This window comes from Elephantulus edwardii, unplaced genomic scaffold (assembly GCF_000299155.1).
Source record: "Elephantulus edwardii isolate Elephantulus edwardi_28Jun2011 unplaced genomic scaffold, EleEdw1.0 scaffold00052, whole genome shotgun sequence".
Classification (NCBI taxonomy): domain Eukaryota; kingdom Metazoa; phylum Chordata; class Mammalia; order Macroscelidea; family Macroscelididae; genus Elephantulus; species Elephantulus edwardii.
In genome coordinates, this window is record NW_006399802.1 from 2,194,225 (window position 1) to 2,261,798 (window position 67,574).

The 67,574-nt window shown below is 43.1% G+C and overlaps 2 protein-coding genes across 2 annotated transcripts in view; one reads left to right on the forward strand and one right to left on the reverse strand.

Annotated features, from left to right (window-relative positions):
- Positions 1 to 7,808, forward strand: part of POLR1E (polymerase (RNA) I polypeptide E, 53kDa) — a 15,684-nt gene extending 7,876 nt beyond the window's left edge. Inside the window, exons 6-12 of the mRNA XM_006886956.1 lie at positions 8 to 95; positions 1,578 to 1,685; positions 3,879 to 3,975; positions 4,567 to 4,700; positions 4,861 to 4,942; positions 5,443 to 5,574; positions 7,649 to 7,808. Of these exons, the coding sequence (XP_006887018.1) occupies positions 8 to 95; positions 1,578 to 1,685; positions 3,879 to 3,975; positions 4,567 to 4,700; positions 4,861 to 4,942; positions 5,443 to 5,574; positions 7,649 to 7,808 (801 nt within the window). The remainder of the gene's footprint in view (positions 1 to 7; positions 96 to 1,577; positions 1,686 to 3,878; positions 3,976 to 4,566; positions 4,701 to 4,860; positions 4,943 to 5,442; positions 5,575 to 7,648) is intronic.
- Positions 7,809 to 12,107: 4,299 nt separating this feature from the next.
- FBXO10 (F-box protein 10) lies at positions 12,108 to 38,349 on the reverse strand. The gene is made up of 10 exons (XM_006886859.1): positions 37,763 to 38,349; positions 33,561 to 34,394; positions 29,512 to 29,661; positions 28,347 to 28,483; positions 22,353 to 22,423; positions 19,935 to 20,087; positions 18,694 to 18,963; positions 16,521 to 16,834; positions 15,325 to 15,506; positions 12,108 to 12,301 (listed from the first exon to the last, which is right to left on the reverse strand). Exons 1-10 carry the CDS (start codon positions 38,345 to 38,347, stop codon positions 12,127 to 12,129), a joined length of 2,871 nt encoding a protein of 956 aa, XP_006886921.1. The 5' UTR covers positions 38,348 to 38,349; the 3' UTR covers positions 12,108 to 12,126.
- Positions 38,350 to 67,574: the final 29,225 nt, after the last annotated feature.

Genomic DNA, 67,574 nt, shown 5'->3' on the forward strand with positions numbered 1-67,574 from the left:
GAACTCCAGAAGAATGAACAAAGTTGGCAATGAGTCTTTGAATCTTGCAGTGACTAAAGCTGCCGAGAATATCATTGATACAAAGGGGGTGACCGGTAAGCAGCTGGAACGTGGGTAAGAGAGTGCCAGGGAAGACAGCTTTCTCGTCTTTTGAGATCTTTCTCCATGAAAATGATGGAGTCGAAGCTGGATTCTTTGTATAGTAGTTTGAGATCTTTGTCCATGAAAATGATGGAGTCGAAGCTGGATTCTTTGTATAGTAGTAAGAATCATCAGAGATGGCTGTGAGCTCACAGACAAGTAGTTGAGATGGGCGTGTTAGTGGATAGGGCACAGCTAGGTTCTTGGCACCAGGGTCGCGGCCTGCAGGGACACGGTGTGGGCCCAGGAGGGAGGAGGCTTCGCTTATCTCTGTTGAATCCAGGGAGGCTTTGAGCCAAAGAGGCCTGAACTAGGTCACTAGGAGTAGTATTTCCTTTTGAGATCGGCGGACAATGACTGGGTGTCGATAGACTTTTTTCCAGTCCTCAGTTCCTAGGCAGTTTGAGTACTTAAATATATTTAAATATGTATTAAAAGCATTATAAGAATACAAGGAGGTTTTCTTATAAGAACAGTTTTTTTCAATTGAAATAGAATTTTAGTAATTTCTTGAAAATTTCCCACATTTATGAATTTATATTTTTTACATTGAAACCTTAACTTGTAGTTTCTCTTGCAAAATCATATGAGACTCCGATCTAGTTTTATATTTTCTATATAATTAACCACCTGATCTTAGCCCCATCTTTATCATTTGACTATATTTACAAGTATTTCCACTGCCTGACTGGTTATCAGATAGCTGCACCAGGGTGTTTTAATTACAGAGGCTTATCATCAAATATCATCCAGTAGGGACTCTCTGGTGCCTTAGCAGTAAGGAATTGTGCTGTTTCCCTCATCACCCTTCTGTTGAATACCATTAAGTCAGAACTGACCCATAGCTGACCCTCCAGCAGGTTTTCAGAAGCAGTAAATTGCATGGGGTGGGAGGAGATTGTCCATCTTTCTCCTATAGAACAACTGGATGGATTTGAACCACATACCTTTGTGTTAGTAGCACAGTTCCTTACCATTAAACCACCAGAGCTCCGCCCTTCTATGTGCATATGCAATTCTTGCATGCTTATTTTGGTATGGTAGATATATGACTTTATTTCCCATGTAGAATTTGTGGAGAAATTTTCTAGAAGTCACTACAGGCTGTCTTGAATCTCCCTTATTTCTAGCTTCTCTAATGCAAGTATTTTTTTAGTGTATCTTATCTCTCCATCTACACTCTGCAAATGACTTGAGTGGGGAACTGTCCTCTGTCCCCCTTCCATTAGTGCTTGGTTAATGTTTATTTCATGGGTAAGCATGGTAGTCCTGGAGCAGTCAGCCTCATGAAGACGTTGGACTAAGTTGGTTGAAAGATTCAGACGAGGTGTTTCTGGCCATTTGTGGTCTTCAGTGCATAGACTGTAAAGATTGTGGGGGAACTTGGGGCCCCAGCATTACCTAATGCTGATGCTGATTCATTCTCTATTGACAAGCTCTGGTCAACGATGCCATCCACGATGACTTGCAAGATGATTCCCTCTACCTTCCTCCCTGCTATGCTGATGCAGCCAAGCTTGAAGACGTGTATAAATTTGAAGATCGTATCCTTTTGAAAGGAGAAATGCTGTCTCAGCTCCTGTGTTGGGGTTTTTGTTCATGAATGGTGTAGGCTGACAATCAAAAAGACTACACACAAACCTTTGTAGTTGCCTCAGTAATGTTGCTGGGGGGTCTCCTAGGCTTCAGGAGCAGAGAGATCTGCCGTGTTCCTCACTGAGATGCTGCACACACACACTGCTTAGACCTCAGACGCCCGTCTCCCTGTATACTAAAAATGTGACTTGAGCAAAAGTCCAGGGCAGACTCATTTTGTGAAAGGAAGGACTGAAGCTTAGAATTTAATTTCTTGTTGCCTTCATCAGATGGGACATGTGTGCCATGGCTTTGTGATAAGAGAGAAGACTGAAAGTCCAGGTGTTTGATAGATAATCTCCTTGCTGACTTGTTTGGCAGGCCTGCCTAGAAATGAACGAGTCACACATTATCCTAGAGTCTCCCATCAAAGTGGAGTTCCTTATTCACACACCATTCTTTTGATAATCCCTCCTTTCTTCTGTGTCTGCGAGTAGGATAACTTCCCTCATGCTGAAGGATAGTTTTCTTTCGAGTACAGAGTCAGCCTAATTGTCCTCATTTCACTACACATTTCACTGTTGGTGCGGGATAGTTTAAAACGCACTTTAAACTTGCGTACTTGAGAATTCGCTGCCTTTACACATGAGAGCAGTTTCATCTGTTGTTGTTGTAGTAGTAGTAATAATAATGGCCTTTTTATGATACTTTGCCTTTTACTAAGCACTTTTGCAGCATAATTGTGTGTTCCATTGTTAATGAGCCCAGGATGGTAGAAGGGCAGCAACTCATTCTCCGCTCTCTTTCTCTTTATTCCCCCTCAATTTTCTTAAACAATTTTGAAATCATATTCACATACACTACAATTCACCCTTTAATGTAAACAATTCATGCTTTTTAATAGACTTAGAAGATGACACAGCTAATTCTAGGTTACTGATTTTAGAACATTTTCTTTCCCCCTAAAAGGAGTGATGCCCATTAACAGTCACTCCTAATTCCCAACGACTGCTCCCAACCCCTGGCGACATTTATCTGTTTATCAGTTATACATGTTTGGGTTTTCACTTTTTGCTGGTGGGAATAACGTTGCTGTGACCGTTCATATGCCAGTTTTTGTGTGAACATGTTTCCCTTTTTTATGGGTGTGTACCTGTTAGTGCAGTTGTTACATCCTTCGGTAACCAGGCTAGTTCCTTTAAGGACTGCCAGACTGGTTTTGAAAGGACCTGCTGTTTTACGTTTCCACCATCAGTGTACAGGGTTCCGGTTCCAGTTCTCACCAGCACTCATTGCTGTGTCTTTTTTTTATTGTCACCATCCTAGGAGTAATGGGCTCTATGATGAGGATGGCATAAGATCAAGCAAGGTTCAATCTGTGGTTCATAGAGCTGCTATTAGTTGTGGTCGATTTGACAGCACCTAAAAACAGGAGTATGAAGTGATTGTCTCTAATTTTAACAGATGAGGCACTAGGTCTGAGGATGGAGAAGTGACTTGCCCCTGGTTGGCCAGCTTGGTAACACACCAAAGACTAGAACCAGCATTAACGATTCACTGATCAAAACACTTCCCCCACTAAGCCCTTGTTCTTTCCCTTCCTGTCCTTAAATTGAAAATGCTGGTGTCTTCTCTTGTGTAAACAAAAGTTAAGAATGGGGCTAATTGGAGACAGATAGTGTTCAGTAGACTTGAACTTGAGTTAATAACCTAAGTCTGCTCTAGTGCTTTAATGGTGTGCTCCAGAGAGAGGTGGCCTAGGGCTGCCTAGGCTCACAGGGTGCTGAGAATGGCTTTTGGCATTGGTTGGCTTGGCTTTAGGCTCTACTCTGTATCAGACGTGGCCACGGACAACTGTCTTCACCTCTCTAAGCCTGTGCTTTCACAACTGAAGAAATAAGGCTTGTCATTCTTGTTTTGCCTCTGTAATTGGTTTCTTGTGAAGTTCATATGAGAGAGTGAATATGAAAGCTCTTGAACTGTAACAATAAGAAAGTAGAATTTCCTGTCTCAGGAATAGGACAGCCTCAACAGCAAATGACTGGCTGTTTATAAGAAATTTTAAAAAAAACCTCCGAAGTGGGGAAGCTATTAAGAAGCTAAGGAAAGAGCTAGTGGGATGTTTTCATTTTGGTTGGATTGTGTTCTTGACCTGTAACTAGTTCTTTCCCCCGTGGAGTATGAAGCTCTTAAAAACCCATCTGAAGCTTTTAGAAATGTCACATCAGAGGAAATTCTGAATATGATTAAAGAGAACAGGTAACCCCGCTTGGGTAGGTGAAGGTCTGGGGGTGTGATGCTGGGATCTTTGTGGTCAGTGAGGAGGCATGTCTGTTCAGCACTTGAACACGAGTGACCCAATCTTTCTTTGAATGTTAAGGCCTCTACACCTGTGAGTGGCTTTTAAGGGAGGGTTGGTCTGTAATGTGCAGAACCTGGGACTGGGCACAAGTTGAGGTATGAACCAGAGCCTGGTGTGAGCAATTTCCTCAGAGCCTGTAATGCTCCCAGAGCCTAAAACATTTATGCTCTGGCCCTTTACCAGCACCTGCAGTCAGCCATGCTGGAAGTACTGACTGTGACACCCTCCATTGCCTGTTGAATGTGTGTCATGTGGAGAGGTGTCCACTGTTCTCATTGTGAGGGGTGAACGTGACGACGCCCTCCAATGCCTACTGCATGTGTGTCATATGGAGAGGTGCCCACCGTTCTCATTATGAGGAGGTGAATGTGACGCCCTCCATTGCCTGTTGAATGTGGAGAGGTGCCCCCTGTTCTCATTGTGAGGGGTGCATGGTTCCTGACAGAGCGCGTCTCTCCTCATCTCTCCTTCCTTTCCCCTTACTGCAGCCACTGCTCCTTTGTCACTAAAGCACTGAAATCCTTGCCGTCAGATGTGGAGAGCCGAGACCACCAGGCCCGATGCATCTGGTTCCTGGACACACTTATCAGATTTCGAGCTCAAAAAGTGATTAAGCGGAAAAGTAAGCCCATGACAGACATTTTACTTTAGCTGTTTCTCAGTCCATTATTTGTGTATAAATCTTAGGTCAGCTAAGTAATGAGGAGGGGGAATAATTCGACTTCTCTATCTAAGTGTGTTGGTTTTAACTGTGAAAGAAAATAAATTCAACTGTGTTTTAGGTGCCTTGGGACCTGGAATTCCGCATATCATCAACATGAAACTCCTGAAGCATTTCACCTGCTTAACTTACAACAATGGCAGGTCAGAGGAGTTGGTTTCTGGTTTTCTGCTTGTGAACGATCTAGTAGGGTGTGGGCAAGGTGTGGGATTGGGAGGCAGGGCTTGGTGTCTGTGCCATGTCCACTGAGATACAGTACAGAGTTGAAGAGAACATTGCATTTGAAGGCTGTTCTGTGCTTGGAGAATGATCAGCAACTATGTCAGGGATGACAGTTTCCCCAGCTACTCTGCTGAGCAAACAAGGAACAAAGTCCTCACCAATGAGAAGCTCTAATCGTGGCTGGGCAGGGGTCGGCTTGCCTGCACATCCCACTGAGGGAAATGCTGGCATTGGTTCACTGCTCCAGTCAGTGTGAAGGCTCAGGCTCCTTTAAGAGCAAGGAATGTTGCCTGAACTGCCTTTCTTCTCTTAAGGTAGACGACATGGAGTACCCAGGAGAACAAGATTAAAGGTTTACACTTGGGGAGATGTCCACCCAGAGTTTAACTTTGTATCTCCTTTCCCATTTCTGATTCTGCAGCTTACGAAACTTAATATCGGATTCAATGAAGGCAAAGATTACAGCATATGCGATCATACTTGCCTTGCATATAAGTAATTTCCAGGTTGACCTGACGATGTTACAAAGGGACCTGAAACTCAGTGAGAAAAGGTGAGCACACCCACATAAAAATCTTCCCCTTGGGGAGCCTACTGTGCCTACAAACCCATGATCTGGCCTTTGTCTTAATGTCTGTGGGCTTGGGATTTGTTCATTGATAATTAAGAAGTTTGCTCAGGTAATGGAAAGAAATATTTGTTTTCTTCTAGTAGGGGTACTAATTAATATGAACTATTTCTAGTTCCTCTGGAAAGCTTGAAGCACCATTAAAGGAACAAGGAATAATTCATATGAGAAATTTAGGAACGGGTGTGGGAATTTGGAAGAGTGGGGCCTGGGGAAGTTGGAAGCAAATGATCTCACAATTTTCAGTGAATCAATGGTTGAATGGATGAGTAATCAGATATGACCAAGTACTCTACATGGGCACAATAGGTACTTCTGACATGATCCCACCAATTTCCTTAAAAAGCAGTTGAGAAATGATTTCTCTAGAGTCATACAACCAAGGAGAGTAGCTGGACATGAGCTGAGTCTTCACAGTGCATTCTTTTCCTTTATAACTAAGAAGCCTTCATTCTCTGGATCGTTGTCAGTGAGGAGAGCGACTCTTTATGACCCTCAGCAGTGGAACCCATGGGTATAAGTTGTAAGAAAACCCAATTACAACTTAGCAAAAATGATTTTTTCAGGATCAGATGGAAGGGGCAGCCAAGGCACTACTTTGAAATAAAACAGAGCTGTTGTTAGACAAGGATGCCACATTTAGGCTTCCCTAAATGAGTTGAGAGAGATGACCTAACTTAAGGCCCCCTCTGAGTCAGTTCATAGGGTTTTTAAAGACCCATTTATTTCAGAAATGATGGCTTTCCTTAATCTGGAAGCTCTGCTGAAACCTGTCCACCATGGGTAATCTACTGGTATTAAAATACCAGTGGCACAGCTTCAAGCACCACAGCCAGCAAGCTACCTCAGTACAGTAAACTGACAGACAAGTATAGTACTGATAAGAACAAAGTATGAATAAACAAACACAAATTTTAAAGTAAGCAGCACTATGCAAACCATTCCCCCCTAGTCTCCTACCACACCCTTGACCACCACTCCCACTCCCTCAGTACAGCAAACTGACAGATAGATGCCATACTCCTAGTGGCAAAACATAAAAGCAAGAGAGCAGGTAACAAGAGCCTGGCTGAACTGATGGCACTTAACAACAACTAGATCTGTCAGCAGAGATTCAGCCTTAGTAGAGCCATAACTCCCTTGAGTCCCGGACTGTGGGGGCCATTTGGCCTTAGTTGTTTATTTAGGGACAGCTGATGTCCAGGGAGGAGTCCTGGACACATTGGCATAGTGCACAATGTGTTGGGCTGCTAACTAAAAAGTTGGCAGTTCAAATCCACTAACACCCCGTGGGAGAAAGATGAGCAGTCGCTTGTAAGATTTACGAGCCTCAGAAACGTGATGGAGGGCTGCTATGCGTCAGTCAACTTGATAGCAGTGGGTGTTGTTTTTTTAATTTTATTGTTTTATTATCAATCAAATCGGATCTGACTGGTACAGCAGGAGATTGCCCCTCTTTCTCCAGTAGAGCATCTGGTGGATTAGAACTATATACCTCTGGTATTGTAGTGCAGATTCTTGCCACTAGGCCACCAGAGCTCCCTTTGGTTTGGTTTTATAGTTTGCCATCCACAGACCCTGACAGGCTACTGGAGAACCTATGGCAACACCTTAGTCCAGAGTCTTTTGCTGCAGGAACATGAAATGTTTGTTTTGAGGGTTGCCCACAAATGGCATTCTTACAGACAGTGAGGTTGGAAAGTAAGAGAATACATAGAGTCTACAAGGTTCTGGAAAATGTTCAACCCTCATTACTTTTAGAATTTATTTAAAGGAAGCAAGAAAGTTACTAACAGTAGTCTCAGTAATTGGTTTATCATCACCTGCACAGCTTGCCTGATGGCAACACATTAAAATGAAATGTCCGTCTGATGAGTTCTCAGGAGTATCTGGTCTACCTCTCTGCTGGGGGCTTTGTTCAAAGTGGTTGCTTTCTTGGCTTGTGGGATTTAATATACCACTCACTCCTGCCTCAATTTCTTTTGTGTTTCTTTCTTAGGATAATTGAGATAGCAAAAGCTCTACGGCTGAAGATCTCGAAAATAAGGGTGTCTGCAGCAGATGGCGGCGACGAGGATCACAGACTGGGCACCCTGTCCATCCCGCTGCCGCCAGCACAGACTTCGGAACACCAGTCAAAGAGGAGAAGAGTCAAGTAGCCATCTGCTTTCCACAGAGCATTTTGGCCACCAGGTCATAGCCACTACTTCCACTTTATTGCCTCTTTTTTCTTTAAAGAGAGGTAAAAAGGAGCCTTGCTTTGGTGGTTTGAAGCCAGAAGCCAGCATTTGGCACACGCTTTCTGTTTTAAATGGAAATACAATGATGGCCAGAATGGACTTCGTGTCTCTCCTTTGGTGTTATTCATGTTGGTTCACAGGTCGCGGGGTTTGAGGTGAGACCTGGGGAGGAAGTTGGAATCAAAAGTTCTCTCTCCATTCTGGACCCTGGGCCAAACCTAAAGGAAGAAGGTTTATAAAGAAAAATGTGAAGTGCCACACTAGAAGGACTTGGAGAAGAGCATGTACTTAGCACGGATGGAAGGAAGCTTTAGGTTTTATTAGTGGTTGGTTACTGGTGTGATGGGGCTGCCAGAACAGTCCATTTTAGTTTGAAGCTACTTGCCTGGGTAGAGCCACATCAAAGGCAGTGATTGCTCCAGTTCTGTCTGCACGGCTCAAACCTTGAGAAGGCCAGGGTCAGCCCTGAGAGCCATACTTTGCAGGGGCGTGGATCAGTTCAGCACAGAAAACAAACTTCTAGATCTTAAAAGGATTTACTACCTGGATAGAGTTCGAGAAAATCGTTAGGAGGCCTGGCTTTGAGCCATCCATTTCCCCTGCCTTGTCAGTAGCCCAAAGACCAGGAAGCTGGCCTCCATCTTGCTTTCTCTGTACCTGAGTACATCCAGTATGTACCCAGAATCCTCGTAGCTAGAGAGTACTGAGTCTGATATCTTCAGTCCTGTAATTGTAGGAAGGCAGACTCTTCCATGCTCTATTTGCATCTGATCCTGTATAGTGGGCATTTGTGACATTGTGTCTCCCTCCAGCAGGTGAGGTTAGGAAATCAAAACACATTTCTGATCTGTCTTTGGGAGCAGGACTTTAATGTACTTTGAGGCTAGAATGTGTTTTTATGAATACCTTTTCTATTCTGAAGAGTTTGACCCATGAAGGCTTAATTCCTAGGAATCACAGTATGTGACTGAGGTCCACGACACACTGAGGCTTAACTGCTAAGAATCCCATGTGACCAAGCTCCTTTGGACAATCTCAGTCCTAGCTGTCTCAGACGTTCACGCTTTGAAGAGTGGTAGTGGCTGAGTGAAAATCAAATTTCTGTTTATCAAGTTTATAGATAATTCTTGTTAGATACCATCAAGCCAAGTAAGGCTCATAGCAACCCAACGAGCAACAGATTTGAACCCTTGTCCTATCCTTTGCCATCCTCACAATCTCTGATACACCCAAGCCCATTGCTGCAGTAATTCTGTCAGTCCACCTGGCTGAGGGTCTTCCTCTCTTTCGCTGTTGCTCTCCACCTTCCCAAGCATGATGTCCTTCTCCAAGGAATAACCTCTCCTAGCAACATGCACAATGTATGTGAAGTGAAGCTTCATCATCTTTGCCTCCAAGGAGCACTCTGGCTGCACCTTCTCCGAAACATACCTGTTTGTGCTTTTGATAGTCCTTGGGATATTCAGAACTCTTCTCCAACACCACGCTTCCAAAGCATCAATTCTTTTGTTATTGGAAATGCTCAAAACAGTGTCCTATTCAACATCAACATCCCATGATAGCTCTGAGTACAGAGCCCAGGATGGCAGCTGTCTGTGTCTGTCATCTGAGCCATACATGAACAATACTCTTTCCTTGGCAGGGTGACTGGGCAGAAAACAATAATAACAGTTGTACAAGGTTTCCTTTAGAAATCCGTTTATTTACCTACACATTAAAAAAGGATACTTTGATCTCACCAAGTTATTTGCCAGAACATCTCCAGATACCCTTGTTAAAGTGAAAGCAACAAGGTTGGATGTGCTTGTCCTAAATTAGACTTGTAGTTTGTGGAGTAACGATCTCCTGTGGGTGTTGTTAACAGAGCACAGGCTTCTCACTGGAGGGAAAGAAAGCTCTGCCTGGAGCTCTGACCTGGTGAGTACTGTTAACATTCTCCTGGGACCCCAACCTGGAAATAGCTAATTCAATGCCATTTCAAAAATATTTTCATGTAATTTGACCTTTAGAGGAAATCTGCAAGAATAATACAAAGAACTATACCTTTTTGCCTAGATTCTGTATTAATACTTACTATTTATAGTTCTAGTACACACACTTTCCAGAATTATTTATAGATATCACACCCTTTTAATAAATAGTTCAGTGTAAACGTGTTAAGGACATTACATAACCACAGTGGCTAGAAAATACTAAGTGACTGAATTTAGGAAAATGTGTTACTGGAGCTGAAAAACTCTTTGCACAGGGACTGATATTGTTGATCTTCACAAAGCCCCATGGGGCAGGCAATACCAGCACCGTAAGCCCTTATAGATGCAGGAATTCTGAGAAATGCAGCTATTGTTTTGATCCTGGAATTATGGGAACAATCTGAATTGACAGGGCAGGCCCGGGATTCAGCTGTCCCCTCTGGAGGAAGCAGTGGTGCTTCTGGGAAGGCTAGACAGAGAGCAGTGCTGTGCCAGCATCCAGTACCCGATGCACCCACACCAAGGACACCCGAGTGCCTCGCAAAATATAGTACTTTATTTGGTTATTGAGATTTTAAGTACTTGATTCACAGAAAAGTAATTTCTTACAAAATAAAGGCAGCTTTTTTGTACAGCAACTCACATTCAGGCCACTAAAGAGGAGTGTGAGGGGCAGTGCTGGAGACAGGAGGGGCCAGCACTGTTGTGCCCAGAGTCCTTGGGGAAGCCAGTGCTCCTGGCTCCCTCTACCCCGCTCCTGCCCCACCCAGCAGAGCAGCACCAAGGGCCTGTAAGACCAGCCCGGGAAGCCATCAGTGCATGATGGCAACTCCAGCAGGCTGGTGAGGGCCCCGCATGGAAGGCTGAAAGGTAGTGGGAATATGCAGGCTGGGCCAGCCCACTTCCTCAAGCAACTGGGGTCTGAACTCGCTGGCTCTGGAACCTTGACACATTCACATTACAGTTCAGTAAAGCCCTTTGGGAAGCCAGCCTTCCTCTCAGGCCACTAATCCCATCCCAGCCCTGAACTGCATGCTGAGGGCACAGACACAGTAGGAAGTGGCCCTCCTCTACCATTGGGGAGCTGACAGGCAAACAAGTCATGACCCAGATGCTCCAAGACAAGGCAGAGAGTGCTTAGTACCCTGAGAGGGGACAGAGGAAGAGCTACTGGGGCTCAGAGAAGGGAAGGGCGTGCTGCGTGGAGATGGCAGTGTCAGCTAATCCTTGATGGGGAGATGGTGGAGAAGGGCATGCCGGGAAGAGAGCAAGAGCCAAGGCACAGAGTGGGGAAGCATGGTCGGGGCAATCAAAAAGGCAGGCGACTACCCAGGAAGGAACATGGATACATACAGGGACCCAACGAGGCACGCCCATCTTCTAGTGTGGAAACCTGGTACCCAGTAGGCAGAGCTGACGTGGGAGCTGTCACATGGCATTTGCACCTTGTGTTGCTGGCACTGAGGTCTGTCAGTGGCCTCCTGAACTGTGGCATCTGCACCTGGCCAGCCTAGCACCCACCTGCACTCCTGAGCCACTTCAAGGAAGTCCCCTGCCCACACCCCTCCTGTTTTCAGCATTGACATCATTGAGACAGCCCCTTAGCCCTCACAAGTTAACATCCAAGATTAAGAGAACAATCTCGAGTCAAACAGAACCAAGAGCAGGCTCCAAAGGCAGCTAGAAGAACATGCTGGGTCCCTGTGGGATCAAGAGAGACGAGTAGGGAAAGGGAAAATTCTAGGGCAACTGCCTCTTTCCACCTCAGCAAAATAATCTCCTTTTAGGAGTAAATCTGCTCTTCCCTGAGAGGAGTCTGTATTTGGTGTAAGGTGGCTCCTTGTAACTTAACTAGAAACTGTCCTCAACCCTTTAGAATCTCAAGTGCTTGAGTGACAAAACCCACCAGCTTTCCTCCCCCACCCCAGTCCCCTTGATTGCATTTCCAAATTCTTTCCTCCTGTGGGTTGTGGAATGGCAGCTCTTGAAGGTGACTTGTTCTGAGTCTCCAGGAGCCCTGGGAGCCTGTTTTTTTTGTGTTTTTTTTTACACGGTGGAGAGAAGCACAGAAAAGGTCTGGAGTCTTCTTGGGCACTGCTACTTCCATTGTAAAGGCCTTCGTTCACTAGCTCTTCTGAGCACCTGTCAAGGTCACAATCTGAGAGCAGGAAATGTGGCTGCAGTTCCAGGACTCCTAACAGCACCACCTCCTACCCCAGCCAGCCTCCCAAGGCCCAGACCTAAGCTGTGGCAGGTCTCCCAACTTATAAGATGGTGCAGAAAATGCTGCGATTCCTGTGGTAACCACCTTCTACACGGGCTGTGATCCTGGTTGCCATGGCTGCTACCTTCTGCCCATTATGGGCTGCAGATGAGCCTCTAAGAGAGTTTTCAAGGTGAGGTCGTGCTGGTGGGTTCACCAGGCGCCACGTGTCAGACCTGGAGGTACAAAATGATAGTCACTGAACGGAAAGGTTTAGAGTCCTCGCTCAAATGCACAGTCGTTCCTTTGGCTCCAGGTCATCAAACCCATGTGTAAATCTGAGTGTGGTTTTGTTAATGAGAGCCTGAGGTGATGGGGGGTGTGACCACCAGAGGCAAAAGTCCTGCACTCGCATTCCAGCTCTGCCTGTGTAACGCTGGACAAGTTCATTTTTCCCATCTTTAAATGTGTGACCTTCCTCCCCTTGCCCCCATCTTTCCTCTCCTCCTCCACTGCTGTATGACTGTGGAAGTTTATTGCTTTAGTCATAATCACCCAAACCAACAAGCTTGCTAAATGCTGTGAATGAATAGACTGTGACACCTCCTCAGAGTGGAACATTACTTATCAATAAAGACAGATGCAATATGAATCTTACACGCATCCAGCTAAGTACAAGAAGCCTGATTCAGAAGATGACACACTGTGTGGTTCCTCTTATATGGACTTCTTAAAAATATCAATCTATAGGTCTAGAGAACAGAGTGGTTGGTTCCAGGGGCTGGGATGGGGGCGTGGGGCTTGACTATAAAGGAGCATGGAGGGGGTGCATGGAACCTTGTATGTGGTGTGGTTACATGATGACCAGGCTTCCCATTTTTTGTATTTATAATATAAATAATATACTGAAAAAATAATTCATTTATGAGTTAAAAGACACATGAGAGGGGGCATTCTTAAAAGTATTTTTGCTCAACATGTATATAGTTAAACACGGGTATTACTGCAGCATGAAGACTGGATGTTCATGCTTCTCTATGACGTGCCCCTTTAAACCTTGTTATGACATGGGCACATTACCCGTCGGACATGAAAAATATAATAGGATATTACTTTAGAAAGTGAGGCCCCAACATAGGCTTTTAACTACTGAGATGACATGATCAGAACTCATTTAAAATGAGTAAGCTGGCAGCATCAGGATGGATGGTGAAGAGATTGTGATTGTTCACAGCTTCAGTTTGCTTGGCTCCACAGTCAAGACTCTCGGCACCAGCAGCCAGGAAATTAGAAGACATATTGCCATGGGAAAGTCTGCTGTTAGGGACCTCTCCAAAGTACTGAAGAGCAATGGTGTCTCTTTGGAGACTAAGGTGCATCTGATACAGGCCATGGCCTTTGCTATCACTTGTTATGCATCAGAGAGTTGGACAATGACTAAGGAGGATAGAGGGAGAATTGATGCCTTTGAGCTGTGGTGCTGGAGAAGAGTATTGAGAGTACCATGGACTGTTAGGAAAACAAACAGATTCATCCTAAAAAGGGTCAAACCAGGCTGCTCCTTGGAAGCAAGGATTCTAAGGCTCCGTCTAACATACTTTGGACATGTTGCAAGGAGGGACAGGCCCTTGGAGAGGGACATCATGCTTGGTAGGGTGGAGGGACAGCGCAAAAGGGGAAGGCCCTCTATGAGGTGGATTGATTCAGTGACTGGGATAATTGGGATGGGTGTATCGGAGACAGTGCGATTGGCACAGGACAGAGCAGAGTTTAGGGATGTTGTACATAGAGTCACTGAGTCGCAAGCGACTCGATGGCTCATAACAACAACAAGCTGGCAGGGCACACACAGGCACAGGACAGCCTTAGGGTGGGCTAAGAGTGTAGTCTAAGGGCAGAAAGACTAGGCAGGCAGCTGCTGCAACAAAACGGGTGATTTTAACCATTTAAAAATGCTGTTGTTATGTGCCATCGAGTTGCTTGCAACTCATAGCGACCCTATGTACAACAGCCCTAAACTCTGCTCTGTCCTGTGCCAATTGCACTGTCTCTGACACACCCATCCTGATTACCCCAGTCATTGAATCAATCCACCTCGTAGAAGGCCTTCCTCTCCTGCGCTGTCCCTCCACCCTCCCAAGCATGATGTCCCTCTTCAAGGACCGGTCTCTCCTTACAACATGTCCAAAGCATGTTAGATGGAGCGTCAGAATCCTTGCCTCCAAGGAGCTGCCTGGTTTAACCCTTTCCAGGATGAATCTGTTTTCCTAGCAGTCCATGGTACCCTCAATACTCTTCTCTAGCACCACAGTTCAAAGGCATCAATTCTCCTTCTATCCTCCTTAGTCATTGTCCAACTCTCTGATGCATAACAAGTGATTGCAAAGACCATGGCTTGTATCAGATGCACCTTAGTCTCCAAAGAGACACCATTGTTCTTCAGTACTTTGGAGAGGTCCCTTACAGCAGACTTTCCCATGGCAAGATGTCTTCTAATTTCCTGGCTACTGGTGCCAAGAGTGTTGACCATGGAGCCAAGCAAACTAAACTTGTGAACAATCTCAATCTCTTCACCATCCATCCTGATGCTGCCCATTCTAAAATGTTGTTATGTGCCATCGAGTTGCTTGCGACTATAGCGACCCTATGTACAACAGCCCTAAATTCTGCTCTGTCATGTGCCAATCGCACTGTCTCTGATACACCCATCCCAATTACCCCTGATACACCCATCCCAATTACCCCAGTCACTGAATCAATCCACCTCATCACTATTATTATAACTAGTACAACATAGCACTGATCAATATGGTTCTGTACACAACCAGGACAGTCTTACTGATAACATAGCCCACAGGTAAGGGTGAGAGGTGCTGAGATCTGAACTAGGGCGATGGTGCAAGAAGGACAAGAGGCCCGGTGCAAGAAAGCTTGAGAAGCCAAATCAAAAGAGGGACTGGGAGCTGACTGACCTGTGGTGTTAGGGAGAAGGATGAGGCCTGAAGGACTGAGGTCTGCAGAAGAGGGAGGACAGCCTGGGGTCAGCTTCCCCAGTGACTTCACTATGGTTTTAGAAGACTGGTGCCAGCAACCAATCCACTGGCATCATGTTGATTCCCACAGATGGTGACCCTCTGCCAGGTCTCCAAGGCTGTAAATCAGTATAGAAGACTGCCCACCTTTCACCCACAGAGTGGCTGGTGAATTCAAACTGTCATCCTTCCAGCTTGCAGCCCAACAGGCAACTTCAGGTACTTACTTTTTCTTGAAGACCAGGAACTTATTATTTTGCATGATACATTCCCGGTTATTTGAGATCTGTTGAAAGATGGTCTTGTTGGTCTTGCCCTGGAAGATGATGTTCTCCTGCACCAGGGCCTTGGCACGACCCCGCACTGCAATGCCATAGGCACGGAATGAATGGATCCGGTTCTTCAGTACCTGTGAGTGATGGGGCAAGTAAACCATCAGTTAGAAAACTGATTTAATTAAGAGTATGGTAGGTAGGTCAGCATAGTCATAGGAGCACAAAGAAGGGATACTATCAGCTTGGGATAAGCGAAGGTGTCCTGGAGGAGGTAACAGCTAAGATGAAGACATTTACTGGATGCAGAGTAGCAACGAGGTGTTGGCTGGAAGAAGGAATAATATCCACAGGCCTTGAAGAGAGGGAAGGAGGCGCAGCCAGAATCCAACTGCAGGCTGCATGTTCTGCTCCTCTGTTCCCACAGTGCTCAAACACACATCAAGGCATTTTTAATTTTTTTATCTAACAGCGCACTAGGGAGCTAAAAAGAGCTTTTGGTACTGAAATTCTACAAGCACCAGAATGGTATGTTTGGTTGGCTTGACAATTGTCACACCAAAACCATGTTTTGTCCAAGATGTGACACAGCGCTCACCATTAGCACAGAAGTAAGGCTAGCGTGGGCATGATGGAAGCCCAGAAAAGGGCTATCTCCAACTCCTCAGGGGAACTCAAGGAGGCTGTCAGAAAGAAGTGACTGCTAAGCTATAGGACTGAGAAGAAAAACAGGAATTCTTGGTATACTGAGAATTAATAGGGTACAAAGGTCCCATGGTGGGATTTTTCCCCCTTTAGGTACCTGGTAGATATCAATCCCATGATAATCAGTCTTCCCCTAGGAAGGAGAGCTGAAATAGTCTCAGCCTTGACCTGGAGACCATTAAGGTTCCTCAGGTTGCGCTCAACATCCTGACTCTAGGGCATGACTTCCCATCCTTAGCTGTTAGCTGGTGAACTCTTGGTTCATCCTTCTGGGCCCATTTCACGTTCCCTGTGTGAAGGCTCACCTATCTTCCAGGTGGTTTTGACAAAAAGAACAATTTTCCTCTCAGTCTGAGAACTTAAGGTTCTGCTTCTCAGTAGAAAGAGTCTGAAGGCCTGTGCTCTGCTAGCACCACGCACTCGCGCACACGCACACACACACACACCTTTGTGTCCGATCTGGGCAGCAGCTGCAGTCCACTGCCCCGGTTGCCAATAATGTCATTTTCGACGACGACAGTGCTGTCACCCTTGGTGATGATGCCATGGCCTCTGTTGTCGTAAATACCATTGCCCCGGAGCTCCACCTTGCACTGTGCTTCGACTTTGACCCCACTCTGACGGTTGCAGGAGATGCTGTTGTTGGTAACATGGGTGAGCTGGCCACTCTGGGCCACAGTGATGCCTCTGTCCCCGTTAGCATGGATCACGTTGGTGACGACGTGCAGTGGCTCACTGCTCTGGACATAGAGTCCTGAGGCTACAGAGGGTGAGAGCAGGGAAAGCACAGGGTGGTCCCAGGGTCAGGCCTGACAAGAGCAACCAGGAAGAGCCTGCCCCAGGGCCTCAGGGGACAGGTGGGGAAGAAGGCGCAGCACTCCGGCCGCTGGCACCAACCCCTGGATTTGCACCTTCCAAGATGGATGACAAGGTAGTTTCTAGGCACATCAAGAAAATCCTTTCCCTTATGAACCAAATGGTTCTTAAATGTAGGCAGGCTTGGATGCTAGAAACACAGACCCAGCTTAGCCTTCCTACTGCTATTTATACTTCATGTCACAGGGAGCCCACTGCCTCCAGGCTCCTCATTCCACCTCTAGACAGATCTGCACACTAGAAAGCGTGGTTTGTTTTCTTTGTGTTCTGAGCTGGAACCTGCCTCCCTGCTGATTTGGGAAAGTTTCTATTTTTGAGTAGAAAGTTATTAAGCTAAAAAATGTGTCTAAGATGTACTGGAAATTTTGGAAGGGATGGTACTGAGTGCTGGGTATGCTCGTGGATACTGTGTGTTAGCAAGAAAAGGCACAGGCTCGGCAGACCTAGAAGAGCACGGCCGTGTCAGATCTGGAGGTGGGCAGGAGGCTCTGCAGTCCGACAGCCACAGAGAGAAGTGGGGAGCACTGGGAGGAGTCTGGGTACAGGCCAGTAGCTGGGCTAATACGGACAGCGGTGTGAGCTATGAGCAGTTAACCCGGACCTCTCGCCAGTTCCTGCTGCTTATTTCTGCTGGGGTGGCTGAGAACAAGAAAATCAAATCAAGCGTCTGTGAAGTTACAAAGGTTTGCCTTTGCTACTAGACAGCCCGGCCACACAGAGAAAACCCTGAACTGGAAGGTGGCAGAACTCGTTTTCCTGCTTGGACTGCCCATGCTGCCGACTACTCATTTCCTGGCCCTCTGTCAGTCAGGGGCAGGAGTGTCCCTGGGACAGAGACCCCTTTCCAGACGTCTTTCCTTGGGCAGGAAAGGGTGGCCGTGTATGAAAGACGACTCAGTGCAGAGGCCAAGGCTCACCAAGGCTGGCTGGTCATCAGGGAGTTCATTAGGGTTCAGATTACAGCTCCGCCTTCGTCCTCCTGAAGGCTGGGGCCCAAGAACCTATGTTTTTAACAACCAGCCCCTCCCCTCAATGATTCTGATCCTTAGGTTCGAGAGTCTTAGAGCTACAATACTTTTAAAAAACTCAACACATCTCAAACGTCTCTCTTGTTTTTCTAATCAAGCCTAAAATAATGTGGATTTAAAACATGCTTTTTGGGGGGGGGGGTACTCTTTGAGAAAGAAAGAAAAAAAAAATCACTGTCAATAAAACCAAAACACATAATCACCTGCAAGACAGGAACGGCAAAATGTGAAAAACCGGTTTTAGAATTTATTACAAATGCATGTGCCAGGAGTGGATCTGGTGCTGCAGGGGTGTTACCAACCCACTGGGCAGGAACACCGAGATGAGGAGACTCAGTTCCTTGCCCAAGTCCACAGCCTGTCGGTGTCTGTGACGCCTCCCCCAGAATAAATACAGTCCCAGTGAGTGCCAAGGGGAACGGGTCACAGAGGGAGAGCAGCATTCAGATGGGCTTTGAAGTTCAAGTCAGCTTAGGGAGGATGGATAAAAAAAGGAAACACTGAGCATGAGAAATGGCATCAGCAAGGTCAGGAGGTGGGCATGGAATAGATTCAAATTTAGGGAACATGAAATCCAAACGGCTGGGTCCAAACACCTGGGGCATCAGGCTAAGTGCTAAAAAGAAGTGACTGAGAGCCAAGCTGGGACTAACTCCTGCAGGGTCTGGGGCGGGGGCGGGGGGGGGGGTGGGGTGTGTCTCAGGCCGCGCCTCACCTCCATTGTGGTTAATACTGTTCGACTCCACAAGAGCGATGGTGATGGGCCGGCGCAGCGGGTCATCGTCCTTCTCCAGCTCTGTCTCCCAGAGGATGGCGTCCCCGTCCTCGCTGAAGTTCTCCTGGGCCCCATGGCCTCCAGGGAACTCACTGGAGCCGTCCTTCTGGATGAACACTGCCACGCCATATAGGCCGTTGTAGCTGACGTGGTTGCTGGTGACGTGGGGCAGGCTGGATGACATCATCCATACACCACAGCCCTTGTTAGCTGCGATAGTGAATAATGCAAGTCGGTCTCTGATATCCACCCACGGGTGAAGCAGTATCCAGCATCTATCTTCCCAGGAGGGGCAGCAATAAAAGGCACTGGCCTGGGAGGTGCACGTCTCTGGTTTGCTAAGTGGTCTTGGATAGGCCACTCTATGATTCTGGCCATAGGTGTCCCCTTCATACAAGGGGGGATAATAACAGTCAGACCCATCTCTGGACTGATTGGGATGGCTCTCCAAGGTACAAAAGTGAAGGCCACTCTTCCAGAGCAGCTGCACAGAGACTGGAGTGAGAGTGCCAAAGGCACCTTCAGAGTTCCTCTAGCCCAGCCCCTCACTGCACAAGAAAAGGCAACCATGCAACCCACAGACTCAGTGAGTCCCAGCCCAACCACTTCCAGCTGCATAACCTCTGTCTGCCTCTCAATTTTCTCATCTTCAAAATGGCTAATGACTGTAGCTATCTCTGAAGGCAGTCATGAGAACTAGATGTAATAATGCGTATAAAGGGCACAGCAAGGTCAGGTTTCTAGTAATAGTTACTAATACTACTTCTAGTAACAGTTACTGTAACATAAGAGATACAATTCAGAAAGACCAAAGCTTGCTTTCACAGTTACAGAGGAAAGAACAGTTTCTGTTGCCATCATTGTATTTTCAGTTCTCTAGATTGAAAGGAAGGATAAAAGTTAGATTCCTACCCTAAGTGACAGAGCTTAACAGGCCCTGCTTTTAGACATGATCAAACTCCTGCCTTTTGCTATTTTTAAAGAGATAAAGTTCTTTAACCCACTGACCCATGAGGTCATTCCGAGGATTACAATGTTTATGAGCAGCTCTGATTATTGCTATTCTTCAGAGGAAGTCTCTGGGACCCCAGGAATAGCCCAGGCTGAGGAAGGAAACAACTGGCACCTGGACTTCCTGCCTCTCAAGCCCAAGCCCCTCCCCCAGCAAACACGCCCCTCACCATAGATGGTGTTTCCCTCTATCAGCCCTTTGCCTTCATCTCCCACCACCACACCATCTGAGTAGCCAAAGCAGATGAGATTGCTTCTGAGCACAGGGATCCCTCCACGGCGGATGTCCACACCTCCCCACTGATTCTCACGGATGACATTTTCTAAAGAGAGAAGCAGAAAAGAAGGCCAATACCCATGGTCAATTCCAGTGCTGGTGATGCCATCTGGGACAGCTGAGAGGGAGGACACTCTGGACTGAGAGGCCCAGGTCTTATGCTTTTGGTCATCAGCATTTGGAATCTTGTCTGTTATCTCAGGGACTTGTCTGGCCTTGAGGACTGATGATTAATAATAAAACCGGTTTTCAGGGTCCTGACCCAGGGTCAGGCAAGGGCTCACAGGTTGCTATCTCAGGACAGAATCTAGCCATTTCATCACAAACCTGGGAGATGTTGTTTAGTCCCTGTCCTCAGCCTCAGCTCTGTTATCTGATCACACCCTTCCTTTCCTCTTTCCCTGGGAGTTGACAGCTCTCGGGAAGTAGGCCAGAGGTCACAGGTCAGATGTGGCAGCACTGAACACTGACTGCTGTTCCAGTATGGAAGCACGGCAGACTGTCAGCCTTCAGGCAACAAAGCACAGCGACTCACAAAGTCCTGAGTGACTGGCCCCTTCCAGCCTCTGTGACTCCACCTCATACCACTTGACCCTTTCTCACCACATGTGATCCAGTCACACGTGTGATCTTTCTGCTCTCACGTATCCAGTGTGTGTGTGTGTTTCTAGGTGGCTCTGTGGGGAAAGGGGAGCTTTGCTCAGGTGCGTTCACATCACTGGGGCCTGTTTCTTAGCAAGGACTGCCATGTCCACACAATCCTAAGAAATGTGGAGTTTATCTTTCACTATGACTTTCCCAACCATCTGCATCTGACCCGACCATGTGGATGGGAGGGTGTATGAGCCTAGCCACAAAGGGACTGGCTATGTCACCATCCCACAAGGAGATTGGCCAGTCTCAACAATCTACAAGTGGAATGGCTAGTCTCGCCAATAAATTGAACAGTTCTAGCTGCAGTACTAGAAGTTCCTTGGCCTGCAAAAAGAAGCAAGAGAAGAATGCTCTTTGAGCCAGCAGCAGCAGCCATGGCTGAACTAGAGACCGTGGGACTGCTACACCACTGAAGCCAGAGCTACGAGCCTTTGCCTAAGTTTGTTGGACAGTTGGGGGGGAGGGTACCAATACTGGCAGAACTGAGGACTTTGTAACATTGAGTGAAAGCTGTAAGGCTCAGGTTAAGGTGCCTGTGAGCACATTTTGGGAGCCATTCTGACTGTATTCTGCCACTAGCTTGGATTATAACCTTTTGACTTTCTAAAATGATTCTGTGTAGTCTGTGAGCTATTGCATTAGATTCTGGACCCAGCAAAGCAGTAAGATTTGTGTTGAGATGAATAGGAAGAGGTAGGGGAGTGCAGGGGAATGTGTCTGAGCTCATGGGAACTGGTTTTGAGTTATACTGTTGATGGGGACAGTTCCCCTTTGTGAGGTTGGTGAAGATCAGATCTGGCCGTCCTGTGACCCTTGCTCTTTTTTACATACTACCTTCTGATTCTAAACATCTACAGAGTACTTATCTCAGATAAGACTTTTCTTGACTATGCATGCCTGCTTTTATTTATGCATTTGCTTCACTCTCTTAAAAGCACTGGCTCTTGAAAGCAGAAAGAGTATCTGTTTTGTTGACTAATGTATCTTCACCTCCAGGAACACTGCCTGCATACAGGAGGTTATCTGGTAAGTGTTTGATAAATGAGGGAAGTTTAGAATCAGTTGGGGAGTTCACCAAACTAATGTAGACTAGATCCTTTCTATAAGTCGGGCATGGCTACGCTCTGTGCTAAGGTTATACTGTACTGGACAGCTTGAGCTTATCAAATTTATCACCCTGTAAGAGACGAGATAAACTGTGCTACAGGGGAGATGTACCGAGTACAGTGAGTGTCTGTATAACAGGGAAGCCAGGGAAGGTGTGCCTGAAGTGAACCTGAAGGTAAGAGTTAAGGATGAAAAGGAGTTAGCCAGGCAGAAGAAAAGTGGTGTTGAGATCCAGAACAGGTAGGAGGAGGGATTCAGCATAAATGTTTCTGAAAGTATTATGTGATCCATCAAGTGAGACCCTGCAAGTCCTGGGCCTGACAAACAGCAGACTCTCCATCTGTGCTGGGCCCCCCTCTTGGTCAGCACAGCCAGTGTGGGACACTGGAATTCCTGAAGGCAGCCATTCAGAGGTGGGGGTAAAATTCTGGCAAGGTAAAAGAGTTGTGTAAGGTCTCAAAGCTATGAGGGGGTGAAGCCATGGGGTGTACTTGGTCATTCTGCAAGTCACATTGACTGGCCGCAGTTCTGAGTAGCAATAATGTCCTACCTGTGATGAGGCCTTTGCCATTCTCATTGACTGCAATGCCAGCAGCTCGGCCCTTGAAAATGTGGTTCCCACTAAAACAGAACAAGAGCAAAACACACTAGTGACGCTAGAGTCTCAATGTAATACTTAAAAGGCTGCGTCTTGCTCAAGTCCACCCTCTTTGGTGGACTTTCCTAGATGGCTCAAGCCTACAGAAGAATAAAATATTCCTAAAAATCCTATGAGCGAGGCACTTGGCTATTGTGCCACTGAGACAATCTGATAAAAAATTAAACCTTCACTGTGTCATATAAGCACAATGATATCTAGCTCTTTTGTGGTGTCTCTTGACTGCTGTCATCCACATATAAACAACATTTCAAACAGATGCAATCATAGCAGGACACCTGGTCTGGTGGTATACAGATTTCCTAGGCGGCTGTGTTAAACTTGCTTAGGAATGGTTTGTGTTCCGATCTGGAATTCAATATTCTTCCAGTAATGAGCCCACAATCTTCTGTTTGTATCTACTCTTTATCTTATTTCCTATGAGCACAATCACCTATCCACTTGATGACAACATTAAATAAGAACATGCCTTAAAGGGAAAAAATATTTTAAAAGTGGGTTTTCAAGAACATCAGAAGGAGAAAATTCAATAAACACAGACACTTGAATGCAATCATTCACTCTCTTTGTATCTCGGGGATGAGGTATCTCCTGGGTTGGCTGAGCCACAATTAGGATGCTTAAGAAAACATGCATCAAAGGCACATACAACCCCTCTGCTGCCAATAAAGCAAGCCTTCATGAACAGACACCCGAGCAGGTTAAAGAACATGCATCTCTTTCCAATCTTGGTACTTTTCCCTTGACCTGTAAAAACATGGGAATCATACCTAAAAGGCAATTGTGTCATCTTAGGAGGACACACATTTTCTGGTTGTTGTTATACTAACAGAAAAGCTGGCTTCTCTGTCCTCTCTGGATGCACAGCCACTCACTCTCCCACGTGGAGGCCTCTTATTCCTTACAGAGGGATTTAGGACCAAATACTCATCTGGGCTCATCAGAGACTGACACAAAGTCTAATACCTCATAGAACATCAATGAATTGGCACTGGTTGATTAAGTTTTTCCTGTTTCCTATGGCAGCGTCCAAGCAGCTTCTTTAAACTCAAAACTCAAGCTCAATGTCACTGAGTCAGAACAGACTCATAGCTGACCTCCAGAGGGTTTTCCTAGACTGTAAATCTCATGGGAGATTGCCCATCTTTCTCCTGAGCGGCTGCTGGTGGATTCAAACCAGCAGAGAGGTGTAACCTTTGGGTTAGCAGCATGACTATCTTATATCCTAGTCACCAGAGCTGCCTTAGGGAATAGAAGTAACAATTTCTCTTGATGCCGGTAAGGCCAAATGTTACCTGCATCTACACCATATGCATTTTGAAACTAAACAGGTAAAATTATCTGTAAAAAATACATGTGGGGTTCTTTTCCCCACTCTGAGGCAGTGCTGAAAGAGACTGCTCTGATTTGAATACAATGTGAAGCAGCCTTTAGGTGAGGGCATGCCTCGTCCATCACCCTGACAGTCATCTCATAAACAGCAAAAATATGGCTGGTATATTTGTCATCACACAGCCCACTTACCTCCAGAGAGGATCCATGGCCAATTGGAGGAACATGTATGTGTGTACACAGGACAGGCAGAATAAAGATAAAAGAGGTCTCAGGAAATGCTAAGAAGGGGACAGATTACTGTACCAAGAACCAAGGGTGGAATATTTACTGCAGAAAAGCACAGATTTAGTACTGCACTCTGGCAGCCAAGCCAAAAAATATACTGTCATTTGATTCATCCAGGTCACTTCAGAAAACTCAAAATTAACTCCCAGAATTCATTCTGTCTCTGGGTGGAATCCCACAGTGGCATGAATGAGTAAGATCTTGACTAATAGTCAAAAAGGCTGGTAGTTTGAATCTACTCAAAGCTGCTGAGGAGGACAAGCATGAAGCCTGGCCACTGCTGCTGAAAGGCTCCTGCTCTGAAACCTACTCCATGCATGTAGGGTCACCATGAGTAGGACTCAATGTAGTGGCATCTTTCTCTCAGCTCCCTATCTCCAATCACAGATAAAAGTGCACAACCTAGTCTGTCAAAGCCAAAATCCACACCAACCCCACTGTCGTCAAGTTGATGCTGATGTATGGTGACCTTCCACCAGATCTCCAAGGCTATAAGTCTTTACAACAGTTCCGCAGCAATGAAGTCGCTAAATTCATTCTCTATTGCTAAGGTAACAAGTTAATGGCTTAAAACAACATGATTTTATTATATTCTAGCTTTGGAGGTCAGAAGTCCATATTTGGTCGTGTAAGGCTGGCAACCAAGGTGTCTGCAGAGCTGCATGGCTCCCGAGGTTCTAAGTGAGGACCACCTTATCTCTTACAGTTTCTAGAAGCTGCTCATATTCCTTGGCCCATGGCTGTGTCACTCTGACCCCTGCTTCCATCATCACCTTTCCTTTAGACTCTGATCCTCATGCTTCTCTAAGGACCCTGTAATTACAGTGGGCTCAGCTGGGTAATTCAGAATACCTCCTCCAGCTCAAGGGCCTTAATTTGATTACATCTACAGTTTCTTTTACCATATGAAGTGTGACACAGTCACAGATCCTGGGGACAAGGACACAGACATCTTTGGGGGAGCATTATTGTGCCTATCATACTATCATTCAAAGCCGTTCCTGCTGAAGCCTCTACCTGCCTTTTCAGGCGGACCTCCTACTCTGTTTCACTAGGTAACCTATCCCCAGACATATGTTTCTCACCATTCTCCCAGATACGCATTGGATTTTACGATGGGCGCTCTGGCGGTGTCGTCTGAACAGAGCTGCACTGCTGGCTAAGAGGTGATCCAAGTCTACCAGTAGTTCCACCGGAGAGAGACAGGCAATCTCCTCCTCCAGAAATCTGCTCAAGGCTCAGCTGGGAGTTGGTTCCACCTCAACAGTGATGACAGGCATGGCATGCCAGTGGCAGAAACAATCGTGAGGTGTGCTGAAAACCCAAAGGCTGCAGTCTCCAGGGGCCTGAATCTTCTGGTGGCTCTGAGGGAGAAAGATGGGCAGTCTCCTTCTATTGTGATTTAGAGCCTCAAACACCCAATGCAGGGGTGGGTCACTATGAACTGGAACTGACTAAATGCAGGAAGTATGAACTTTTCAGTGGGTCCAGAAGACATTCTTAGGGCAATAAAATCCTATTTATCCTTCAAACACAATTCAGATGTCAGCACATGCCCTTCTTGATGCACTGCTGAAACCATGGCTGAGATCCTCTGGTCCTCAATATGAAAAGCACTGGTTTCTGTGAGTCATCTATCATGGTTCTCCAGCACGAGACTATAAACTCCATGGAGCAGGAACTGCCCTCACATTTTCTATATCCCTGTTCTCTTACACAAAGTAATAGTAGTTGTTGATGTTGTTGTTATGTGCTGTCAAGTTGACTATGACTGACATATGACTATGAACAATGGCTCTGAACCTTGTCCTACCTTGAGCCAACATCACCATCTCCAACACACCTGACACCCCACTGGCACAGGAACTGTGTCAATCCATCTCATCCAGAGGCTTTTTCTCCTGCACTGACCCTCCACCCTTCCACTTAAATATATCTCACACACACACACACCCCCACACACATACTCTTTCTCTCTCTCTCTCTCTCTTTTTTAAGGCAAAAGAAGGTTAAAAAACCCTCAAGATCACAAAGGTTTATAGTAAACTGTCTTTAGCAGTGAAAACAGACAACTAATAGGACTAGGAAAATTATGGTATAGTAAAACAATGGAATGTTCTGAACTTGCCAGAGTGATTAAAAGCCATGCAATGAATCGAAAAGTATATTTAAAACAACAAAGAAAAGTTACCCAGAACATATTCCTGAACATTAATGGAGGTTAATCATCCTAAATTATAAAGAAGTAATAAAGAATTATAAAGAGGTAAATTATAAATTATAATTTATAAAGAGTTAATATATTATAAAGAGGTAATAAAGAATACACACTGTGAGCATTCTGTTAGAAAATTCCAAATTCTACTCAGAATAAACATTTTCCTCAGCGTAGTCACATAAAGCACTTCTCATTTGGCAAAAGCCTTCTGTCCTCATTTATTCCCACTGTGCTGCACGGTGGACAGTTACGGAGCTATAGAAGGTCATGCTGAAGTGACCACAGGGGCCAAAATTTCCTGGGACAGCCTCAATTTAAAATGGTTTTTAATGTGAATGTTTGGCCTTGTGCCAGATTTTCCTCAAGCCACAGGTGATGGTGGTTAAACCTTGAATCTCTGCTCTGCTGTTTCTGCTTATCCCGTTTCCTTTACTAGTACTGCCTGGCTCCCATCTCCATGAAAGTCCAACTTCTACCCACATTTCAAGGTCCAAATCTATACTATGCCCAAGTGAGGTCTTCCCACATAATAATCAAAATGATTTTTTCTCTTCCTCTTGGTACCATTTTGACAAGAATTATCACAGTTGGTCCCATCTGGGATGGCAGATACATGCTGAGGGTGGATGCATTGTTACAATAATAACACAGCACTCCAAGTGGCCACTATCAATTCTTTTTTTTTGCCCTTATTTGTTGTTGTTAAGATAGCAAAACATATTCCAATTCAGCAGTTTCTCCATGTACTAGTCAGTGGCACTGATGATATTCTTTGAGTCCTGCAAATATTCTCACTCTCCTTTTCTGAGTCGTTCCTCACTGTTAACAGAAACTCCCTGAGGTGCCTATCTAATCTTTCATGCACCTGTTGTTGACTTGATCACAAACAATTTTTAAAAAACATAGTAATTAAGGGAAATTCTTTTTCCATTAGTTAAGTTCAACTCTAGCTTGCTTTTAAGGTAACTTCAGGAGATGGTTCTGGTTTAAGGTTGAAAGATGATCTTAAGGCAATTGCTTCATGGGTTCAACCTTCTTTAGCTCCATACGGAGCCCATGAAATATGAAATTCTGTTCTACATCTCCTCCTTTTTTTTTTTTTTTCTACATCTCCTCCTTTTGATCAGGATTACCTCTGTGATACTTGATAAACATGTTCAGTAAGGATTGCCAGGTTCTGGAGCTCTAGTTTCATAGCAAAGGAGGAAGTTGTTTATGGAGACGATTAGCCACATATCTTCCTCCTAATCCTGACTCTTCTTTCTCTGTTGCTCATGCAAACAAGATGCATTGACAGAGTGAATGACTGTAACAGGGGCTCATGATATCAGAAATGAGGAAAATAGCACAGGATAAGGCAGATCACTGTTCATGGGTTGCAATGAGTCACAGTCAACTTGGTGGCATCTACAATAACAATCCTGACTCTCCTTTCTCTGTTGCTTCATGCAAACAGAGACTAATTATGGCTTGGGTATTGTCTGCAAGCTTTTACGACTCTAGACACTATATGGTAAACTTGAAGGTAGAACAGAAGCATTAACCATTAGGCCAATTAGCTGGGATCTCCCAAGAAACCATGACCTTCGACACCAAGGAGTCAAATCTCATGAGGTGTTTAGTTGTACATAAACAGCCTTAGGAGCTACTCTATTTGCCTTTTTTATATAAGTGAGATAATACTTGTCCTTTCGTGACCGACTCATCTCCATCTCTGTCTTATTTCTGTGCATTTATGTCTTTCAGGCTAATGCAAGCTGCAGGGAGCAGGGTCTGCCCATTATTTCCCTTTGTTATCCTTTGTTATAAATGCCCAGCAATGTTTACTGAATAGAATGTCTACACAGAGTTAAGTGGAAGGCAATAGAGAAATAGAAAGGCATTGTGCCACTGTGTTGGGATTATGAGTTAAGTTTCTGCTTGTGTGTGGAGAGTTGTTTTAGTTAATAAATGTTTTCAAATAAAAAAAAAGGAATAGAGAAACAGGGAGATGAGAGCAAAGAAAATGCTACAGGAGAGTATGACAGTCTGGGTTCAGTGCTGCCTACCTTACAATTGGGTTTCCGTGGTATAGTATATAAATGCCAGCTTCCTTGTTTGAAAATATCTGATTGTTCCGGATGATACCTTTTCCATTGCCAAGGACAACAATGCCAGAGCGAAGGCCATGGTGGATCTGATTACACTGCAAGTGAAAATGAGACACCACAAAGGATCAATCATGCCAGCAAGAAGCAGAGTGTTCAACCACTGCCAAGGAGAACAGGCATCCAGAAACCTTCACTGACTCTTACAACGTAGTTAGGCTGAAACTTAATGCTGAAGACTCATCACCTGTAAGGCAAGCCACTAAATTGTTCTGAGCCTCTGAAGAGTCCCTCAAAAACATCATCATCTGGCCTGAGCCACATCTCAAGGAAGTCCAGGGAATCCACTTCTCAGAAAGTGATATAAAACCCAAACCCAAGCCATTGCTTCGGAGTCAATTTCAACACATTTGAACTGCCCTGGAGTTTCCAAGGCTATAAATCTCACAGAAGCAAACTTCTACCTCTTTTTCCCTATGGAGCAATTGGCAGGTTCAAACCACCAATCTTCTGGTTAGCAGAAAAGCGCTTTACCACTGCACCACCAAGACTGCATCAGTGAAGTGAGGCACCCTAATATAACAGAACACTAGCCATGAAGTCCCAAGGGCACCACATGCAGAGAAGGGCGAAGGCCATTTGGGTTCTAGCCTCTGCTGCTCATTCAGGGGAACAGCCTCTGGGGCTTGGTTTTCTCATGGGCGTATAGTTATAGAAGGTGTGAAAGCTAAAAGATCCTTAGAGAGTATTCATTTCTAACACCTTTTGGTCCAAATAAAGAATCAGGATGAGAGGCACATAGTACATCTGAGGGAATGTCAGATAGGAAACCTTGTTTTTCTGCCCTCTGCCCCAGTCCAGCTGGTCTTGCAAAACAGCTTAAAATGTTCAGATAATAACAAGCACTACTTATGCTATTTTACTCTAGTAATGTATTAGCCTCATTCTAATCCCATACTTAGACTAGGAAGCTCCACAGAAATAATTTCACATAAGAAGAGAGTGTAGTTTTTGCAAACAATGTGCAAAATAAGTTCAGATGGCCACATCTGAGGTCCATTCAGAAAAGGTTTCTGCACACAGAGCCACTTTGAAAAGGAAATGGTGCAAAAGCAGGGAAAAGTACCAGTATGAGTGGGTTAGACTTTTTCCGGATGTCGACACCAGCCTCTGCATTATGGTAAATGTTGTTGCCAGCGATCAAGCCTCCACCTTCCAAGCGAAGAAAGATGCCTGATGCTCTGCAGCGGTAAATGTCATTCCTGAGCATGACGATCTAAGCAGAAAAGAATGATGGTGTAAGAAAATCACCATGTGACAACCGAAAAAATAAAGGGAATAAAACCCAAACCAAACCTACTGCCAGCGAGTCAATGCTACTCATAGAGACCCTACAGGACAGAGTAGCACAGTGCCACCATGTCCAAGGCTGTACGTCTTTACAGAAGGGGACTATCTGGGAACCTATAATGAATTATTTTAGCCAAAAAATCATCAATGCAAGCTAAAATCAATGAAGGAAAACTTAATGAGAAACAAGCTACTTACATTGTCACAAAGGATCTCTCCACAAATGTATTAATAAGTTACAACACTTATTAAATTTATAGTGGAGAATTGTGGGAGACACCATCATAATCAAGGTTAGCCTCTCCAATAAGAATGGATAAATTATTATTATATGCCCACCAACATGAATGAAGCACTCAGATGGTCACAGCATCATGCTGCGGTATTCCTGTCCAAAACACATGACGTCGCTGTATACATGGTGAAACATTAGATAAATGGAGGGAAATTCTACAAGTAACTGGACTGTATGACTCAAATATGCACATTTCCTTGAAGGCATGGCAAGACGAAAAAACCAAAATCAGATTAAAGGATATTAATGAAACGAAGGTGATCTTGGATTGGATCCTGGACGTAGAGAAGACATAAGGACAACTGGTAAAATTTTAACAAGTCTGCGGAAATGATAGTAGGATGGAATCTACATTAAGTTCTTGATTTCTAAGGTTGCACACCAGTTCAAATCCCCCAGCTGCTCTACAGGAGAAAGATGGGCAATCTCCTCCCGTAAAGATTTACAGCCTTGGAAATCAATGGCGGGTCACGAGGAGTCAGAATCAACTCAACTAACAGTTGAGTGTCATTTTGGTGTGTGGTGTTTATTTTTAAACAGCAGTTAAGCAGCCCTGATCGTGGATAAAGTGCTGGACTGTTAACTGAAAGGTCAATGGTTCAGAACCACCAGCCATTTTGTAGGAGAAAAACAGAGCAGTTTGCGTCCATAAAGATTTATAGCTTTGGAAACTCTAAAGGGCAGGTCTAGTCTGTCCCATGGGGTTGCTACATCAGAATCAACTCTGGTGGCCTAGTGGTGAAGGGCTGTGCTGCCAACATGCAGGCACGTGGTCTGCACTCACCAGCTGCTCTGTGGGAGAAAGATAGGTAATCTTCTTCCATGTGATTTACTGCCTCTAAAAAGCCACTGGGGGGTTAGCCATCAGCCGGTTCTGACATGACAGTACAAACAACAACAACAACAACAACAAGGGGCAGGTCTACTCTCTCCCATAGGGTTGCTGTGTCAGAATCAAAGGCAGTGAATCTGGGCTTTGGAGTGTAGTTATTTAGTAGGTTTCTCTTTGGGTTTTGGAGAAATCTTATTTAAATATTAAAGTATGTCATCTCCACCATGCTACCAAATTACTAAAAAGGAGGATAAATAGATCTACAGAGAGAATAAAGCAAATGTTGACCAAATGAGAAATCTTGAGTGAAAGGTATGGGGATTCTTCATTCTAACCTTAACATGTTCCTGTAGGTTTGAAGTGATTTTAAAGAAGTTAAAAAAATTGCTAATAGGAACACTCTGTACCTTTAATACACTTTTTATGTAAGCTTACAACCACACTAAAAAAAAAGCCTATTTAAAAAAACTCCTATAACTAAACTATATCCACTAGGATAAATATAACAAAGACAGACAGGAACAAATGTTGGTAAGGATGTCGAGAATTCTGAGCCCTCGTACACTGCTGATGGGAAGGTAAAATGGTGTATCCACTTTGGAAAACACTTTGGCAGGTACTTAAAAAGTTAAAAACAGAATTATGATATGGCACAGAAATTCCACTTAGATATATACCCAAGAGAGATAAAAGCACATGTTCACATAAAACCCATACACAAATGTTCCTAACAGCATTGTCCATAATAGACGAAAATAAAAAATGGGCACAAGATTGAATGGATGCACATATAAATAAAACGGGTATACCCATACAATGGAATATTACCGAATCATAAAAAAGGAATGAAGTACCGATGCATGAACATGGATGGCCTTGAAAACATTATGTTAACTAAAAGAAGCCAAATGCAAAAGGCCACATAGTATGTAAAATATAGAATAAGCAAATCCACAAAGATAGGAAGCAAATTAGCAATGTCTAGAGGATGGGGAAGGGGAATTGAGGGTGACTGTTAATGGGTATAGGACTTCTTTTTGGAGTTGATAAAAATACTCTGAAATTACAGGAGAAAGGTAGACAACTCTAAATATCCTAAAACCACTGAGCTGTATACTGTAAAGGGGTGAATTTTAATGGTACATGAGCTATGTTGTTGTTGTTGTTGTTGTGTACTGTTGAGATAGAACCAACTTATAGTTGACCATCCATTGGGTTTTCAGAGGCAGTTAATGACACAGGAGAAGATTGTTCCTTTCTCCCAAAGAGCAGCTGCTGGACTTGAACCACATGCCTTCAGTACTGAAGCGAAGCTTCTTGCCATTAGGCCACCAGTGCTGTGCTTCCTATGTGAGCTATAGCTCAAGAAATAATAATACATTGTAATAGCATTTCCCTTCCAAAATATAACTTTAAAAGAGTGACTAAGTTTTACGTGAATATTTAAAACATCAGAAATGATCAACTATTTACAATTAGGATGAAAAATTTATGTCAACTTGAAATAAATGATGGGGAGTGCAGTTTTCAGAAATTAAAAAAAAAACAACAAAAAAAAGTCCACCGCCATTAAGTTGATTCAGACTCACTGTCCTACAGGACAGAGGAGAATTTCCCCACAGAACTTCCAAGGCTGTATGGAAGGCTTGCTTAATGCCACATCTTTGTCCCTGGGAGGGATTGAGTTTGAACTGCCAACTTTTCAGTTAGTAGTTGAACACTTAACTATATATCACCATCATTCCTACTGTAAAAAAAAAAAAAGATTGTGCAAGCAAAATTATTTGCAGATTTATCACCTAATTCAACTTTCTCATTTTAAGATACAGAAATTGTGGCCCAAAGAAGGGAGGTGACTTCTTTAAGGCTGTGTTCCAGAATGTATTTCACTGCACTGTCTGTGGTACCTTAAGGTGTATGGCATATAGTAGATTCTCCACACATATTTTCTGAACAAATAAAATTAAAAACGTTAAAAAAGGATTTATAGATTTCCAAGTAAATATATAATTATGTCTCATGTTTCCTACTTAACTCTCCAAATAACTGTTCTATATTTATACTCAATTAGTTGCTTGCTTTTTTTCCCCAAAATACAAACTTTTTTTTAAATTATTTTTTATGTGTGTACCATCAAATCAGATCTGACTGGTACAGGAGGAGATTGTGCCAGTAGGCCACCAGAGCTCGCCAAAAATGCAAACTTTTGAGAATACTGTAACTTGTTTAGCTAACTATTCCAATTACTCTTTAATGTGTGCAGAATTTGGCATAATCACAAATAAGCAAAGATATTTTCTTCAACATGTATAATGAAAATTGTGTTTTAAGAAGCAAACATTTCATTTTAGAAGGATTGCCTGGGGTAAGAGAGATTTAGAATTCTCAGAACTCTAGTGGCTTTGAAAAGAAATAGAACAAAACACAAAGGCAGATATAAATAAATAAACGAATCTGGGAAGAACTGTGGAATGTGAGCATTAATTCTGAATTCCAAAGGCTTTAAAGGATTTGCAATTGACATTTTAAATGCTGAACACCTATTAGATCTCTTTCCCTCTTTTTTGTCTCATCCAGTTGTGAAACATGGAAAAGAACATTAAGAAGTTAGGAGACCTGGGTTGAGGTCCAGCCTACTTGAAGGTGGGGTGTAACCCAGTGAGTTCTCCTGGGTCTGCATAATAACCTATTACAACACCTTGCTATTGTGTATGCACCGCACTGCATACGTCAGGTTCCGGAAGATGTTTCCTTCCATCTTGGCTCGACCATAGGAGCAGACGAAGACACCTCCCTTTCCGTCCCGGAAGAGGCACTTGCGGATGAGGCAACCCTGCACAGAGTTGGCCATGGCCATGGCCTCCTTGTCCTTCTGCAGTTCCTGCTGCAGTGAGTTCAGCACTAGGCAGCTGGGTAGCTGAATGGACGCTCCCGGCAGAGGTGGACTCAGAAAAGAGCCCCCGAGGACAGGGCGAGGGCCCTGCACTTGGTAGGACAGTCTGTATGTGAGCTGGTCTTCATCCTCATCTTCCCCACTGGGACTCAGGCCTCCATCACTGCTGTCTGGGGTCTGGGCCACTCTTTCCCCATCACTGCCCACCTCTACCTCCTGCGAACCAGCTTTGGAGTCTGGCTTTGGAGAGCTAGAGACTGGACTGGTGGGGCTCTGGCTCCCCTCAATGACAATGTCACAGGTCCGTGGGCTCCAGGCCTGGTCCCGGCTCTCTAGGTCCAGAGACATTAAAGAATCAGAGTCCTCTCTAGGAATCAAACTGGGAGAGGACTTAATGAGCCCCAGCAAGTACTTGTAGGCCCAGTTCTTATCTGCAGATGGGTGGCCCTCAACAGTCACTGAATTGTTTTCACTACCCACAAATTCACAGTTTTCCAGGACACACAAGGGCACGTTGTGCAGAAAGACATGGGTGTTTTTGAAGATGCAAAACTTCACTTGACATGTGCCAGGGCCGTGGATCTGGATGTGTCCATTCTCAAAATTGCAGTTGTCAAACTGGACATGGCCCGATATTGTCTGGGGAATGAAAAATAAGAATATGAATTTAAAAGAGATACAGTTTTATTTCCCTGATCAATACTCTAGCTGTTCTCTCTCTCTTTTTTTTTTTAATTTCCATTAATTTATTGTTACACATTTTCCTCCCTGTCCCCCTCCCCCCAGTTTTTTTTTAAAGTTCTTTCATTGTTATACAGTTTTCCCACCCCCACCCCCCACCCCTGGACCACTTTACTATGCAACTCTTATTCTGGACATGCCAATAACATCTAATCATATGTTCCTTTTATAAAATTCTCTCCCTTGTCTGTTTCAATGCTATGTACATTATTTATCCCATCTTTTCTTAGTTTCCTCTCAATCCCCATATCAGTCCTGTTCTATAACAGTGGCATTATACAACATTTGTCTTTTTTTTAAAAAAAAAAATTTTATTATTTTGTGTGTGTATACCATCAAATCAGATCTGACAGGTGCAGGAGCATCTGGTGGATTCAAACCACACACCTCTGGGATTGCAGTACAGCTTCTTGCCACTCTCGGCCATCAGAGCTCGCTTATAAAGTATCTGTCTTTTTGTGACTGAGATATTTCACTCAGCATAATGTCCTCTGTGGTCACCCATTTTGTATAATATTTCATTAGTTGTTTTTCAGTGCTGCCTAATATTCCACTGTGTGAATGTACCACAGCTTCTCTCCATTTGTTTGTTGATGGGCAATTGAGCTGTTTCCAACTCTTTGCTATTGTGAACAAAGCAGCAATAAACAGGGGTGTGCATATATCTGCCTGGGTGGCGGTTACGGTTTCTTTAGGGTATATTGCCAGTAGTAGAATTGCTGGGTCAAATGGTATTTCTATTTCCAACTTGCTGAGAAAGCATCATACTGTCTTTCATAGTGGTTGCATTATTTTACACTCCCATCAACCATGAATAAGGGTTCCAGTCTCTCCACAACCTCGCCAACATTTGTTGCCATTCTTACTGGGGTGAGATGATATCTCATAGTTGTTTTGATTTGCATCTCTCTTAGAGGTAGGGATTTTGAACATTTCTTCAAGTGTTTATTTGCCATCTGAATGTCTTCTTTGGTGAAGTGTCTATTCATGTCCTGTGTCCATTTTGTAATTGGGTTGTTTATCTTGTTGTGGTCCTTGAGTATTCTTTAAATTCTAGATATAGTTCTCTTATCAGACATAGCATTACCAAATATTTTTTCCCAGTCTGTGGCTTCCCTTTTTACCCTGTTGGAGAAGTTTTTGAATGTGCATAGTGATTTGATTCTTAGAATGCCCCATTCATCTGTTTGATCCTCTCCTGGTTTAGGTTTTGCAGAATGCTTAGAAGACTGTTCAAGTTGTGGATTAGTGCTTCTAGGATTCTTCCAAGCTTTTCTTTAATGACGTTTATAGTCACTGGTTTTAGTCCTAGTGCCTAGATCCACTTTGAATTGGTTTTTATGTATGGTGTGAGGTGTGGGTCTTATTTGAGTTTTCTGAAGATGGTTTTCCAGTTTTGCCAACACCATTTGTTAAAAAGGCTGTCATTTCCCCACTTAACTGATTTTATCTCCTTGTCAAAAATCAGTTGACCATAGGTAGATGGGCTGATTTCTGGACTCTCAATTCTCCAGCTGCTCTTTAGGGAGGGCAGAGCAAGGAAAAGACATTTGTTCTATTGAAATCGTGATGGATTTTAAGAAAGGAAATGTAGGAGGTTTGACAGAGGCTCCTTCACAAGCAGAGCATGCGTGTCAGCTGGTCTCAATGGCAACTGGAGAGCTGCTCTCTGTTATGCGGGACAATAACGCAGAGCTGCTCACCTGTCCAGTTCTCTGAAGACAGGTGCTGAAGTTCTCCACAGTCACTGAAAATTGCTGCCAAATCATCCTTTTTTGGCTTCCCCCGTCCCATCCTAAGTCCTACGCTTTTCCCAAAGACGTGTTAGTTTTTACAATTTTTAGTTAAAAGACTGCCATGAGAAAGATGGTGGGCTACAAAGAAAGTCAAGGCCAGGCTCTGTTCTTTGAGGCTCCATGATGACACTTCTTTCTGGTGGGGAGCAAGGGCCGAAACTAACATATCACTCTAAAAATAAATGCCAGGAAAGAGTCTGCAGATCAGCCCAAAACCAGTTTATCAGTCTTTCTGAAACATTCCAGAGCTAAAAAGGCAGGTACCTAGAATTCCAAGAAAGCCAGCATGCTGTGTTTTAAAAGTGTTTAGTAATCTGAGTACTAACAGCACTAATTACCCACTTGAGGTTACTTAGCATCTCTGAGCTTCAGTGCTGCAACTGACAAAATGAGGACACCGCATTTACCCTTTCCACCATAAAAGTTTGCTGCAAGGGTCAAGTGATGTCACAGGTGGACAGTCATGAGCATAGTCTCTGGATCTAAGAGTCCTTTATGAATTCTGAGCCCCAGGGTTTGCCACTTAATTTTGTTACACCTTAGTCCTCTCAATCTACAAAATTCAAATGACCCTATTCATGTCATAAAACTGCAGGGAGAAATAAATGAGATAAGGGCTATAAAGCTTGTGCCTGGTGGGCAGTAAGTACATCATAAATGACTGGTAGTATAATACTTATTACAAACACGAGAGACAATGAAATTGTTATTGGTAGTCACAGCACCAATATAATTTTCATTGACTAAGTGCTTAAGCATCACAGAGATTATGAGGCTCTAGGGAGTGGGGTAGCCATTCTGTTATACATAGGGCCTCTGTGAGGCAGAGCCAACTAGGTGACATATGACAATGGGTGCATAATCTAGGTATTTCTAGGCAATTTCTTGGCAATGAATAGCTGTAGATGGTCTTACCAGGAACTACCAAGGCCTCAGTATTTACACTGCTGTGAATACAACTTCAGCTCTGTGTTCTGGAAGGAACTAATATTTCTGGACTTTATCTTCTTTAAGTCACCCCTGAAAAGTGACCAATCTTGGTAAAAGTCTGATCTCTCCTGATTCTCCACTGAGTGATTTTAAGGGGCTGAAGGCCATCAGTCCTGAACAGTCTCTCTTCTCTTGGCTCTCTCTGGACATGCCCACCATCAACAGTTCATAGGTTTTCTGCTGCCTCAAAACTTGGCTTTCTCACTCAGCTGCTCCACCTCCGGCTTTTGGTCCAATTTAGAAAAGAAATACCAACAAATCTTGCTTTGAGTCCAAGCTTCTCTTTTTAATCCAGCTTTGCCAGGAATGAAGGACATATTTTAATACCTGCTGAGCTCCATTTTTAACTGGTTGAGGATACAGAGGAGTGTGTATATGAGAAGGATTGCTAAACTTTGTTCTAACAAAGACATTTCAAACCCACCAAGAGAAGGCGCAGGCCCTGGGATGGAAAGGGCATCCTCTGATGTGGACACCCACCTTATACATGATGGGTGAGAACCAAGCTGGCATGAAGACGAGGTTGCACAGGCGTGTGGTGGAGCAGTGCTGATCGATGCTGGCTAGCAGGGCCACTTCCCCCAGCTTCCCATGGCCCACAATCTCCACGGGCACCTTTAGGACGATCTCCCCCTGCTCTTCGTACACACCCGGGAACAGCACAATCCGGTCATACAGGTTGGCCATGGCTAAAGCACTGCCCAGGGTGTCAAACTCACGGCCTGGCCCGACACTCAGGGTACGTCGTTCCCTCCTCCGACAGAAGAGAGAAAAGCAGACAGAGGACTCCATGTCCAGGGCATTCTTGGTCCACGTCTTGGAGGCAAGGTAGTGCTGCTTGAAGGCCTCCCTCCAGGATTCAGGCTCCACATCAGGCTGGTTGGGCCAGTTGGGGTGGCGGCACTCGGTGCAGCCAAGACACAACTGTCGCCACCGTGTGCTGTCGAGACTTAGGATGAGTTCATACCAGGCCCGGCACACCAGGCTGCAGCGGCCCAGGTCAGGAAGGTGCAGGTAGGCTAAGATCATGCGCCACAGCTCCAGAGGGAGGCCGCCGGCCTCCATGGTCTCCTGGGGAGGACAGAGACAAAACAAGTGGTTTGTATTTACCCTGTTTGCCTCCCCGCTCCCCATACTTAATTCAGCCTTCAAGGAAAGCAAGTGAACAAGGCCGGTCAATCAGAATCCTTTACTGGGATTTTTCTAACTGGAATTAAAAGGGAAGATTGTTTTCTCTTTGGTCACATACTAAGGATATGATCCCAGACCTGCTGGAAGCAAAATTCTCCCCCTTGTGCAAAAATCCTTGTGTCAGAAATAAGCAGGTATCAAGATGAAAAGCGAAAAAGAGAAAAAAAAGTGAGCCTATGTATGTGTCCTGAAGATGCCCTAGGAGCTAGCTGTACCCATCTCTCCCTTCAATTCTGTGAGCTAAATGGCCTTTCTGTAAACAGTCTTCTCTTGTTGCTAGGTGCTGTCAAGTCTACTACAACTCACCATGATCCTACGCACAAAAGGTCAAAACCCTGTCCTGTCGCACCATCATGATCTCTGCCATGCTCAAGCTTTATCTGGGTTTTCTAACTTCACCAGGTCATTGGACTGTGAAATACTTTGCATTACAGAGAAAAGTCTGGGCTCCTGATATTTGCAACTCCCCGGGGTTCCTATGACACTGACCCTTCTCAGGGCTTTTATAAGTGGGCGGGAGGGAGACCCTGTTCTTTTAGCCATTTCCTACTCATTCTCTAGCTGAGTGATCATGTCCATGCCCTTGGCTTCAATAGTAACTGTAAATATCTGAGTACAAACTCTGAATCTCTAGCCTCTACTACAGTAAGCTCTGTAAACAAAAAGCCAGCCTGTTGGGCATTTCCATCTGGACCAAAAACCTCTGTGTCATGTTAAGGGCTGAACAATGACATCCACTTCAGGCTATGACAAAGCAAATAGGAACTCTCTGCTCCCTCTCACCATAAACAATTATAAGGTTGGATAAAACATGTGAGGTAGTGCTTTCAGGCACATTGCACAGGACTGTGAACTTGTGAGAGAAAAGAAGCTCAGAAGGGGAGCCCCATGACCACCAGTTTTCATCCCAGGGGCATTTTTCTACTGTAGTGTAGCCAGGTGGGACCAAGCAGAGCAGTCACTGAGTAGGCAGACGACACCTGTTGCAGGGGGCTGGAATTTGAGACTGGATACCAGAAGAGAGAGGTGCACACAGGGGTGGGTGGACCAGTTTTCTGGGTGAATGCTGGGCTGCATATGAACAGGGCAAGAATTCATCAGCCCTAGAGGAGATGGCAGCGGCAGAATTGAGAAGCAAGTGATTACAGTAGTGATCACACAGACCTGGGAGCACTGGAATTCCAGTTGAGACAAGAGTATTCACTCTGAGATGTGGAAAGGCTGTGCCATAGAAGATCAAAAGGTTCTTATTAATTCTAACTTTACTGTTTTCCAGAATAAAAATTCACAATCCAACATTCTTTAAAAAAAAACCCAACCCCTAAAACCTAATCTAGATTCCCTCAACATACTACAATGCTCAGTATTGACTCACACAAAACTAGACATATGAAGCAGCAAGAAAATATGATGTTCCAGAAAAAAAAAGCAGCCAATGAGGTACGGAGTGCTGCTGCTGAGTATGGAGCTTCTGTCTGGGAAATGAGAAAGCTCTGGAAAGAGACAAGTGATAATGATTGCAATGTCCTCAAATGACATTCTTTTTTAAAAAAAAATTCTTTTTAATTTATTAGTGTGTGTGTGTGTGTGTGTACTGTCAAATCAGATCCATCTGGTACAGGAGGAGGTTGCCCCTCCTTCTCCAGCAGAGCATCTGGTGGATTCGAACTGCATGCCTCTCGGATTGAGTACAGCTTCTTGCCACTAGGCCACCAGGGCTCCCTTCAAATGACATTCTTTTAAAAAAGTTTAAATAGCAAATTCTATGGTTAAATGAAGAGTTAGGAATAGAAGTATAGAAGTGTATCCTCTGGACTCTATACTGGAAATCTAGAGCCAGGAAACAAAGAGAGAGATAGAGATTCAGAAGAGAGAGTAAAAGACACACACACACACACACACACACACACAGAGAGAGAGAGAAAAGGCGAGAGAGAGAGAGAGAGAGAAAGAGAGAAGGGTGGGGGACAGGGAGAAGGAGAGAGCTATCCAGGAACTCTTAACACTCTTATGATGTCTCATAAGAGCAAGAAATTGCAGCAGAATTTTGGCAGAACTATGAAGGAGACCTATGTGAGACGGCAGATTGGGGCTTCCAGGTGAAGGAGTGCCCCAAGCACTTGGTGGTGCTAGACTCACTGACGGATAATTAGAGCCCTTCAGGCCAAAGCTTACTGGTAGAGGAGAGAAACTCTAGGCTCTTCCTGGTGTGTAACACTTGCCCTAGAAAGGTAGAGGTTGGACTGGCCCAGCACGCCCAAGGGCCAAAAGGCCAATGGCCAGAGAGAGAGGCCTATCTGTAGACATGACTGAGAAAATGTCTTGACTGAAGAACTGTATCCTAAGCTGTTCGTGATTTTTAATTGTAACCTGTTAGTTCCCTAATCCCATAACTGCAAGTACTGTCTGTGAATTCTGTGTGGTCACTAAGACTATGACTTTAAAAGCAGAGAGTGCCATGGCAGGGACCACTGATGTTAGAATTGGTGTAAAGGCCGGAGAGAGGAAACCTCAAGGAAACCAGCTTTGGGCTGATGCTGATTCTCTTTCCCCCATGAAGTTTATTTACTCACTCACTCTTTGCTCTCACGTCAGAACCAACTCATCGCTGACCCTCTAGAGGGATTTCAGAGGCTATACATCACACAGAAGGAAATGGTTCACTTTTCTCCCTAGCAGTCACTGATAGATTCAAACCACTTACCTTTTGAGTTGGCAATGCCACTCCCTACCCGCTAGGCCACCAGGGCCCCCTCTTCCTGAAATCAGAGGATGTAAAATTCCCTATTATATCATTTTTACATATTTATAGCAGCTCTATTCATAACAGCAGAACCACTCACGCGCTCATGTGCTCAAATGCACAACCAGCAGCAACAACAACAATAAAATGCTTTTAAGAAGCTAGAAACAAAGAAACAAACAGAAATCACCACTAAAATCTGGACTTAAACTAAATGTCTATTAACATAAGAACAGATAAGTAAAGAGTGATATAGCTGTACAGTGGAAAATTGTAATAATGAATAAAGGGGGGAAATAAACACAGTAACATGTTACGGAATGAAAGAAGTCAGACATGAGACTACATATTGCATGATTCTACTTACATGAAGTTAAGTAAAAGGGCAAAACTAATGTACAGTGATAAAATAAGGTTGGCTCTTGCTAAATGTTAGTAGGGACTGACCGGAAGCAGTCACTTTTAAATTAAATATCTTAATTGGCATGTTATTTACATGGGTATAGACATCTATTAAAAAATCTGGATTGTAATGCTCAGCATGTATGTAAACTTTACTTCAATTTTAAAACTGTATGTGTTAGAATCTCCTCCACCGCTGCTCTACCACCTATATCCCATACCTGCTAAATGACACCGTCTCTTCTACTTAATGGCCCTGCCATCAGGAACTAGGGAACCCCTGACTATTTCTTTCTCCTTCCCTCTGTCCCTCTATATCCAGAGTCTCTCAGTGCTGAGTTGGCCTCCTTGAGCACTCGCCAGTCTTTCTTCTCCACCTGCTGCTCTGCCATGCCATTGGTTCTGGACATACCATCTTTAGTTTGGATTACTACTAGGTTCCTAAGTGGTCTCCTTGGATCAGTCCTTCCTTCATCCCCGCTATGTGACACACAGCTGACACTGGGATCTTTCAATATGATCATGACACTTGAAATGCTTAAAGTTCCGCAGTAGCTTCTCTCAGTTTTCAGGAGAAAGCCTGATACAGAAGACAGTTCGTTTATTTCTGACGTTCACTCCATTCCACCCCACAATCCTCATACTCCTTCCCCAGGGGCTTTCCACATGCCCGTCTCTGAAATGAAGTGTCTCCTCTGTGCTCCCATCTACCCTGACATCAGAGTTACCACACAATTTTTAAAACATGTAACAGAACACAAAAAGTTCACAAAGCAAATATAAGTTTACAGCCTTGTTTTAATCATCCAACCTTACTGATCACCATCTAGATAGAGTTTTTACAGACATTCCATATGGCCCATTCCAATCCTCACTCAAAAAAATAAGCACAATTATGATTTCTCCTTGCATTTCTTTATGAGATTTTAGTATTGTCCTAAGGTTTTTAGTCGACATATATTTTTATTCTAATTTAACCAACACATTCTTCCTTCATCCATTTCTTTTCTTTGTATTTGTTAAGCAGCCTGAACTACTTGACCAAGGTCTTTCCGTGTCTGGATTTTGCTCACGGCATGCTCGTTGGAGAGTTCAGCTCATTCCATGCCAGCTGTTACTTACTGAAAACTGGCAACTGGGTTAGACCTATGCTTAATCATGTTAGGAAGCCTACAGTAGTGCTGTGTCTTTTATCAGGAAGCACATGCCTAATTGCTCCTTTTTCTTGTATCAACAGGCACTGGTGCTCAAGTGCCTAGGTGTACTAATTCATTGGAAATAACAAGAGCATGAACGCTAACTGTATCATCTGGTCTTCATTTACTAGTTGAAATAATCTTACAACTTCTTTTCCTGTACTATGTGGTTACCTATCTAGTGGTAAAATACACATATGAACAGCCAGCTTGATTTTATTTCCCATTTTCAACATAATGAGTAAGTTCTCATTTGTGTCACACACAGACACACACACAGAACTATTATTATGAGTTAATTTTAACATATTTGACAGGTTTAAAGTATGTGACATTCCTATTCTTATTGAAACACAAATTAAACCATATTTGAGTTCAAGTTGGTTCCTCAGTCCCTCTAACAGGACTTGAAGAGCTTATGATAAATTCTTAGATACCTAGAATGTCAAGATATTCTACATGTCCTAGACAGATAGGGTGTGGGGCATTTCTCTAAGAAGCGCTAGATTTTTAATTGAACACTGATTGCTGTTGTTAGGTGCTGTTGAGTACAACCATAGTGACCTTATGAACAACAGATCTGAACCCTTTTCCATCCTGTGTCGTCATCTTTATTTCTGATCGACTTGAGCCAAGCATTCATCATGCCAATCCATCTGGGTAAGGGTCTTTCTCTCTTTCTCCTACCCTTAACTTTTCCAAGCACGATGTTCCTCCATACGGAACAGCCTCTCCTAACAACATGCCCAAAGTAAGTGAGACAGAGCTTTGTCATTCTTGCCTCCAAGGAGCACTCTGGTTGTACTTCCTCCAAGGCATATCTGTTCTTTTGGCCGTCCATGGGAAGTTCAGTACTCTTCTACAACACTACAACTCAGAGGCATCAATTCCTCTTTTATCATCTTTATTCACTGTCCAGTTCTCAGGTGCAGAGCAAGTGACTGAAAAACCCATGGCCTGAAGCAGGCACACCTTAGTCCTCAACAGACATCATTGTTCCTCTGTGATTTGGAGATGTCCCTGACTGTTGCCTTTACCCATGCAGTCTGTCTCCTGATCTCCTGATTGCTTGTTTCTAGGGTGTTTGTTGATTGTGGATCCAAGTAAGATTCCGTATTTCAATCTTTTCTCCATCTATCATGATGTGCTTATCAATCCAGTCTTGAGAATTTTTTTTCTTGAGATATAATCTATATTGAAGGCTATCATCTTTTATTTTCTGTATCAAGCACTTTAAGTCCTCTTCACATTCAGCAAGCAAGGTTGTAACACAGGCTGTTAATGAGTCTTCCTCCAAGACTGACTCTGATATAATCCACCAGTCTTCAGATTTCCCAAATTTTACTTATTTATATATGTGTTCATGAATATTAACCTCTGTATTATTTTTAGCATCAGCAAAAGTTTGTGTATCCACTACCAGAGTGATACTGAAGTCTCAATAGAACTCTCTTTGTGGTGTTGCCTGATTATTGCCATCAACCTTCTGTCCCTCCTCTCTTATCTTTAACTCCTATAAGCATTAATCTGTCCTCTTTTCTAAAATGGTATAATTTTTTAAAATGTTATAAGAAAGGGATCATACAGTAACATTTTGTGATCAGCTTTTTTTTCACTTAGCATAATTCTCTGGAAATTAATCTGAATTGTTTCATTTATCAGTAGTTCTTTTCATGGTATGAATGTGCTATTGTTTTTAATCATTCACCTACTGAATGCCTTCTGCAATGATTCTTCTTTGGAGCTATTACAAATAGTATTGATATGAACTCCTGTGTACAATTTTTAATGTGAACTTTAGTTTTCACTTCCATGTGACAAATCCCCAAGAGAGAAACTGCTGAATTATAAAGTAATTGTGTGTTTCATTTTATAAGAAAATGCCACAGTGTTTTCCAGAGTGGCTACACCATTTGATGTACTGGCTCTGAAAACCTGCAGGAGGATATATGGATTCCAACTTGACAGCAAACAACATTCAAATCTTTGCTCTATTCTGAAATTGAATAGTTTTTCTTTTTCTTTTTGTTTACTAACAGATACAATACTTATCTTATGTCTATCTATCTTCCTATCTAGTAATCATTCTTACTTTTTCCCACCTTACTTTTTTGATGCAAGTAAATTGCAGAATTTCCCACATTTTTCAGCAAGCATATTATTAAGTATTGTTCAAAATGTTTACATTTGTTTCAACGACAATGACCAGCTATACAACCCTACCAATAATCAAAGCAATATTTCCATAACTGTTCATACATCTCCTTTTTAAAGTATCTACTGAATCTTTAGAGTGCTGGTGGCCTAGTGGTAAGAAGCTGGGCTGCCATCTCTAGGGTACTTTGAATTCACCAGCTGCTCTACAGAAGCAAGATGGGCAGTCTCCTCTCATTTAATTTACTGGTCCTGAAAACCCACTGGAGGTTAAGCTATAAATTGGTCTGACTTGATGGCAAATGAGATTCAAATCTTTAATCTATTCTTAAATTGAACCAGTTTTTTTTTGTTGTGTTTTTTTTAAGTTTTCATTTTAAGCTATAAGTATGTTTTATTCTATGCTCCATTTTGAAACAAATTTTGTTATGGTGTGAGGTTATGGTGTTTTCTCCCCTATGTGGATTTCCAGTTATTCCAACACCATTTGTTGCAAAGACTTGCCTTTCTCTATTAGACTTTTTGTGTGTGTGTGTGGGGGGGGGGGTGTATGCATCTATCAAAAATCAATTGACAATAATGTGGGTCTATTTCTGGGATTTTTATTCTGTCTAACCATCTATTTGTCAGTCTTTAAAAGGCTAGGACTTCTTCACCTATAAAATGGGAGACTACAGGTTTAAAGAAAAAAAAGTTTTTTTCTGTGATGTTAAACACTGTGACACTAAGGTGTCAAATGCAATAATGGTTACCCATGGTGGACAATGTCTGGTGGAGCTCCCAGATTAAAACAAGCTTGGAAGCAGGTGTTGGTGGAGCTCCCAGATTAAAACAAGCTTGGAAGCAGGAGTTGCATCCACTTCTGAAATAGCCTGCCTTCAGAAACTCTATGAATTTGGAGAAATGATGAAAGTTATACAAGTGTTCTCGCTATACATTGTCTATGAATCGACGGCACTTAACAATAACAACAACAATAGTAAGGTTATCACGGGTGATTAGATGGGTTCAGAGATGTGACATGCCTGTCCTGGGGACCTAGTTAGTGTGCTCAATAAATGCTGATTGTTGTTCAAAAAAAAAAACCAAACAAACAAAAACCAAAACCAAAAACAAAACGCTAGGACTACACTAACACTGTATTTTTTACATGTACCCAGTTTATTTGGTTCTGGTTCCTCCACTAGACTGTAGGTATTTTTAAAGTGAAAACAACAATCACCATTACTACTGAGTCAGTTGTTGTTATGTGCCGTTGAGTCACCTGCAACTCATAGTGAACCTATGTACAACAGCCCTAAACCCTGCTCTATCCCTTGCCAATCTTATTGTCTCCTCCACACCTATCCCCATTTTCCCAGTGACTGAATCAATCTACCTCATCAAGGTCTTCCCCTCCTGCACTGTCCCTCCACCCTCCCAAGCATGATGTCCCTCCCCAAGGACTGATCCTGCCTTGCAACATGTCCAAAGTATGTGAGACGAAGCTTCAGAACCCTTGCCTGCAAGATGCAGCCTGGCTTCACCTGCTCCAGGATGAACTCATAATAACTCAACAGGATAAACAGACTAGAACTGTCCCATAGGGTTTCTAAAGCCATCCTCTGCACAGAAGCAGCCTCTCATATCTTTCTCTTATGGAGCAGATGGTAGGTTTGAACAGCTAACCTTTCTATTAGCATCCAAATGTTTAGCCAATTGCACCACCAGGGTTCTAAGATCGAATCTCTTAAGATAACAATAGTCAGGGAGGACTCTTTTCTTTCCTCCACATATTATGGGCAATAGGAAATAAATATAAGGAGCACATTCCAAACGACACAGTGTCTAAAATCAAACCAACTCATTACCATATAGTCAATTCCAACTCACAACGTCCTTATAGGACAGAGTAGAACTGGCCCACAGGGTTTCCAAGGCTGTAATATTTATGGAAGCAAACAGCCACATTTTTTTGTTTGTTTGTTTTAAATTGATATTCGTTTGCTTACAAAGTTTGTATACCTTGAGTTTCACATTATCCATCATTCACATTGTATGTCATATAATCATTCCCATTCATTATGTTTTATGCCATTAATCACCACTGAACTATGCCCACTATTACCCAGATAGTATTTCCAGATCCCTGAACAGCCACATTTTTATTCTGTGCAGCAAGCTTGTGGATTTGAACCAACATTACGAACCTTTTGGTTATAAGCCAAGCTGATTACTACCCACTGCTCTACCAGGTCTCCCAGAGTGTTTATATTACTCCAGCATCTGGTCCACTGGTCTCAGGACCTATGAGAATGGAATTTTGCTTTTCCCAGGCAATGTTCTGTCAAAGGAGAGAATGTATAATACAAGTACATTATTTAGTATTACTTGAACTCAATGATTTTACATATTACATTTACTATAGCTCTTTTCTTTTACATTCCTTTTCTTCCTTAATCAGTCCATTTCTGCTAACTAGTTAGAAACAGTCTCCTCCTCCCACATAAATGATACTCCCTCTGATTAATACTGTGTCAAATAATTCACATTTTATCTTTCCAAAGAAATTTTTATCTCTCTATAAAAGAATACTTTATAATACCTTTCTAGCCTCTCATTTTGTATCTTTTTAAAAATTATTTTACTATTTAAATCTAAAACTACCAGACGAGCATCATTAACTTCAGTTAGATAATTTCTCACCTGCAAATATATAAACTATCAATTAGTCAACTACTTCTTCCCAGACTCTCATGTCATCTGAAACAAGACCTCCAGCAGGATGAATGCTTGATTATACACTGACCCACTTCACAGGTTTCTCACTCTTCTCAACCTGACCTCCCACTTTACAATTTGTTAGCTCTTCTGAAAAGAATTGCAGGCAGTTGTATAGTATATCCTAAAAATGGCTCCAAATGGCTATACTTAAGCTAAACTAGCTGAGTTCTCATTAAGCTTGTTTTTCTACTTTTTTTCCTGAAATGAATGCAACTGACCATTCCTCCTACTGTTTTCAGCCACGCTTGCAGAACTAGATATACATCAAGCCGGTGATGGTTTTCCCCTTAAATTAAGCAACATGTATTGTTAGCATTTTCCATCAGCACGTGTAATTCTTAACTTGCTACATACTGGGGGTTGTTTGTCTAGAGGTACTTTCCCCATCTTCAGTGGAAAATCTCTGGTCTACTGCTGGAGCTGTGCAGCGCTGCATCTTCCCCCGGGCAGTAAGTTTTCTGTCCCAATAAACTAAAGTCTTTTTACTCTGCCTCTGGGTCAGTTTCTTGGCCTGTCTGTGAACAAAAAATCTGAGAGATTTTTTTTCCCTACAGGAACAAGCTACAACAGTGGTTCTTCCAGGAAGAATTACATGCTGTGTACTTCTCAAGATTCCTTATTATTACTTCTTTGATGTGTCCTTCCCTCTTACTAGGAACAATTCTAACAGAAGTTCAAGAACAGTTCGATGAACTGTCAAAAGAGTCTAATTTATACCATCTTCCAGAGAAGAGACTTCCATTCGTATGTCTGCCTTTTAGGGTTCTCCCTGGGATCTGTTGCTAATGATCACTGTTCTATGAGGGATATGAAAGAGACCCAAACAGGTGTACATCAGTGTTCACCGCAGAACTTTACACAACAGTCAAACAACTGAAACGTCTACAAGCATGAAAAGATAAGCAAAACATGGTACATACAAACAATGGCACACTACTCAACCATAAGAAGTAACGAAATCTTGATACACAGCACAGGAGAAAAGAAGAGCTCTCAGTCAGACTTAGCAGGACTTTCTGCAGCAGCAGTAGTTAGTTCTTAAGACTTGCTCTTGACCATCCATGTCAGAATGACCCAGGGCATGTTCCTAGTTCCACTTTATACCACCATAATTGTAATCTGGTTAGTGAAACCAATTGTATTTTTAACAGTCTCCCTGGTGACTATGATTAAAGTGGTCCTAACCACTCTTTGATGCAGTATGCTCAATAAATGGCTCTCTTTCTCAGCTACAACCTTTCCAGTGATATAGCTGCTCCTGTGTTATGGAAACACTAATAATCTTGAAGTTTGAAGAACTGAGCTTAAATCGTAGATAACCTAGGGGCAAGCCACTTCAATCTTTCTGGTCTTGACTTCCTCATACATAAACTAGGTATCTTGATACCTACCTCAAAAGTTGTTATGACAATTAAAAGGTGTCATGCACATAGAAATTCCATATGACTCAGCTATTCCACTGTTTGGAATATACCCCAAGAAAATTAGAACTGAGGTACAAATGGACATTTGTAAATCAATGTTTACAGCAGAGTTATTCATCACTGCAAGAACATGGAAATAGCCCAAATGTCCAACCACAATCGAACAGATTCAGAAACTACGGTATATTCACATGACAGAATACTATGTAGCATGCAGGAGCAAGGATTTTGAAAATCACTACCTAATTTGGGAGAGGATGGAAAGCATTATGCTAAGTGAACTAACTCAACCCCATAAAGACAAATACTGGATAAGACCATTATTACAGAAATAGAAAGATAACTAGCAAAATGTGTATGAGGATCCAAGTAGGGGAGGGCAGAAGCAGAGGGGTGAAGATGAGCCGGGGCGGTGGGGGGTGCAGGTAATCTTAGGAAGAGGGGGTGGTTTAAGGACATGGGAAAGATCTGGTGTGAAAAATGAACTTTGTAAGTAAACCAATACAAAAGAAAAGAATTTTAAAAAGATCTCATGCATGATATGTTGGTAAAGAGTACCTCTTTACCAACTATTTTCAGTTTCCCCTTCTTCTTAGCACATGACAAGAAGCACTCTCTGATTCCTCCTGTAATTGGGTAGAATCACATGGCTGGTACTAGCCAATGGGTTTTGAGAAAATACATGTTACCTTTCAAGAGCTTTTAATTGCTTATGAAACATCGTTCAGAGATTTCTCAGGGGCACAACAATTCCTAACATTGGAAGATGACGGCTACTCTAATAGCCCGCGTCTTTGAGTGATTAGGATAAGCTGAGTTTCCCTGCCAAGCCCAAGTGGACATATACTATCAGTGAAATAAGCCCTTTGTTTTGGATTAACATCCTAAGAATTTGAGAACTGTTTATTAATATAGCATAACCTAGGTAATCCTGACTAATCAAAGTCAAAGTCATTGCTGAGCAGTACGAGCCTACTCATAGCTGACCCTCTAAACAGGTTTTTAGAGGTTATAAATCATAAAGGAGGAAGGAGCCCATCTTCCTCTTGCAGAGCAGCTGGTAATTAAAATCAAATGCCTCTGGATTAACAGCTCAGCTCCTTACCGACCAGCCCACCAGAGCTCTGCATGTGAAACTCTAAAGAGCAGTATTAGTAAACTCTGGACACCTTGAGATTGCCCATCCCAAGGTTCATCTGCAGCAATTTTAATATTCTTCCTTGTACTGATAAGAGAGTCAGCTCTTAAATTACTTCCTCAGCTGGTCTCAGTTCTACCCCTTTGAGCCACTGGGAGTTTTTACTTCCTACACATGATGACCCTCTCGTTATGTTATATAATGACCTACAATGCCAGACTCATAGACACGATGGAGAAGTCACTTTTCTTGGGGTTCTGGAAAGCCTACACCACAATAGGGATGCATGTGAGCACACAGCTGGGCTCTCAGGGAATGATGCTTTCATCCCAAAGATCCCCAGAAGACCACTTTCCATCCTTCAGCATTTGTCTTCCTCTACACTGCCTAGGTACCCACCCTAAGCAATGTACCAGGAATCCACATTTAAAATGAGACCAACAATTCTTTCCCCAGAATACTCCTCTGAACTAAGATAACACCTTCCTCTTATTCAAAAGTCATACTCATTGTTCTTCCATTTGGCTTTATTTACTACTTCTTCATGCTAATCCATGGGGATCTGTGTAGCAACAGGGATTTCTATAACCAGGTAACAACGGAGTTTTCAGTGAGTGTGTTTATTTGTTTTAAAGATGCATTCACATTTTGCCCTTCCTTTTTGCCACTGGGGCTTCTGAGCTATGGAATTAAAATGAAAAGTTACTTATGTTCCCCAGGGCCTGTGCACCTGGAGTGTGATGCCTGTGTTGTTGTTATGTGCCATCGAGTTGCTTGCAACTCATAACGACCCTATGTACAAGAGCCCTAAACCCTGCTCTATCCTGTACCAACTTCACTGTCTCTGACACACCTACTTCCATTACCCCAATCACTGAATCAATCCATCTCATTGAGGGTCTTCCTCTCCTGCACTGTTTCTCCACCCTCCCAAACATGATGTCCCTCTCCAAGGGTCCCTCCTTGTAACACGCCCAAAGTATGTCAGACAAAGGTTCAGAATCCTTGCCTCCAAGGAGCAGCCTGGTTTTACTCTCTCTGGTATGAACCTGTTTGTTCTCCTAGCAGTCCATGGTATATTCAACATTCTTCTCCAGCACCACAGCTCAAAGGCTTCAGTTTCTATCATCCCGAGTCACTGTCCAGTTCTCTGATGCATAGCACCCAACTGCGAATACTATGGCTTGTGAAGAACTGGAAAAACAATAGTGAGAATTTCCTATCCTTTTGGGATAAAAAAGAACAGGTCCTGAAACAGGCCCCACATGGTTCCATTTCTCATGTGTTCCCAAGAGTGTGACAATGTAGGGTTCTGTGTGATATCCCCTAAACCTCACATAGAGGTATCCACATGCCACAGGTCACCTGGTAACCCCAGCCTCAAGCAGAGGCTACTCCTGGGAGGTGAGCCCACCAGACAAGCAGGCTCTCTACTTCCAGCTCTTTGACTTGAACCTTTCTGAGCCCATTTCCTCCTTTGTAAATGGAGGCTAATGCTAGCTGTCCTATATTTCAGAAGGACTCTGAGAATTTCCAAAGAGAAGATTAATTTACAAATATTTATTAATTACCTACTATGTGACAGGCTTGGTTCTAAGTACTAAAAGGCAGTAAACTCGACAAAGTGTTTTCCTTCAGAGACAGAAAATAAATTAAAAAAATGATAATGCAAGTGCTACCAAGGAACAATCAAGCAGACAGAGGGCCATGTATGCATGTGCATATGTGCTAGTTTAGAATGGGTTGTCAAGAAATGTCTCAGAGGAAGTGACATTTAAACAGAGATCAGAGTGACATTTAAGGCCATGGGATGAGATCAGCAAGTGAAGAGGGAGAAGAGATCTGATGACCCAGGCCTTGGGCAATCTCACATCTAAAGGACATGCAAAAAGACACAGACAGAAAACGGGAGTGAGCACCCTGGGAAAACTGCACAGACCTCTAGTGCATCTAAGGCACTGAAGTCAAAGTGTTTTCTCCGTTTTGCCTTGACTCTGAGAAAGGTAGGCTCCAAGGGCTATTTTGTTTGCTAAGACCATCATGCCTGGTTGAGAAAGTCAAGTTAGGGGCTGAGATAGGTAGATTCAAAGGAGGACTTTGAAAGGACGGCAGCAGGGAGCTGACTAGCTAGGATTATATGGTAAAAGCACTCCTCGTGTTAGTACTGCTTAAAACAGACTTTTAAAATTATCTATTGTACACTTTTAGGCTGTTCGTTATAGGGCACAAAATGAAGCCCTTTCCTTAGTACTTCCATGAAATCTCTAGTAAGATCTATATTGTTGTTGTTTGATGCCGTCGAGTTGTAGACGACTCATAGCGACCCTATGAATGAACAGCCTCAGCACTGTTCGTACATAGAGTTTCTGGAGGCAAGCCATTTCGGAAGTGGATGCCGCTCCTGCTTCCAGGATTGATTTAATCGGGAAGCTCCAGCCAACACTGTCCACCATGGGTACCCGTTACCACGATTGGCACATCACTGTCACAGGCTTCAGCATCACAACAACCACGAGTGACCTCTTCGGCTTGGTAGTATATATATCTATATATCTATATCTATCTATATATCTATCTATATATCTATATATCTATATCTATATATATATATATCTATCTATCTATCTATCTATCTATCTATATATATATATCTTACTTAATTATAGCTTACTTAATGCTTTTGCGTGAATGGTTTAGGCAGGGTGAATGAAGGGGATAAAGACATACTGAATTATCTGCATACATTCACCATTGTCAGTTGCCACTAAGAAGATTCCAACCCACGGTGAACTGCTCCATAGGGTTTTCAAGGCTGTGCCCTTCGGAAGCAGCTTACCAGGCTAGCAAGAGGCTCTGGGTGAGTCTGAACTGCCAGCTTCTCAGTGAGTAGCCCTGTGCTTAACCAGGTGCAGCAGCACCCAGGGATTCCTCCACAGACTCAAAAAGGCAAAAGCAAACAAACAAAACAACCCCAAACCTCAAACACCTGCTTTAAGTTCATGCCAACTCATAGTGACACTCCATGGGTCTCCAAGGCTGTAAATGGTGATGAGAGGAGACCAATTTCTTTCTTCTGTGGAGCAGATAGTGAATTTGAACCACTAGAGTCAATAAAGGCTTTTGGTTAGTAGCGTAATACCCCAAGGACTAGGCTACTAGAGCTGCCTTCCATAGACTAGCATGTGAAATATGGAGATATTTGTTTGTAGGCCAAGACGGTTCAGCTGTCACAGTGCCTGAACGTCTATTATCAGCAAATTCACTGTGACTAATTGAGGCACATTTTCCAATTTCAATGACTTTATGTACAATGTATTTTACTTTACTTACTGTCTAACCCTTCTCAATTAAAAACTTAATTCCTTAAAGGCAGAAACTTTGTATCGTTGCCTTCAATCATGTCTGGCACACAGCAGGCACTCACTACTGGTTGAACGAATGGCCACCGTCATCTTCTGGTATACTGTGTATGTGTCATTAAGTTGGAGCTGACTCATAGCCAACCTTCCAGCAAGTGTTCAGAGGCTGTAAATCACACAGGAGGAGACTGTCCATCATTCTCCCATGGAGTAGCTGGTGGATTCAAATCAGGTGTTTTTGCATTGGCAGGGCAACCCATCAACTGCTAGACCCTAGAGCTCCCTTTCTGGTGCAATATAGTTGAGACTATTCAAACTACTAGCTATTAAATCTCTAATGCCGCGGCGTGAGCGCTGCGGGATCTACAAATGAAACTCCCGAAATCCCAGACAACGTAGGAGATTGGCTTCGAGGCGTCTACCGCTTCGCCACCGATAGAAATGATTTTCGGAGGAATTTGATCCTCAATTTGGGACTTTTTGCTGCAGGAGTTTGGCTGGCCAGAAATTTGAGTGACATTGACCTAATGGCACCCCAACCAGGGTTGTAGCCAAGAAGGTTTTTCTTTAAAAGTTAAAGGACTTTTCTGTCATCACCAAAAGTCCTCAACAATCATGCTGACTTAAAATGCACACCTAGAGAGTAAAACATCACAACAGAGCCTCTGGCAGCATGGGTGGCTGGGACACTTTAAAACAGTGTCCAGGAGAGGATGGGCCCGGGGCCAAGCTTGTATAAAGAAGCAGGCAGTAGACAATATAAACCAAACAGCATAAAAAATGCCATACACTATCGCTTCCAAATAAAAGCTAAATATTACAGAAAAAAAATAAATCTCTAATGCCATACAGATCCCCTCAAAATGACTTTTAAAAAGGTACTTCAAACCCAAGGACTGACTTAACAGTGCTATATACATGTGTGTGTAGTAACCAGTATGAAGTAACCAACAGGGCATCAAATGAAGACCCTACTCAAATCTGGCAGGAGATACATCTACCAAAAAACATGGTACAAGAAGAAAAGTGTCAGTGTTTTTAGAAACAGAGAAAGCCCTTATTTAAAGAATAAAGATGTGACTTCTGGTTAGGAAATCAGCTAGTGATAACAGTGGGTAATAACATCAGTGTCAGCTACTGTTGTGAGGATATTGTTGTTAGAAGCCATTCAGTTGATTCTGACTCACAGCAACCCAAACAACAACAAAGGAAACACTGTCCAGTCCTGGACCATCTCACAATTATTGTTCTATTTAAGGCCATAGTTCCAGGTCCTGTGTCAATCTAGTTTTTTGAAGGTTTTCCTTTTTTTCACTGATCCTCTACTTCATCAAGCATGATCTTCTCCAGGAAGTGGGACCTCCTGATAACATGTCCAAGGTACATGAGATAAAACCTCCTCATCCTCATTTCCAACAGAAGCTAGCCATTACATAGTATTTGGAGGGCACCGTAGTAAACATTTTTCATGTGTTATTTAATCCTCTTAAGAACCTTACAACTCAAAATGTATTTCTCTGATTTGGGAAGGCTCCCAATTAGAAATACCAAATCTTGGGCACATTACCATGCTTGCCATTGTTGTTGTTAAGTGCCGTCAAGTTGGAGACGTCTCACAGTGACCCTATGAACGAAAGACCTGAACACTTGTATAACTTTCATCCTTTCTCCAGCTTCACAGGGTTTCTGGAGGCAAGCTACTTCGGAAGTGGAGGCCACTCCTGCTTCCAAGTCTGTTTTAATTGGAGAGCTCCACCAAACAACTTTCCACCATGGGTAACCATTCTCGCATTTGACACATCAGTGTCACAGTGTTCAGCATCACAGCAACCATGGGTTACCTCTGTACAGCAAGTGGACAGACCAGGGCTATATGACCTAGAAGAATGTTTGACCAAAAACAATTAAAAACAGGCCTGAGGGCCATGGATTAAAGTCACCTACCTTTGGCTTGGTAGCATCACTTTCTGTCCACTAGGCCAACTGATCTCTCTCTATGCTGTTGTTGTTGTTGTTAAGTGCCATCGAGTCATAGGAGGCTCACAACGACCCTATAAATGAAAGACCTGAACACTTGTATAACTTTTTTCCTTTTTCCAGGTTCACAGGGATTCTGGAGGCAAGCTATTTTGGTAGTGGATGCCACTCCTGCTTCCAAGCTTGTTACCATGCCTACTGGGTCAAAATTAGCATTTTTAGCAGATAACTAGGGGCCTCGGGTGCACTAGAACTTGAGAAGGACTGGCTTAACATAATGTCTTTATTTTATAGACAAAGAAACAAAGCCTGAGAGACCTTATGTGACAGATTACCTGCCTCAGATCACTGGCTAGTGAGCAGCAGAGCCACCTTCTGAGGTCAGGCCTGGCCCCAAACACTGGTGTTTTAAGTCTTTAAGTCAAGCTTGATGGTATGGATGGCATCTGAGATGGACTCTGAAACACGGTCAAACTGGAGCATCTGGAGAAAGGAGGAGCTGGGGTTTATAGGCTAATAAATTGCCAGCAAATGCCCAGACATGGGAAACTTCCAGCCAGCTTAGGATACAGTAACAACTTCATCCTGCTGCCAGAGTCTGAAGGGGTCAGCAAGAAAGGCCAGATGGATCAGTTCACACAACATTCCTAGCCAAGAGTACATAGTTTCTAGTTTCTTTGGGTGACAGAGGGGAGTTACTTCCAGTTCCAACATGAAAGGCCTTAGTATTCCATGCTGAAATTACTCAAACAGGGGCCCAACAGGCTTTCTATTCTCTTCTGGGTTCTATCACTCCCTCACAAGTTAGCTTGAAGGCAGGGGTCCTGATAACTCCACTCTCATATATAGTGCTTACAAAGATCAAAACTCTAATTAAACCTGCTCCTGCTATGTCAGTTCTAAGTCATCATGACCCCGTAGGATAGGCCCTCAGGGCTTCCCAAGCTGTCATTTTCTAGAAGTGGGAAACCCACTGGCGGGCTCAGCACCTACCTTTTGGTTAGTAGCCAAGGCTTACCCACTGCACCAACAGAGTGTCTTAATTTTTGTAGAATATTTTAACAGTACTTGTTTCCTAACTAGAGGAAGCCACATCAGTATCAAAGTGATGAAATTACATGTGTATGAATGAATAAAGATTACAGAAGAATTGATGTCTGTGAGTTGTGGTGTTGGAGAAATGAATATTCCATGAACTGTCAAAAAGTACAAACAATCAAAACTACTATGAGATATCCTTACCCCATAATGATAGCAAAGTTCAACAGAGCAACAAACACCAAATGCTGGAGGGGTTGTGGAAAAACTGGAACTCTTATTCACTCTTGGTGGGAGTGTAAAATGGTGCAACTATTTTGGAAGGCAGTATAGCCCTTTCTCAAAAAGTTGGAAATAGAAATAGCATTTGACCCAGCAATTCCATTATTGGGAATATACTCTAAAGAAATAAGAACTGTCAGCAAAACAAATATATGCACACCCATGTTTACTGCTGCATTGTTCACAATAGCAAAGAGATGGAAGCAACCCAAGTGCCCGTCAACAAAGGAATGGATAGAGAATCTGTGGTATAGCCACACAATGGAATACTATGCTGCACTGAAAACCAAGGAACTCATAAATATTATACAAAATTGGTGACCTGGAGGACATTATGCTGAGTGAAACAGTTCAGTCATAAAAGGACAAATACTGCAAGATGCCACTATTATAAAATAGGACTGACATGGAGGTTGGTAGAAACTAAGAAAAGACTACATTTACACTACATTTAAATAGATGAGGGAAAGAACTTTCTAAAAGAAATATAAGATTATATATTATTTGCATGACAACAATCCAGAATAAGATGTGCACAGCAAAGTAGACTGGGGGCGACGGGGAGAGAGGAAATTATGCAACAAGAAAGAATCTTTTTAAAGAGAAAAGCGAACTGGGGGGGGTGGTTAGAGAGGAAAATGCAACAATGAATGAATGGAAATCCAAGTTTTCTGTAAACTTTTGTTAAAATATCAATTAAAAAAAGGATGAGGAGGAATGGGGCATCAGGATTGGTGGAAGAATCATCAACAACCTGCGTTATGCAGATGACACAAGCCTGCTTGCTGAAACTGAGGAGGACCTGAAGCACTTGCTGCATAGGGTCAAGGACTGCAGCCTTCAGTATGGATTGAAGCTCAATATCAAGACTGGCCAATTGGCAGCATCAGTATGGACGGTGAAGAGATTGAGATGGTTAACAATTTAGTTTGCTTGGCCCCACAGTCAATACTCTTGGTACCAGCAGCAAGGAAATCAAGAGACAAATTGCATTGGGAAAGTCAGCTGTCAGGGACCTCTCCAGAGTACTGAAGAGCAACGATGTCAGGCTGGAGACTAAGATGCGCCTGATCTGGGCTATAGTCTTTGCAATTGCATGCTATGCATCAGAGAGCTAGACAGTGACTAGGGATGATAGAAAGGTGGTGCTGGAGAAGAGTGCTGAATATACCGTGTACTGCTAGGAGAACAAAGAGGTTTGTCCTGGAGAGGATGAAACCATGCTGCTCCTTGGAGGCAAGGATTCTGAAGCTTCGTCTGACATACTTTGGGCATGTTGCAAGGAGGGACCAGTCCTTGGAGAGGGACATCATGTTTGGGAGAGTGGAGGGACAGCGCAGGAGAGGAAGACCCTAGATGAGATGGATCGATTCTGTGATTAGGGTAGTGTGAGTAGGTTTTGGAGATGATGAGGTTAGCACAGGGTTTATTTAGGGTCTAGGTCACTATGAGTGGCAAGTGACTTGATGGCACATAACAACAACAAGCAAATGCGTCTTAGAAAAAGTATACTGAGGGTACTCCTTAGAGGCAAGGATCGTGAAGCTTCATCTCACATACTTTGGGCTTATTAGGAGAGGCCAGTTCTTGTAAAAAGACATTATGCTTGGAAAGGAGGAGGATCTGTGAAAGAACCAAAGACCCTCAACAAGAAGGATTGACACAGTGACTGTAACATTGGGCTCAAGTGGTGGTGTGGATGGCACAGAATTGGGTAAAGTTGAGATCCATTGTTCATAGAATCATTATGAGTTGTACTCAACTTGACGGCACCTAACAACACACACACACGTAACATAAAAAAGAGTCAAAGGCAGGAGCTCAGCACTCTAGTACTGATTAAAGGAAAAAAAGATCCACCCACCACCCCCGACACTATGGCATACAAAACCACCGGTGCAAATAATACAAATGGAATTAATTGAGCAACTGTAATGGGCTCGTGACTTAGAAGTCCTCAAATCAAAAGAAATTTTCCTAGTTTATGGATCTTACTTTAAAACTGTTCTAAAGTGCACAGAGTGTGAATACGGTAAAGCAGAAAAGAGCCATGCACACACACAAAAACAACTAGAAGTGAGATAAATCTTCAAACTTTGAAGAGTGACATAAACAGACAAAAAAAACCTAGCTGGGCTTTTCATCATCTCTTCAAATTTCATCTCCTTCAGCCTGAGAAAAAGCCAGCTGTTTTTCATTTTCAGCTTTGAAATCTGATGACACACACCAGAACACTGTGTTCTGATGCAAGGATGGTGCTTTTTAAGTGTGGTATGGAGCCACATGAGGCCTTTTTCAATCCGCTGCCTATTCACTGTGGTTCACTCAAGAGAAAGCACTGGGTCAGGAATTCTAATTCCTGGATCCTACTTATTCTAATACTAACTGACTTAAGCAGGGTAGGGAAAGATGATGGAATAACAGAGCATAATGCATAATAAAGTCCCTAACCAAAAGGTCAGTAGTTCAAATCTAGTATGAATATACCAGCTGCTCCATGGTAAATGGGCAGTCTCTTCCTGTAGAGATTTATAGCCTTGGAAACCCAATGGAGGGTTGAAATGAGTTGAAATCAATTATACTGCAGTGAGTCTGTTACTACATTTTTTTAATTTTGTTATGTTGAGAATATACAGAGTAAAACAAATACCAGTTCCATAATTTCTACATGTACTATTTAGTGGTACTGATTATACTCTTTGCTTTAGGAAACCATTCTCACCCTTCTTTCCTGAGTTGTCCTTCATTAACATAAATATACTAAGGTCTCTGTGTAATCTTTTGATTCCACATAAACCCGAAACACACTCACTGCCATCAAGTCTATTCCAACTCACAGAGATCTTTCACTGAGTTTCCAAGTTTGAAAATCTTAATGGGAGCCATCTGCCTCATATTTCTCTTGAAGAGCAGCTGGTGGATAAGAACTATTGATCTTTTGGCTTTTTAAAAAAAAAATCCATAAAGACAAATCTAGGGAGCTCTGGTGGCCAAGTGGCAAGAAGCTGTGCTGCAATCTCAAAGGCACGCAGTTTGAGGCCACCAGCCGGTCCGCAGGAGAAAGATGGGCAAGCTCCTCCTGTGTGATTAACAGCCTCTGAAATCCCGGTGAAGGGTCAGCTAGGGGTCGGTTCCAACTTGACAGTACACAACAACAATAAATCGTGAAGGAGTACAATACTCAAGGCAGATATTTTTAACTAGTTAAGCTATCATTTGGTTTTAAAAAGACTTGAAATATTTTTTTTATAAGTATTATCTTGCGGCAATAGTTTCAGGGGTTTATCCAACTCCTATCATGCCAGAAAGTCAGGAACTAAAGCGAATTTGAAACTCTGTCCTGAATTTCCCCCTTCTGATCAGGATTAGGTGCTTTTATATACTAATTCAACGAGTACTTAAATAAACTAGAATGTAGTAGAGGAAACAGTGACTCAGCACAGATCTGAGTGGTGCACATGGTTTATGTTCAGCTCCTAACTGAAAGGCTGGTTGTTGGGACACACCTAGCAGCTCAGCAGAAGACAGACCTGGTGATCTACTCCCGTACGGTGATAGTTAAGAGAACCCTGTGAACACACGAGGCTTGGACGTGACTCAGCAGCAAGAGGTCAGTCCAGTGTAGTAAGCATCACAGTGGAAGGGCCCACAGGCCCCTGCTCTTTCCACTCCACAATCTGCTTCCCAGTTCTCTTCCTGAAGGATTGAGTTCCTCACGTGCAAAGAGGTTTTCCAAGTGCCTTTTAACCTCATCATCACAAAGACAGAAACCCAAGACCATGAAGTAAGAATCAATTCCGCAACTAGGCATAGTCCTCAGGGAGGTGCACTGCTAACTCCAATGCTATGCCTGACGGTTCTAATGCACCAACAGCTCTCCATGGGAACAAGACAGGCAATCTCCTCCCATGTGGTTTACAGCCCTGACACCCAATGGAAAGTCAGCTATAAAACAAAACTGTATTCTATTAGGAAGTCTCGATTAAAGATTTAAGACCTCAAGTCAGAATGTGTGAAACCAAAGGACAAATCCTCATGAGTTGCTATGAGTACAGATGACTGGATGGCACATAACAACAATGACAACAAGGACATATTCACCAGGGGGCACATAACAACAACGACAACAGCAAGGACAAGTTCACCCGGGAGCAGACCCCATGGCCAGCAAGAAGCAATGCTCAAGCCAACCAATCCAGAAGTTATATCCATCTTCTTCCCAACTCATCCCTGGCAGTCTGGTCCGTAGACAGAACTCGCCAATCACTGTGTTTCTCCTACCACCTTCTGCCTCCCAGTGCTTCACAGCTTTTCCTCCTTAATCACTCTCAGCTTGAGGCAATTCCACACCAAGTGATGGTTATTTCACATTTGCAATTACACATTCAGTGGAGTCACACTATCTTCTACTTCAGCTTCTTCTAGAAATGTGGGGATAATAATACCTTGGGTAGCTGTAAAGAAATGAGAATGAAAGGAAAGCTCTTACTACTGTGCCTGACACATGGTACACATATCATAAATAATAATTCACTCTCTGCTATGACTCTTGCCCTAAATTTCTTACTCTTTTTCTATATTCCAGTTTGAACTAATCCCTCCATGTCCTAGAAAAATGACACTAATTACAGCTGTGGCAATCAGGATGAGCGTGTCGGAGGCAATGAGATTGGCACAGGACAGAGCAGAGTTTAGAGCTGTTGTACATAGGGTCACAAGTGACTTGACGGCACATAACAACAACAACAATTACAGCTAGTAAATTAAGCTAGGGAACTCTGGAGGCTTAGTGGAAAAGAACTGCATGGCCAACTCAAAGGTACACAGTTCGAATCCACTAGCTGCTCTGCAGGAGAAAGATAGACAACCTCCTCCCATGTGATTTATTGCCTCTGAAAACCACCTGGAGGGTCAGCAATGAGTGGATTCTCACTCAACTGTATACAACAACAAAAAATTAGGTGAGGTGTTTTTGTGTGAAGGCAGGGAACAGGGAGCCTATAGACAGTGTAAATATTCACTGCCAGGCCAAGCATTAGTTGCAGAGGGCTCTTTATTCTAACTGAACCTATGAGATTTGCAGCTACCAATGGCAGAGAACGAATTTTGTTACTTAGAACAAGATGATTTGAATAGCATTGTTAGTAACAGAAATCCACCCATGCAGGAACTGCTCCCAAGACCTGAACATTTAATTCTAGTAAAGTAAGAAAGAACAACTGAGGGTTTATCTTAAGAGTATATATAACTGTCATTGTTATGTGCCATCAACTTTTTTGCAACTCATATGTACAACAGCTCTGAACCCTGCTCTATCCTGAGCCAATCTCATTGTTTCTGACATACCTACTCCAATTAACCCCATTACTATGTCAATGCCATCTCCTTCTAGGTCTTCCTCTCTTGCACTGTCCCTCCATCCTTCCAAGCACGAGGTCCTTCTCCAAGGACTTGTCATTCCTGGAAACATGTCCAAGGTATATCAGGTGGAGCTTCAAAATCATTCATTGCCTTTAAGAAACAAATTGGTTTCACATTCTTCAGGACAAACCTATATGTTCTCTTGACAGTCCATGGTATGTTCAATACTCTTTTCCAACGCAACTCAAAGGCATCGACTCTTCTTCTGAATATATAATAGTATCTTAGGGAAATCAATTAGACAGGACCATAGCAGGACTAGGTCTCCCAGAGTCTAGAACGGACACTCTGGATCCTCAGCATCCCACGGGCCCTAAGCAACTCGTTTGTAGGTCTTTATCCATTATATCTCATTCATCCTCAATAGATCAGCTCCATTCTCCTCTTACCTGTAGTTTACACAACCTCTTCTGTATCTCAATGTTTCTATTTCATCATAACATCAGCTTGCCAGGACTCTTAAAAATCCTAATCCAATTTCACTATTGGTGGAAGATCTATTAACAACCTGCATTATGCAGATGACACAACCCTGCTTGCTGAAACTGAGGAGGACCTGAAATGCCTGTTGCAGAGAGTCAAGGACTGCAACCTTCAGTATGGATTGAGGTTCAATGTCAAGAAGACAAAGATTCTTACCACTGGACCAACTGGCAGCATCAGGATGGATGGTGAAGAGACTGAGATTATTAACAACTTTAGTCTGCTTGGCTCTGCGGTCAACACTCTTGGCACCAGAAGCCAGGAAATCAAAAAACGTATTGCCATGGGAAAGTCTGCTGTTAGGGACCTCTCCAGGGTACTGAAGAGCAATGGTGTCACTCTGGAGACTAAGGTGAGTCTGAGACAAGCTATCGTCTTTGCAATCACTTGTTATGCATCAGAGAGTTGGACAATGACTTGGAAGTATAGAAGGAGAATTGATGCCTTTGAGCTGTGGTGCTGGAGAAGAGTATTGAATGTACCATCAACTGCCAAGAAAACAAACAGATTCATCCTGGAGAGGGTTAAACCAGGCTGCTCCTTGGAGACAAGGATTCTGGGGCTTCTTCTGACATACTCTGGACATGCTGTAAGGAGGGACAGGTCCTTGGAGAGGGACATCATGGTTGGGAGGGTGGAGGGACAGCGCAAGAGGGGAAGGCCCTCTATGAGGTGGATTGATTCAGTGACTGGGGTAATCGGGATGGGTGTGTCAGAGGCAATGCAACTGCACAGGATAGAACAGAGTTTAGGGTCGACTCGACGGCACATAACACCACCACCAACAACAACTCTCTCTCTACACTCTTTCATTTTCAACTTTTGATGCCAAATGGAAATCCCCAGTATACATTTCCAAGACATAAGATTAATCTTTTTTTTTTCCACTAAGTCATTTCACATGTGAGCTTCACATGTGAGGCTGTTCATGGGTTTGAGGTCCATCTCTGCTTTGGAATGTTTTGACTTGTGGATGTAGAAATCATGGCTATCTACGGCTACTCTTCATTAGGAAGAGTTTTGAATTTGAGATTTCCCCTTATAAAGGGCTGTGGGAATGATGTGAGGGCTGGTATTTTAACTACATCTTTATATACTATACTATTTCTTGTTGTCATGCACCATCGAGTCAGAAACAACTCATAGTTGACCCTCCAACAGGTTTTTACATAAAAGGAGCTGGCCCATTTTTATCACACAACTCCTTGCCACTAAGCCCCCAGAGCTCTCCACAGATACATACTAGTGTCACTTAGTATGATGCTACACAGCCTCATACTAAGTTCTCTCTCACCTCTGCTGCTAGGACAATCAAGATGTCCCAAGCCAGCAATGCCAGCATGGTGGACAAAAGAACTATTTGACCAGACTCATCACAATTTAAAACAAAACAAAAACCCTGGTGAGCTCCAGGTGAGCATATGGAGAAAAATGAATAACCTCAAATGAACAGAATAGATAAAAATGAATGAACTAAGCAGCCATTCGAAGAAATTAGGGAGGAAATGTAACAAAGTAAACTGAAATAGAAAGAAGGGGGGGAAATAAAAAGAATATAAATTAATCAAAGCTGATAAGGAGTTGTGCTGCCAACCCAAAGGCATGTAGTTCAAATCTACTACTGCTCTACAGGAGAAAGACAGACAATCTCCCCTCCTGAGATTTATAAGACTAAAAATCCACTAGAAGGTCTGCTATGAGCTGGTTCCAACTCAACTGCAAATACCAACAAAATAAATAGAAAACAAATTTACAATAAAAGGTACCAACAAAGACAAAAGTAGAGCTCTGGAAAAACTTTTGCTGAAATAGAAGATACAAAAAAGGAGAAAGGTCACAAAAATTAGGACAACAAAGGGATGTCTCTACACAAATGGCAGTTGCTGAAATCAGAAAATATTATAAACAACTCTACTTAAATGAACTAAAAAGTCTGGCAGGAACAAATACTTGAAAAAAATTACTTACTAAAACTAACATGAAATTATTCTTCTCATTTTTTATTTTTATTATTTTTGTGTGAGTGTACCCTCAAATCAGATCTGACTGGTACAGGAGGAGACTGCCCCTCCTTCCCTGGCAGAGCATCTGGTGGATTCGAACCGTACACCTCTGGGGTTGTAGTTGCAGCTCCTTGCTACTAGGCCACCAGAGCTCCCCTGAAATTATTCTTTTAGAAAAGAATTACAGCCATTAAAAACATTTTGTGTGGCCAAAACAGAAAACAGCATCTCTAGGTCCAGCGGCTTCACCACTGAATTCTATCAAATATTCAAGGAACAAAGCAGGAGAAATAAATATGTGTTTGAAGAAGGAGAAAATGGTATAGCTCTACTTCTGGACTAACCATAGCAACAAAGATTGTAGTTTGTACCACTAACTTTCTTCTTTTAAATTTTAACAAAAAGTGTGACCAACAAGAATCATGGAGAAGCTGTATCTAGATGGAGTGCCCTTAACACAAAAACAAAGTGTAACTGAATGGTGTAAGTGGTGGGCTATAGAGATTGCTAGTGGTGGCTCATCAGGATCCTCTTTTCCAGCTAACACATACATGCCCCGGCTCTGGCAGCTGTCCCTTCTCCAGGGAACGAGCACTTTAACTATACCTTTCTCCTCTCCTACTCTTTATCTCTTCCAATATATATGACTTTAACAAGAATCTTCATTTAAGATTCTAGAGTATAGTATTTAAGATAACTATTTAAAAGAATGAAAAGAGAGTTAGAAAGCATAAATATCTTCTCTCACAACTAGCAGAAGACCACTCACCAAAATATATAAGGAACTCGAACCAATCACCAAGAAAAATTGGGAAATGGGCAAGAGACTGAAGTATAGTTCACAGAAGATGCCATCTAACTTGCCAATAAAACGTGCTCAGCAGCACTAGTAATCCAGGAAAGTAACTTTAAAACTATGAGAGATATTACCCACCCATGAGAATAGTTAAACATTTTAAAACACACAAAATCAAATACTTACAAGGATGTGATGCAATCTGAACACTGGTATTCTGCTCATAGCAAAGTAAACTAATACAAGCATTAGCTTTCACCATTAAGCATTATGCAGCAGAGAATTTTCACTGAGTGTGTACACTGAAGAACACTGTTTTCATCCAAGAGAAAACATTCAAGGATGTTCTTAGATACACTGTTCTTGTTACATGCTGCTGAGTCGACTACCACTCACAGCGACCATATGAATAGCACATCTGAACCCTGTCCTATCCTGTACCATCCTTATCCTCTCTGACAGTCAAATCTGATACTGTCATTATCAGGTCAGTCTCTCTTGTTGAGGGTCTTCCTCTCTGTGGTGGCCGGAGTTTTTACTTTACTATCCATTGCCTTAGACCTGACAAGGCCAAGTGGGAATGTGTAAGTAAAATGAGTCTCTGAAGCTCCACTTACCACCCTCAGGCTCCCATGGGGTTGGAGTCTCCAGCTGCCTCAACTGCTGGCGCATAGTTTGTAACTGATGAGCATCTTCTGCATCATCAACAGTTGTCAGGCCAACACAGGACAGAGAGCTTGCTAGACTGTGGGGGGACTGTGGCAAGGTGCAATCTGATGGAGGCAGGCAGATCCAGATTCAAAGGTTTTACTTGCTGGATGACTGAAGACTGGACTTGGGACTGCTATGGGATACAGCTTGCTGGGGGACTGAGGAGACCAGATGCTTCTTGTATTTGTGTTGCTGGACTGAACCTGGACTTTCCCTGGGTGATATCTTTTGCCTTCTCTCCCACCTCCCCAGTTTCCCAAATAAACCCCACAACTGTGAGTAAAAAGAGATTCTGTAAAGTCTGCATGGTCTATTTGCAATGAATACTGGACCCAGTGATTGGCAGAAGGAGATGCAGTGGCGTGGGAGGCCATTTCTGACCTTATATGTATCAGTCTTATACTGTGGATGGTGTTGATGAGGGCAGTTCCTCTTTTTGTAGTAGAGTTTGGACACAGTTCACCCCACATTGTTCCTTTTACACTTTCTTCCGTTGACCTTTCCAAGCATGATGTCTCTTTCCAAGGAATAGCTCCTTCTAACAACATGCCCAAAGGAAGTGAGACAAAGCATCATCCTTGCCTCCAAGGAGCACTCTGGTTGTACTTTCTGCAAGACCTATCTGTTTATTCTTTTGGCAGTCCATGGGATATTCAGAGCTTGTCCCCAACACCACAATTCAAAGGCATCAATTCTGTAATCCTTATTCATTGTCCAGTCTTGAGATGCATAGCTGGTGATGGAAAAGACCATGGCCTAAATCAAGCAACTTCAGTCTATAAGCTGACATCATTGTTCCTCTGTACTTTGGAGAGGTCCCTGCCAGCAAACTTTCCCATTGCATCACTGTTCTTAGTCAAAACCTAGAAACAATCCGAATATCCAACAACTATAGGAAGGACAAGGAGCTCTGGGGACCGAGTGGTAAGGAGTTGTGCTGTCAACCCAAAGGCATATGGTTAGAGTCCACCAGTTGTCAGAGGGAGAAAGACGAGCAATCTCCTCCCAGGTTAGGGGTTTAGCTATGAGTAGGTTCCAACTCAATGGCACATAAGAACAACAGCATAGGAAGAATAAAGATTTGATGACATATTCATACCAGCAAGACAAAGAGCAATGAAAATAAGCAAAGTCTCTTTATGGAAATATTTCAAAAACAAAATGTTGCATGAAAAAAGTAAGATACAAAATTTTTTAAAATGTCTTCTTGT

Bases quoted from the DNA above. Each gene is read 5' to 3' on its own strand.
- FBXO10 (XM_006886859.1), bottom strand. From the start codon at position 38,347: ATGGAGGCCGGCGGCCTCCCTCTGGAGCTGTGGCGCATGATCTTAGCC. The intron at 34,395-37,762 runs GTGGGTGTCCAC...TTCATTCCCCAG, and splicing joins TCTCACCCATCATGTATAAG to ACAATATCGGGCCATGTCCA. The intron at 12,302-15,324 runs GTAAGTACCTGA...TTGTACCTCCAG, and splicing joins TTCCTGGTCTTCAAGAAAAA to GTCTGACACGTGGCGCCTGG.